General features: G+C 38.7%; 1 long non-coding RNA gene across 1 annotated transcript; it reads left to right on the forward strand.

Moving 5' to 3' along the window:
- The first annotated feature begins 6187 nt into the window (after window positions 1-6187).
- On the forward strand, window positions 6188-50951 carry Gm35961. Its single transcript, XR_377345.3, has 6 exons — window positions 6188-6315; window positions 11571-11717; window positions 18818-18917; window positions 34466-34569; window positions 49431-49496; window positions 50867-50951. It is a non-coding gene; the product is annotated as a predicted gene, 35961 (long non-coding RNA).
- Window positions 50952-72089: the final 21138 nt, after the last annotated feature.

A 72089-nucleotide genomic window follows, 5' to 3' on the forward strand; every position in this document is an offset into this window, starting at 1 on the left:
TTTATTTCTCTGGATGGATTCAAGGTATCCAAATATAACCTAACTATACCTTTGATTTCCCTTTTAATTTCATTATGTTTTTGTGGTTTTATGTGTAATTATAACTTTGCAAAATGTCATCTCAGAGACTTACTGCTGAATACATTCACCCTTTCTAGCTCTTTCTACACTCTGGCTGGCAGGTTCAGCTTAGCTGTTCTGACACCCCTCTTCAAGATGACTGATTCAAATTGGCTTCTCTCAGCTTTTGTCTGAATTGCTTGGCTTCAAACTAACTGTGGTCATCTGTTCCAATCTCTCAGCTCCTTCTTATCCTTCTCATTCTCTGGCTCATTCTGTTTTTACCACTAACCTTTCTCTGTAAAAGTATTTCAATAAATTGCTCTCTTTGTCAGTGTGTCTGTCTCCCTGTCTCTCTTTCTGCTTTGTTCTTTTAAGCCCCCCTTTTGGATCTGTTCTCATGAGAGGTAGGTGTATCCTATCTCTGATTCATTCTGTCAAATCTTTCTCTGACATGATTTTGTCTACCCCTCAATTAGTTGTCACTTTCAAATATGGCTGCTTCCTTCTACAAACTAATTTTACCTTCATTGTTTGGGATCAAATGTGTGTATTCCAGACAAGGGGATTAAAGGTATGTCATTCCAGCTTCTTCAGAAGGTCTTTGGATATGATCCCTTGCCAGAGCAGCCATGTTGCTGGATTAAAATTCCTTTACAGGTATAAATGAGAATGGCTTCCATAAACTCAAATATTTGAATGTTTGGTCCTCACTTGGTGGAACTACTTTGGAAGGATTAGGAGATGTGACCTTGAAGGGCTTACTTCTCACACTCTTCCCATTACCTTTTGCTTGTGGGTCAGGATGTAAATTCTCGGTACTGCTCCAGTACCACCCCTGTCTGCTTGCTACCATGCTAAATGTTTTCCTTTATAAGTTACTTGGTCATGGTGTGCCTTCAAAGCAATAGAAAGGTAATTAAGAGGCTCTTTTTTTTTTTTTAAAGATGTATTTATTTATTATATGTAAGTACACTGTAGCTGTCTTCAGACACTCCAGAAGAGGGAGTCAGATCTTGTTACAGATGGTTGTGAGCCACCATGTGGTTGCTGGGATTTGAACTCCAGACCTTCGGAAGAGCAGTCAGGTGCTCTTACCCACTGAGCCATCTCACCAACCCTGATTAAGAGGCTCTTTAAAGAGCTTCACCATGTACTTAGACAAGTACTTGTTTCAGTTATTTAGAAATAGTGCAAATCATGCTCTGCAATATTTCATTTTCTTATTAATAGATTTAGAGACAGTAAGTAGAGATTTGAAGACCTGGTATGATAAAGTGACCAAATAAAAGGAAGAAACACATGTAAAGTGTGTTTAGTTATTGAGCTGTATTGGCCTGAAATAACAAATTTTCATTTGATCTCATGTGTATCAAGAACCAGAAGAGAACATAAGATATCCTATTCTGTCACTTTTTACCTTATTTCCTTGAGAAAGAATTTCGTAGTGAACCTGGAGCTAGGCTAGTGGCTACCAAGACCCAGTGATCCTTCTGTCTCTGCCTTCCCTTCCCCACCACCAGGTTGGGATTATAAACTGTTTTAGGGTTTCTAATGCCGTGAATAAACACCATGACTATGGCAACTCATAATGGAAAACATTTAATTGGGTCTGGCTTACAGTTTCAGAGGTTTAGTCTATTATCATCATGACAAGCAGCATGGCATCATACAGGCAGACATGGTGCTAGAGAAGCTGAGAGGTCTACATCTTGATGTTCAAGAAGTAGAAGTGAAAGTGACACTGGGTGGAACTTGAGCATCTGACACCTCAAAACCTGCCCCCAGCAACCTACCTCCTCCAACAAGGCCACACCTAATAGTACTATGCCCTATGGGCCTATGGGGGCCATATTCACTGAAACCACCACATAAATGTTTTCAGATACAGCTTTTTACTAGGATAATGAGCATTTGAACCCATCTCTACAGCCCCATGATCTTGTTACCTGATCTAAAGAATTGATAATAAATATCATGTAACTATAATTTGTTTGTACAATGAATTATCACGTAAAGAACTGTAGTGGTTTGAATGAGAATGTGCGGTCAGGTATTTGAACACTTGGTTCTGTTGGTGGTGTTATATGGGAAGTTTATGAGATGTGGATTTTGTTGGCTGAAGTATGTCTCTGGGGCTGGGCTTGTGAGTTTAGAGTCTTACCTTTTTACAAGTCTCTCTCTTCTCTCCTCTCTCTCTGCTTCATGCTTGAAGTTCAAGATATCAGTTCTCAATTTTCTGCCCCATCCTCCCTGCCTGCCATCTACTGGCATGTTTTTACCACTGTTATAGACTTTTTGGAACTGTAAACATAAATAAACTCTTTTATAAGTTACCCTGGTCATAGTATTTTATCAAAGAAAGCATCTAGCCTAGTATTTGGGGATATTGAGCCACATGTGCTCTCCCCTCATGACTGAAGGAATGGTCAGCCATTGTCTTGCCAAAACTCTGTAAAGTTGTGTAAAATGTCTGAACAAGAATCTGCCAATCTGCCTCAAATTTCCTGATTAGCTGAGTTCATTATCAAACTACAGACAGACTGGGCATATGTGAATGATGAAAACTGTGTTAGGCAAGAGTTGCTATAACCTACTGGTTCCTGTGAAGCCTGTAAGCAGGGATGATTTTCGACTCAGAAAAGATATATACAGAAGTTTGTGGTTTTTCATGTCATGTCCTGGATGTTGCTATATCCTGTAAGTCTGGTATCCAGGCCTACCTAGAACAGAGGGATGTGTTTCATGCCATGTGATAAATTTGGGCATGGTAGAAAGGGAGGAGTTAAAGAGGCTTAGCATGGGGAACCTAACTCAGGGTTGACCAAAGTAAACAGAATAAATGTTCATGACTCCCAAGTTTAGGTTGGGTGAGGAACAGAGGAAAATTTGTAGATTCTATGTTTTAAAAACCTGTTATTTAATTGCCTAATACTTCAGCTATAGGCTTTGTGATAAGCGGCCAAATGATATCAGGCTGACATCATAATGCCATCCGTTAATCTTCTGCCACGTTTGGTCTGACTTGGAAGTCATGAAAAATCCATTTTTGAAAGCTGAAAAGTCCTGAAAAATAAGTTTAAATTGCAGCTGATTACACTGACCTAGGAATCTCGTCATCTCTAATTCTTGCATGAAAATGTAACTAAGAAGATGCCTCCTGCTGGCTTATAATATGCTTATTTTTAAAAAAAAGGACCACGTGTCAGCACAGAGCCTTGATGTGGATATTTGAATATTATGAAAATGAATTCATAAGCCAAGTCTGTCTGTCAGATGTTTTTAATTTAAATGTTCTGATGGGTGATGAGACTCAGTATGAGGGCATACAAAATTGTCTTGTGAAATTGAAAGTCAGGGAAGGAGGTGAAAAAAAATGACATTTAGTTCATAATCATGTGCCTATTCAGAATTTAAAGTTTCTGGTCAAGGCGGGTTTTGATTTTTCAAATTTCAATTTCACCACTTAAAGATCAAGTGTCTCTCAATTGACATTAAAGAAAATGGCAGAGATTGTGTCTTTTATCACAGATCACTTGTGGAATGTTAGGTCAGTTCAGTAATCCCACAAGTATTTCGGAGCTTCTGGGTTAGCTTCGCTATAAATGCTACTTTCTAATTATGCACAAGCAGCCAGAGGCCACTGTCATGTGGGAATCTTAGAACGGATTTCTCAAATGCATGTTGAGCTTTTCATGCAGCCCAATACTATGGTGAATAGTCTTTGACTTGACAGCAACATTTCACTGTGACTTTTGTCCCATCACTACACGGACTTCTTTCTTGTGTCCAGGTGCTTCGTAGCTATGCAGAAGTCCAAGAACTATGGTCCACTCTGCCATAACTCAAGGCTCAGTGAGTCCTGTGGTGCTATCTTTCTAGTTGCCATAGTTTGCTTGTCATTGGGTCAGTGGCATCCTTTTTAAGACCATGAATTAGGGATACAAAATACATAAGAATTATTTGGAGGTATTAAGAATGATACTAATGTAGCCTATCTGCAAATCAAGCTGCACTGGTATATATCAAATTCAGTTATTAGATTTGGAAGTTATTTATTATGGATTCTTCTGTTTTGGATGTTTCCTAACTCTTGGAGTTTAGTATTTTTAATATTAGACCAATATTAATTTCTTAAGACTATCCATCTTACTAGGCTGTCTTAGCATCTTCCATAACATTTTTCTATTTTCTTACTTTTTAATTTAGGTATGCTTTTAAACATTTCTTACAATTTTATTCAGCAAAGCTTTGGCACTTCTATCACAATCACAGACATAAGCAATGCTAAGCAAAATATAGTCAGGAGACATGAAATTCACATGCATGGTCCATTTAAATAACACAGTAGTATCAAGAACCGTGGAGGGTCTGAGATCTGACTTGGTTTATAATCTTCCCAAGGAGGCTTCTTAGGCATGATGAGCTTGATTTCCAATATTCAGCTGACACCAGTTTAGTGCAGAACACCTTTACACAGTTAACATTAAGGCATCTCTGAAAGAAGAATACTTGAAAGAATGAAGAAGGCCAGGAGCATTTCTGTGAGTTGAAAGCCCTCAAAGTTGGAGACCCTGTGCTCAGTCCAAAGGCTGGCTATGAGCATCTGCCTCTGAATAGGAAGAACAACAATATCAACCAACCAGACCCCCCACACACACCCGCAGAGCTCTCAGGGACTAAGCCACTAACCAAGGAGTATACATGGAGGGACCCATGGCTTCAGCTGCATATGTAGCAGAGGATGGTCTTGTCAGGCATCAATGGGATGAGAGACCCTCGGTCCTGCGAAGGCTCAATGCTCTAGTGTAGGGGAATTTGAGGGTGGGGAGGCAGGAAAGGGGATAACATTTGAAATGTAAATAAAGAAATTATCCAATTAAAAAATCATAACAATAAGAAGAAGAAGAAAAAAAAGAAAGAAAGCCCTCAAAAAAAAAGTGGCAAAGATATGAAGAGTTGTGGTTATTGACCACTGAGCACCTACACCATACCCTTGCTCCCTGTCCATGTAGTGCTGTTGATTATTTTAACTGGTAGTAATCATGGTACTTGTACAATGTGGGCACAACACGTTCTCTGTTATCATCTATTACCGTAGGGTTACCAGATAAAGCCTTCCATACTTAGTTGTTAAACTCAGCAATGTTACCTTCAATTCAGGAAGGTTAGTGTCTATAGTCAATCTGCTCAAAAGCAAAATCCATGTGTGTAAGGAGGATTAATGAAAGATAGTTGAGTAAAGAGGCACGTCGACAAAATACTTAACGTATGAAAAATGATGGTAGTACGCTGGAATGAATGTTGAAGCCGATGTTCCTGGCTGCCTAGATCATTCTTCTACATCTGGCTTAAAGCAAAGAAGAGAAACCGTTTCCTCAGCTTCAGAGATAAGTGATTTAAGGCTGAGCTTGAAGAAGGCAAAAAATAGATTCTGTATGTGTGGCATAAATAACATGTGGAGGAGCTGTGACTGATGGCAGGGTATGAATGGCTTTTTACTTGTCCTACATGGCCAATGTGGATTGATTGACTCAAATGAATAGTGGAAGAAACGTAGACCACTGGCTTTTTCACTCATTAGTCCCTGTTCTCCAAGTGTAAATAACAGGAGAAAGGGAAGCCTTTGGTAGAGAGGCCAGTAAAGAATATATGACATTCATCCTTCATTTAATTTCTATTGGAATATGAGCCAGGAACAGAGGTAGAGCGTTTTCACACACTAACAAGCAGATTTGGATGAGCTTCGTTTACACAGGATGGTGGGTTTTGGTGGAGTGGAATTGATGAGGACGGCTGGGATGAGTAAAGCAGTGAGCTGGAAACTGTGCAGTGAAGTTACATTAGCAGCAGGAAATAGGGGTGATGAGAAGCCAGGATGTCTAACCTGGTGGGAATAATTCACAGAGCAGTATGTGAGGAATACCAAGGGGATGCAGAACAAAACAGCAACATAGAAAGCATAGCTTAATATTTTCAAAAGATAGTGTGCAGAGCTTTCCCTGATCACAGTGAAGTCCCTATAGATAGAATTGAGGCTTTTTATTGTCACCATTTGGAGAAAGTATATGATCCACAGAGGTAAATAGAAGATAAAATAAGTCAATTTTGTTTATATTGGAAGGGAGGATGAATCTGTTGATATGTTCAATCTGGCTTGCCCTGTACTGGACGGAAAGAAAACTGATGGTTGGACAATTCTATTCTAACTCCTGAAGGCTAGAAGCATGAAAAAGAAAAGGAGGCAAATGCAAGGTAGGTTGTCACCTAAGTTTCCGTTGAAGCAAAATGTTGGAAAATGGATAGTGTATTTCCAAGTGAGTCATAAAGTCACAAAACAATTTTGAAGGCATTCATGTTTTAATTTTAAAGCAAGATTGAATCTTGACATCAACCAAGCCGGAATCACCTAATTCCTTTACTGATGCCTGCTATGAGACTTGTATAAACCTTCAGAAATAAGGAAATGTCAAGGGACCACCTTAATTTTCATCCAGGTACCTAGAAACATTTTGCCATACTTTTAGAAGACAAAGGCAGGTGGTAGTGGTACACACCTTTAATTCCCACACTCAGAAGACAGAGGCAGGTGGATCTCTCAGTTTGAGGCCAGCCTGGTCCTCAGGGTGTTTCTCAACAGCTAGGGCTATAAAGAAACCCTGTCTTGAAAAATGAGAGAGAGAGAGAGAGAGAGAGAGAGAGAGAGAGAGAGAGAGAGAGAGAGAGAAGGAAAAGAAAAAGTACATTAGTGTGGCAGGCTGAAAAATGTGATTGAAGTGCCCCAGAAGTTTAGTGGACAATGTATATGACACTAAATCAAGATTATTCTAAAGTAAGATTTAAATGGGCAAAATTGGTATTAGTGAATCCTGAAGGCTCTAGAGCTGTCTGCAAAAAACCTGATTGTATCGCCCTAATTCTGTTTGTAAGTTGAAATTCTGCTCCCCAATAGTGTGGTGAGGCTGATGCTTCGGGAAGTATTGGGTCAAATATGAGGTAGGAGGTTTAAAGGTGAATTAGTGCTCTTATACCAGAGACACAAGGAACTCCTTCATCCTCCCTCTGCCATGAAGACACAAAGGAGAAGGTGATACTACACTTTCAAAGGAACACTCATCAGGGCTAGCTCCTGACCTCACCCTAGCTCTGAGAACTAAAAGAAATAACATTTGTTATGTAACAAGTGGTTACACAACACATGTTATGATACATGGTCCATGTCTCCTTATGCAAACCAAACTGGCTAAAATATCTTGCCAAGCCTCCAAGGGGCAAAACTGGTTAGTTTTCATGGTTTATTGGATGCCATGGTACAACATATGCTGATTGAACTCAAGAATAAAATGTCTCAATAAAAACTAAAGACACGTGTGTGTATAATCTTATGTGTGTTAATAAACACAAAAATACTATTGGCTGACATGTAGTCCAGACATATTAGTTACACAATTTAGGCATTTCTCTCTCCATGTTTCATAGATACTGAGGAATTTTAAATAAATGTTGGCTATAGAGAAATTCTTAAAATAGCTCACTGAGCCATCTGGGAAATGTATTCTGATTATTTATTTTCTCTTAAAATATTGTTTTGAATTTTTGTACAACACAAGTGTATGTCGCTGTAAATAAATATTTAAGAATCCCAGACTTTTTTCACTTGAGGAAGGTTTGTCTGGAGGTGGGGGTATTCCCCCCCCCCCAGCATTATAGTAGATCAACTCAAAGGAAGTCACTGCTCTGAAACAAGTGTGTTCCCTCTTTTGACTCACTACTTTCTTAGAAGAATTCTGTGTAGATGGGGAAAAAAAAAACCCAAAACCCAAAAACAAACAAACAAACAAAAAACCCCAAAAAAACAAACAACCCTGAGTGTAGGAAGAATTTACTTTCTCTTGATTTGATCAGGCGGTGACAAGTAAGATAGTCTTTGCTACCAGGAGGGAAAGAGAGGAGGAGTAAGAAAGAGCAGGAAGAGAAAGTCAAGCTGGGGATATCAGAAACTAGGCTGACTCACAGTGGGGTTCTCAAACAGGTTGCAAGCAAGCCACCCACCAAGCAACCTGCAGCCTGGGCAGTGACGTCTTTGGAAGACACCAGCCTGGTGCCCAGAATACAGAGGCTCTTCCAGTTGGAGACCGGGCACAAAGCATCTGTCATCTTATCACATATAATTAATTGTGCCTTTAAATTAGCAGCTGTCTTAGGACATAGTGCAGGTGGGAGGGTCGAGGATGAGGAGACACTGAGAGGACCGTGGATTTCGGGTTTGTCAGTTTTGGTATGACTGTCGTATCCACTCCTTCTCCAAAATGGTTTGTATTCACAGTACAGTTGATTTTTTTTTTTTTTTGACGTATTTACAATTATATTGGCAAAAACTAGGAATGGGTGATTTTGTTTGTTATTAAGAAATCACATATTTTCCAATCCCTCTTTCCTGTTTTCTGAAGCTGATATTCAGATAATTTGAAGGAAAATATATTTGATTTAAAAAAAATCCTCATCTAACTATTCTACCAATTCCTTTGGGTAATGAGTTTTTTGTTTTGTTTTGTTTTGTTTTTCTTACATCACCTTTCCATGTGCTTGGAAGCAGAGACAGGACACCATTAACTACTTGGTTCTCAGCTGTGCAGTGGATGAATCTAAATTTCAAGTGAGCATGGGATGGATGCTTTTGCAACCCCTCATGATAGCTAGTTGATTCTCATACTTTCCCATCACCATTTGCCCCCACCCCTATATATACAAAGACTTTCTAATAATATATGCTAAGGTATAAATGGCTAAGTTAGTATTTGGTAGATTGAGTGTCATACTTGGGTATACCTTCTCCCATTTATCTTTCACCTGGTCTTAATATAAAGCTGAGAAGTAATACCTTATTTATTCTTTAGAATATTGTTTGGAGCTTGGGTGCTGTAGTAATGTGTTAAGGGACAATAAACAATGAACTGCTTTTCACCTTTTCCAGATGATAAAAATGACAGGATTAGAACATAGTCAAATCTTCCTGGGTGGTGCATCTTGATAGGCTGATTTCTATTCAATAGCAGCTAAGATAGCCCTCAGTGATTCCTCCTTTTTGGAATCTGTCTTGAGTAAGCCTGGTGTTTGTTTGTTTGTTTGAGTTATTGGAGAATTTAGAGACTATGAGATGAGAGTTTACTTTAACCATCAGTTTTAGGGTTCACAATACGTAGTAATCAATCATATAATACAACTCTAGCACATCTTCCCATCGGTGTAACCAGCCAATGAGTAGTTATTATCAGTAAATTGACATTCTGCTTTGTGGCATTAACTCAGATCTCAGGATCCTGCTGCTTCGCAAGGCTACATTTCTTATCCTCTCTTCCCTGATGCTGGCATCCCTTAAGCGAACAGCTCTCTGTACCCCATCTGCTTGCTTTTTTTGGAATCAACACCATTTTTCCCCTCAAATCTCTGTCACACTAGTGTCCAGGATTTCAGGAAAAAAAAAAACAAAAAAAAAAAAACACTTTCTATCACTTGAGCTGTGAAATAGCTGAACTCATCTTTGGACTTTGGGGGTCCACTTTTGGTGCATGTTTCAGTGGCTATTTTTTCCCAACAGAGGCACATCTTCATTTTCAAAATCTAAGGTTCCAAAAGTTATTTTTAACCTATGGGTTACTTCATATTAATTTAAAAAAATGAGCACATCACATCTCATTTTTTCTACTTATTATTTCTACTAATATCCTATGGCAGACATCCCATTCTCTGCAAGCTACTTGATTTGGATTTCTGCAATCCTCTTATATTATGACCAAATATGGTGGCCTGGAACATATCTAGATTAAACAACCCTTGAGCTCCTCCTGAGACTAAACACTGATTGCTTATATGAGTGAGCACAAATGTGTACAGTAAAGATTTTGGCATATTAAACGTTGCCTGTTAAAGTTTATCCATAGGATTAAGATAACTAAACCCTTAGTTCTGAATTGGAAAAAAAAAGTGAAAATGGGAAGAAGAAATATCGCTCAATTTTCCACTGAATAGTAGTAACCTCCAAATAAAATAAAAGGCATGTTGATTCAGGACAGACACTTTTAGTTAATGGCTCATGCTTTTTGATCTGTGTTAGTAATGTGGAAATCATGGTGGACAGGCAGAGAGAAACTCAGGGTGGGACATTGCTATGATATACTACACTGTCTCTTTAACCTTCAGAAAAACAAGCACTGCTGCCGCCCTCCCCCCCCCCCCCCACACATGGGTACTAATACCATACTGCAATTTATGTCCTCATCTTAATTTCACAAAATCATTAATTTTTTATTTATAAATATCAGCACTGGTTTTAGCAGCCCATTCAATTGTTTTCCTATAGGTTTGCACATTACAGTAGTTTAGGGAAATGAAATGTTTTCTATCATGAAATATTATAGTTCTCTAAATCAAGATTTATTACAGCTACAGAAAACCTCCACCTGGGGGAATTTTTCTGTCACACAAGTCAAAGAAGTTCTATTTGTTCTGCCTAGTTTAGCTTTTCTCTCTACTCTGCCGGATAAAATAAAATGAGGTGACAGGAGAAGACATTAATACTCACAGATCCATTTCCCTATAAGTGGAAATTGGTAGCCTTTATGTTCCTTTGGTAAGGGAATCCTTTTTTTTAAAGGTGACAATTATAAATAAGACTAATAACAGTAACAGTAGCTCATTTGTCTTGTATTTTTATGTACTTTAGTTTTATTTATAGTTGAATGAATCAAGAAGAAAAGGTTCATAATGTCTCTGCTAACATAGGTTAGGTAGGAAAAAAACTAAAATATTTAATTGCTTATTAAATTTACCATAATAGACCCCATTAATAATTAGTCAAGCTTTAATATTCTTAAAGCTTCAAATTTGTTGTTTGATTTAGAGCAATGACCTTGGGAGACAGTTTTAGATGACAAACAGTAACAGATGAAGAAACCCCATCAGATACAGTCTTTCTTCTGGGTATGTAGTCAGTCAACTGAAGACAAGTCCTTTTTAATTTGACCTTAAGGAATAATTTTTCTAAATGGAGAGAGTAGAGTCCTGACTACCAGAGGCTGAGAAGGGTAAGGAGGCTGATAGAAGCCACATTCATATTTACATAAGAGGATTAAGTTCTTCTATTCTATGGCACAGTAAGGCGACTATATTTAATGATTTACTAAAATGCATCACAATACCTAGCAGAGAGGATTTTGAATATTCCCATTACAAAGCAACAGTATATGTTTGATATGATGGATATGCTAATTACCCTGAATGGATTGTGGAACGTGAGTGCACATGTCAATTTATCACACTGAGGTCCCATGACTGTATAATTATTCTATCAATTAAAAAAAAACCAAGTTTTTATATATTTATCTTAAAATAAAAAATATTAAAAATCTCAGTGGAATGTCAACAACAATTCTGATGAAGACTATAAATGCTTTAATAGAATAGAAACAATTCTAAATGACTTAGTAGATTCCTCGTTTTCTTATTTGTAGTGTTTGGATACGTTTTAGAAAAGCAATATGGAACGAAGTGGAGTTTCTGAGAAGTGATGACAGTATTGTTTTAAAGTCAAGATCAAAGTGACTCATACCTGCTGTGAGAGATTGCACTGTGTCTCTTCAAAGGACAAATTCTGCTAGGTAAGAATGAAAACAGTAAAATAGTAATTAGTTCAAGTGTCCCTGTGTCTCCTGTGTGCTTTGGTATACTTACTATTTTTAAGTAATTGTTTCATGTTATATAATTTAAGCTACTATAAGGTACTCCATATTTAAGGTGGTAAATAATTAGAAATAGCAAATATTTCATAATTTTTATGTATTTTCCTGAATTTGGTAAAACTAGCAAATGAGAAAAATCAGATTCCACTCTCTCCACAGTTTTGACCTACGTGTTAATGGTCAGTTCAGAATTTTACATCCCACTCTTCCAGATGGGCTTCCTCTTGCACTCTCCACATCCTGTAGTTCTTGTTTATCTGTAAGCTCTCCTCTGCAGATTTCAGGCTTGCTACTGGAGATGAGATCTCATTTTCGTTCTATTTTTAATTTGACTTCTCAGACAGATCCACGGTTATGTTAGTGGGTTTATCTTGCTTACACAACATTTTCCTCTCTCCCTTGATAGTTTTGAATCTTGTCAAACTAGTATACATTCATCATCTAGCATTCAAGACATTTTACAACATAGACTAAAGCTAAGTCATTTGTTGATTTCTTACATTTTCTTACATTATATTTCATCCAACTTTGTCTTCCAGTGGACAAAGAAAATGGAGTCTTTTCTTTTGTCAGTTTTTCTTTCAATTGTCTCTATGTTTCTATTGACCAAGCCCTGCCTCCGAAGCCTTGTAACTTAAGTCATATGTTTGCAGAGCTATCCCTGCTTTTCAGTTCAACTTGTCGTATGGTCTCTACTTCACTATTAAACTATGTATTTTGTTAGTTTTTTGTTTGTTTGTTTGTTTGTTTGTTTTTAGTTTTTGAAATTATAATTCGATTATAACATTTCTACCTTTCCTCCCTTCAAACCCTGTTGGGTCTGGCATAGCCTTGTTGAGGATAGAGGAGAGAATGACATGGTTCCTGCCCCTGGGACTGGGCCAGCAGACATGGGCCTCCAAGAGTGTGGTTGGCTGCCATGGGCATAAGGCTAGTTTGTATGATAATTTACATATTTTACATTCTTCCTTTAAGAAATGTCCTCTGTGTTAACATCATGACTCCATGATAATCAGAGACAGCAGGAGTCCAGGAAGTGAAGGTATGGCTAATGTCCTATGAGAATCATAAACCCTGGAACCTTCAGGATAGCCCTTAAGGCAGTGGAAAAGAACTCTAAAAACAAGGTTGAAATCATAATTTCTCAACTATGCAAAATATAAGGGTGCAATGTGAATTATATGAGGGGCATCAGGAATCTGAAAAAAAAAAAAAAAAACAGAGGCAACTATACTATGAGCCAACTTGTCAGAAAGATAGGAAGGAAGGAGATAATGAGGTTTATCGAGTGGTGATCACAGGAGATCCCATTCAGCTAAGGTCTTTTCTTTTTCTTTCTTTCTTCCATTCTTTCTTTCTTTCTTTCTTTCTTTCTTTCTTTCTTTCTTTCTTTCTTTCTTTCTTTCTTTCTTTCTTTCTTTTTTTTTTCCTTACACAGGCAGACAAATTGTTAAGTTCAGGATCAGCCTGGGACAGAGCAAAGTTAGACCCAGGTGTTGTAGAAATGGTAATTTCAGGATAGGATCCTACCCAGCTAGCTTATTGTCTGTGAAGAACAGAGGCAAGCAGACCTCTTTTGCAATGTTAAAAGAAAATATGTGCTTGCTGTTCCCTAAGAATTAAGGGGCTGGGGTCATGAGATGCTGATTCATAGGATAATCAAAAAGGGAACCTGGAATAAAGATTGAATTGATATGTAAAATAAAAAACTGGGCTTATGATCTGCAAGAGATGAGCTATCCAGAGAAGTTTTTAGAATAGCAAGAAAGATCTGCTTGGAGAACTTTCTCTGGCAGAACACAGAGAGAACTGTCTAGAGATCTCCAGAGAAAGCTGATCAGAGAAAAAGCAGGCTGAAAAACTGTCTCTAGTAGAGCATAGGCAGCCAACTTGGACCCAGGATTTGACTTTGAGTCAATTGCTTTACTTTTCTCAGAACCTCTCTCCAAGCTGGGGTTTGGTCCTTGACATAAACCTCATAAACTCTTTTCCAGTTCTCCTTCAGATTTATGCCTCCTTTTTCACTAGCTGTTATTGCATGCATTTGTGTGTGTGTACACATATATGTTCCTAAATAAAAAGTGATGTCCAGTTCATATAATTAAAACAAACTGAGCAGTTCTTTAGAAGGACACGTCTTGTGTATTTTTCATGTTCCTTCTTTGAGCATATCCTAGAGATCTTCAGGGCTGCAGTTATGCATTTCTGAAATGATGCTACTTAGGAAAAGTCAATATATTGATTTTATTAATCTAAAAAGGTATTGTTACACCCTTGTTAGATCTCAGACTTCTCACACTCTGAGATAATATATGGAACTTAGAAGATCATGAAGATACTTTCAAATAAGATGTTTTAGTAAAATTCTTAGCAGTATTGACCTGATATTGCTATTGGCCTAAAATCAATAGCAAGGACAATACTGGTTTTGATTGAATACATTTATGGGATTAATTAATCTAAACACAGAAAACATTCAGAAGCTACACAAGGAATTCTACTGCTAGAACAAAATTAATATAATTTAGCTATTTGTTTTATTCCTATTAATGCTGACAATGTACTATTTTCCTGAACTTTTTGTATGGTTTAACATAATGTGGGTGTTTCTGCACCCTACTAGTAAAAAGAAGTATTCCAGATGTTTCAATACATTGTCAAAATATACCTGTGATTTAACATACTAGAAGGTATATATCTCCTCGACTACCTTTTGCAGGTGGAGAATTATTTGACTACTTGTAAGTAGTCTTGGAGTAGAAATAAAGTGCTTGTGTGTGTATGCTGCTGGCACAGTGAGTTTCACATCGGCCATCAGCCAATCAGTAAAGGTAGGAACTTGAAAGTATATGTCTCAAAATAGGGAAAAGTGCAACTGGAGCCAAAAGCTTACACCAAAAGAAACGCCCAATAAGGAATTATTTTTAATTCAGATATTGCATTGGCAATTTTCTCATAATTCCATTAAGCTTAGCTCCCATTATTTGGACAATCTGCAACACTGTTATAAACCCACTGTTTTCTGAAACAGAAAAGATAAAAGTGATACACAGATTCAACAGAAAGGTTTTACTCCTGGGCTGGCTGGGTATTTATTTTGGAAGCTTCCTTATGAATGGCTAAATAGGTTGGTGAGGGGTGGCAGGCAGGGGTTGCCATACAGGGCAAAGGAAAACATTTCTTAGAATACAAACTGAAAAATGTCCAAGCCTAGCTTTGCTCAGACACAGATAAAGAGCTGCTAAGTGTAGGTGTTCATTTATATTCTTTTGAATCCTTAGTAAGCTAATTAGGAGTACATGGAATAATGTATGCAAATTGTATAGTACTCTGCACAATACCTGGACACTTAATAAATATTAGTGATTATTGGTAAATATTAATAAAAATGGCATAGTTATGAAACTATTGTAAAAAATAAAGATTTTATTATTTTTGATGGCTAGGTATTTGAGTTATTATTAACATAAACAATGGTATAATATATAAATGTAGCACAATTTACTCTCTCATAGGTTTTTTCAAATAGAAACATAACAAATCATATACACAATTTAAAATTTAAAAATTTTCTGATAACTATATTAAAGAAATGGAAAGCGGAAAATTAATTTTAGTATTGGTTTAAATATTGTATTTAACCCAGTGTTCCTAAACCTATTTCAATGTTGAGTTGATATAAATCATTGTAAAGAAATATTTTGTTTTCTTTCTAAAGAAATGAGTGTTTGAAGATAGCATGTGTCTTAGTTAGGGCTTTATTGCTGTGAAGTGACAAAATAACCAAACAAATTTTCTAAAGGAAAATATTTAATTGGGCCTTTCTTACAGTTTCAGAGGTTTAGTCCATCATTGTCATGGAAGGAAGTATGTCAGCAGGCAGGCAGACATGGTGCTGGAAAAGTAGCTTAGAGTTCTTCACAGGATCTTCAGGCAGCAGGAAGAGACAGTAAGCCACTAGGTGTGCCTTGAGCTTCTAAAAAGTGAAAACCCACCTCCCAGTGACACACTCTTCCTCCAACAAGGCCACACCTACTCTAACCTCCTAATAGTGCCATTGCTTATTGGCCTTTTATTCAAACCACCACAGCATGTATTTGACACTTGCAGGACATCTCATGTTTAAATAGCCCCACATAAAAATTTCATAGCCATCTGTGACTACACAGTCTCCTATGTAGATCTGTTTACAAATGAACATTTTTAAAAATTATTTATTTATTTTATGTATATGGGTACACTGTTGCTATCTTCAGACAGACCAGAAGAGGGCATCAGATCCCATTACAGATGGTTGTGATCCACCATGTGGTTGCTGGGAATTGAACTCAGGACCTCTGGAAGAGCAGTCAGTGCTCTTAACCGCTGAGCCACCTCTCCAGCCAAAATGAACATTTTTTAATGCGAATTCTTTTCTTCCCAATATGAAGATATTCATGGTATTTAATGCCCATAGGAATTTGAAGCATTATTCTACACCAAAATTACAACGGAGGGAAATTTAAAATGTCTATAAAAGTGAATTTATCTGCACTATTTCCCACCCCACCCCCACCCCTGTAATGAATGCATATAGAAGTCAGGTGATACTCCCAGTGTAGTCACACAGAGTGAAAGTTCTCATTTTGATATTTAAAATGCCTTACTTACAAAAGCATATAGAGTGCATAAGGCTTTGAACAGAGCTAATAAATAAGCCTTACTCTCTATTTGAGCATAGAACCATTGGGAACATATACCTGCCAAGGACCAGCTGCCCAGCTGCAAGCTGATAGCCTATGTTCTGCATGAGATGGCTTTTCAAATCTCTCTCTCTCTCTCTCTCTCTCTCTCTCTCTCTCTCTCTCTCTCTGTGTGTGTGTGTGTGTGTGGTATGTGAGTGTTATGCTTGAGACAGCCTGTCAGACTATTCTCTCTCACTCTGTGTCTGTGTTCTGCTCCAGATGGGTTTTTCTTGCTATTCTAAAAATACCTCTCTGGTTAAGACAGCTCTCTCTGGCAGTAAAAATTCAAAAAGCTCTCTGGATAGCTCATGGGTTTTCTGACAAAGTCAGAAAAGCTGATAAAAAAAATTCTCTGACCAAGTCAGAAATACTACTAGAAAAATTCTAAAAGTAATTCTTGGGTTTTATGATCAAAATCAGAAGGCCAGAAAACATAAAAGTACTGTATTCACTCTCTAAGCAATTCTTGGGATTTCCAACCAAGGTCAGAAATCCTGTTTTAAAAAGTTCTAAAAGAGCTATGGAAATTTTTAAAAAGAGTCGTACTAGTTCTCCATGGATTTTTCCAACCAAAATCAGAAATTCTGCTAAGAGAAATATTCTTGAAGAGCTGTTGTTGCTCTCCAGAGATTTCTGGACAGTTCAGCTTTCACTAGAGAAAATTCTAAGGAACTGCAAACACTTTCTGCTGGCTCATCTCATGCAGACTGAAAGCCCAGTTTTGGTTTTGTTTTTAAATTTATATATCAATTCAGTTACTTATTCCAGGTTCCCTTTTGATCATCCCATAAATCAGCATTCCTTGACCTTAACCCCTTAACTCTTAGGAAAAGAACAGTAAATATATATTTTTTCATCACAAATGAATTCAGAGATATGCACATCTTCCTAAACTTAGATGGGTGGGAAATGGTCCTGAAATTACCATTCTGATTACTCCTGGTCCAAAATTCATTCTGTCCCAGCTTGTTCTTGAACTTGAGAATTTACTGCCTTTGTATCTGCATGTCTTTGTATCTTTCTGACAAGCTGGTTCATAGTCCAAATTCCTCTGTTTTTCTAGGTCCACGAATTCCTTCATATAATTCAGATTGCATCTTTATATTTTTCATAGCTGAGAAATTATATATTTTCAAATTAATATTTTTAGAGTTCTTTCCTTTTGATTTATCATCCCCTCCTTCCGAAGGAAGGAGATAATGTTTGCTACCTTTCCCCTCAGATATTTGGTTAGAAACAGCTGATGGCTCACATTCACGCTTACCATCAAGGAGTGTACCAGCCTCCAGAGGCAACCAAGTTGAGGGCCCTGAAGATTTGAATCTCTTCTCTAAACAGGTGTCAACCAATCTGGGAGCACATTTACAAATGGTATCTTGCTGTCAGCCCATGACGCCTGGTTGTTTTTTCTAATCTTCATGGAAAAAGGTTTCATCCATTGGGATAATTGTAGCTTTTTAACATATTTCAATGTAATTAGTGAATCTGCATGTCAGTGTTTTCTTGCATATTCCCTGATTGAGTTGGAGACCGTTTTACTTCTCCCCATGACCCGTCAAAGATAAAGAATTTGTTTACTGTAAATTGCACACCGCTCACTCCTATGTGCCATCTGCTGCACTTAACTGCACGGTGCTACTGTTTTCTATTAATAGCTCTTTGAACTTAAGAAAAAAATAATCAGAGGTGTTAATCAGAAATGTTAGGGGAATATTTACCCTATCAAGCTTTGCTTCTTGGTGGGATTTTCATTTTTGTTGTGTTAAAAAGATATTGCATTTCTGTCTAATAGGTTATAGTGAAGCAGGGTTCAGAGAGCCAATCTGAGTGGCTGTCATCTAGCATAATTGTGAAAGGTGTAGATATAAGGAAAGGCAGGAGGTTTTTTTTTTGTTTGTTTGTTTCAGAAAGTAATTTAGGTCTTTAACATGGATCTTATGGTCAGGTCACAGGTCAGGATTGTGAAGTTCCTCAGTGGAACTGCCTCATCTCCTTTGCTGTGCTGTCTCCTTGCTTCAACTTAATAATAATAAGAGATGTCATGCTTTTTTTTTTGATTATTCCAAATAACCACATTATTGGTCAAGGTTCTGTAGAAGGACAAACCCAACAGAATGAATAAATATTACAAAAAGAGGCTTTATGAGATTAGGAGCTGGGCACTTCAAGCATGGCTGTCTACATGAGAGGAGCTCAGAAGTTGCTGAATTTGCTGGTAGTTGCTACATTCACAAGAGTATGTGCCCCAGCTAAAGGACTGGAAGATCCCCAGAAGGCTGCTTATCTTCTGTCCAGGTTGAAAGGCTGAAGATGCCGGTTTCTGCTGTCCCGGAAGGATGGCAGCACCAACAATCATTATGGAATAGATGGATTCATCAGCAAGAAGCAAAGGCAGGTACGTAAGTACACTGTCTTTTCCTCAGAGGTCTTCAGGAAAGTGATGCCTATTCTGGGAGAAGGTCTGTCAATGAATCCTTCCTTGCAATGCCCTAATAGATCTGCTCTGAAACATTTGTTTTTTAATTGATTCCCTATTCAACCAAGTTGACATCAAGATTCAATTAATCATCATAGCTGCCATATTGGAAAAAATAAAACACAAAGTTACCTTGGAGCATTATTAACAAATGGACCTTGAATGCTAATGTCTCTATAAATCCAGGCCCTCCTTGAAGTAAACAAACTGCTAGAGGTTATGTAGCAATCACAACATTGAATAGTTGCTACAGGTCTCCTTGGACAGAATTTATCATAGCCCCTCAGAGAATCCCATCACCTTCCAGTAGGTTATCTACTGCCAAGCAATAAGCATAGTTAAATTTTTCTTTATAGAGTGAAAAGGTAGTTAAGTGGGCGAATTGACCCACAGGAAGGAAGAGAAGAACTGACGCAATTTTTTTTCTGACGTTCATACCTGTGCCAATGCATATGTATGTACAGACAGAACATAAATAAATAAATAAACAAATGAAGGAATGAATGAATAAATAATGCCAACAAAATCAGAAAACTCCTCCACATTTCCACTTCTTTCCTTGGGAACACTGGTTTATACTTTTGTTTTATTACGTTCATCTTAGAGGGCACTGTGTGATGGAGGGAAGCCAGCTGGCTGGATCTGAAGGGCAGGTTGAATTCCTTTTTCAACATTTAATATTTATGTTCTCACATATATCTACAAACATTTGAGGATATTGATGTTACGACTTTATTTTGTTATCTCTGAGTCATTGCGCTGCCAGAACCCTCATTTAACTAACTGTGATGAAAGAGCATCCCAGATAGCCTGTCCTGTAGAGGACAAGCTGTAAACTTTGCCTTTGAAATTTATCTTTTGTACTTTGATATTTTTGTTACAAAATGTACCCTGTGCTTCACAAGCTTGTGAATAAAATGGGATCGCCTTTATATTTATGACTACATTTCAGTGGCTTTAAAACCTTACCTAGCCTTCCAGCAAGTTTCCCTTCCCAGATTTCCCCAAGACCTTCTGGGAATGCTAACCCCTAACCTTGAGCCAGTTATGTTAGGAGCTCAAACCCAATGGTTTTATGTATCGGGTATACCCCCATCAGGAGCTCTGGGCCTTTTGGAGCCCCGCTCTTCAGTTGCTGAGAAGAGCTTTACGACTCTAGGAGATTTCTAGGGGCAAGACTTTATCAAGTAATCTTCCTTCTAGTCTTTATGGCTTCTGTGCTGAGCTCACTCACTCCTTCTTTGCTTCTTCATCCAGTGACTTGGTTTCCTCTTACTGAGGAAGACAGTGTTCTTTTCCTTAGGTTAAACTCAGAAATGAAAGACCCAGAGCCCACTACACAGGCCACAGATTTTATCATTTATGCTGCTTTGATCCTCTACATGCTTTCTAGGTCAGTTCACATCACTGTAATAAAATATCATAGTCGCAAGGCTAATAAATAAAACAGATCTGTGTTCATCCATTCTGGAGGCTGCAAGTCTCAGATCAGGGTATCAGTATATTTAAATTCTGTTAATTCTCTTTTAAATACAGAGTAGTATCCCACATCTTCATGTTGTAGAAAAAAAAAGGTTAAGGGAATTTTCTGAGGCCTCTTCATAAAGACAATAATTCTATTTTTGAGGAACTGGCTATCAAAGACTAATTACTTCTTAAGGGTACCAACTCATAATATTACCTCATTTTTGTATTAGGGTTTCCAGCCCCACTTTGGGGTGGGGGATAGAAACATATGATCCATCGCAAATGCACATATTTAGGCATTTGTTAAGACACACATCACATGGACTGGACAAGGGTGTGTTTCTTTCTTTCTTTCTTTCTTTCTTTCTTTCTTTCTTTCTTTTTTTTTTTTTTTTTTTTTTTTTTTTTTTTTGGCTTAACCAACATCAGTTTATTTCCCACCACTGTGGAGGCTGCAAGCCTGTAATGGTAGGATGCCAGCCTGGTCTGGTTCAGCAAGGACTCTCTCCTGTCTTTCATCCTATACCACCTTTCTATGCCTTCACATGGTAGGCAGAGAGCAACCACCTGCCGCCACTGCTGCCACCGCTGCTGCTGCTGCTGCTGCTGTTGCTGATAATGATGATGATGGTCGTTGTTGTTGTTGGTGCTGCTGCTGCTGTTGCTGCTAATGATGATGATGGTCGTTGGCGGTGGTGGTGGTAATGAGGAGGAGGAGGAGGAAAAGGAGTATGAGAAGGATGATTCTCCTTCTTCTAATCCCATCATAGGGAGCTCCACCCTTATGCCCTCATCCAGAGAAAATGACTATCCAAAGATTCCACCAGAAAATACCATCACAGTAGAGATTAGGACTTCAATGTATGAATTTTCAGGAGGTACTGACATTCAGTTTGTAACACATGCAAATTCCTCTAGATGCTTTAAACACTGTCGCAAGCAGAAGAGAACCCTGAAAAATGTAAGGCTAGAATAATGCCTGCAAATTATCTTTTCAGTTCTTCAGTTGCACTTAAGATGTCAAGGTAAGGGCATGTTTCAAAACTAACCAACAAGGGGTCCAGAAGGACATTTCCAACTGGAAAAAAAGTACAGACAACTTTCTTTTCATAAGAAGCTTTCAATCTCAAGCATTCTTTTTTTCTTTTGCAAAAAATAAGTGATTTAGTTCTTTGAGCTTTATTGTTGATGATAATATTGCAAAGATAAAGAATAATAACCATGGCACAGATTATTTTCCATGAGACTCTTCTTTATTACATAGATTTGTGAGATTAAAATGTTACTTTGATGAAATGTTTCTTCCTTTGTCTTGAAATATTCCCAGCTACTGAAGGAAGAAATGACAGCTAATTTCTGTCATTGGCTATATCTAATCATAGTTATTTACTAAGCAAATCTCTTGCAAATATTTATTTTCTTTGTGGTAGAATATTTTGATATTGAGAATTAATGAATTATTTTACCTGAAATATTATGAGATATATGTATATAATATTCATATATATATTGCATACCATGAAGAAAGGAGAACAATAAAAGTGCAGAGGTTAAGGTCATGTTATTTGAAGAATGGGAATGGACAATCAGTAGTCTAATGCCTTCAAATTTAGAATGATAATTATCTTTTAAAAATGACACAAATTTAGCCAATAAATCTGAAAATTATGTAGTAAGTTTTCCTTGATCCCCTTTATTTTAATCCTCCACACTGTGGTATTTTTATTTACCTAATATCTACTATAATTAAGGTATGGATTAGAGAGATTTGGACTTCAGAGAGATTACATATAATCCTTTCACATTGTTTTGTTTGGATGGTTATGTTGTCTTGTGGTAGTAGGAATTAAATCCAGGACCTTATGCGTGCTAAAGAAGAGTTCTACTACAAAACAATTGTCTTAGTTTCTGTTTTGGTGCTGTGAACAGCCACCGTAACCAACTCAACTCTTATAACGGAAACCTTTTTTTTTTTTTTCTTTTTCCAAAACAGCGTTTCTCTGTATAGCCCTGGCTGTCTTGGACTCACTCTGTAGACCAGGCTGGCCTTGAACTCAGAAATCCACCTGCCTCTGCCTCCCAAGTTCTGGGATTAAAGGCATGTCCCACCAATGCCAGGCAAAGGAAAACTTTTAATTGGGGTTGGCTTACAGGTTTAGAGGTTCAGTCCATTATCATTGTAACAGAAGCATGGCAGCGTCCAGGCCGACATGGGGATGGGGGATCTGAAAGTTCTATATCTTCATCCAAAGGAAGCCACAAGCAGACTAGCTCCCACATGCTAGGAAGATGGTCTCAAAGCCCATCCCCTACAGTGACACACTTATTACAACAAGGCCACACCTCCTAATCATGCCACTTCCTGGGCCAAGCATATTCAAACCATCACAGAAATATTCCCAGGTTTCTTTTTACTTCTTAGTTTGAAACAGGGTCTCACTAAACTGCACAAGCTGGCCTTGAACTCATTCTGCAGCCCAGACAGTTGTTGAGTTTACAATCTTCCTGCCTTAGCCTCCTGAATAGCTGAGATTGCACCAGTGCAGGTGCAATCCTTGTTTTTAAGGAATTCATGATCAGAAGAAAATATGCACATAAACTGTGTGGGTGCACACTATGCTATCAAGAATATGAGTGGGTTGAGATTTCATCCCAATTTAATGATTAATGAGTGATCCTGTTACTGCTTCCTACATGATAGCAAAAGACATAGAGGTTCTGAGTCAGAGAAAATTAGTATATAGCTCACAGTATAACTCACAAGGTAAACTCTCTCTCCTGTAGATTTCTTAGCTACCCACAAAGATCCCTAAGAGTGAGGTGGCAGGTAAATGTGCACCTTCTTGGTTTTTATTATTACTGACAAGGTGTAAGGTGTGAGAAACTCAAGCTAAGAGAGGCTGTTAGCAAAGTTTTCCAACTTTCACTTAACCGGCCAAATTATTATTATTGTTAAAATATGTTAGGGAACCATTTCCCTTCCTTACTTCAGAAGGAAAAATACATATTATAATTAGTTGTTGAAAATTCTTTTTAAAAAACATACCCTAAGAACAAATCTCTCAATATCCTTGATCAAATAGAAATAAACCCATGCAGAATGGTATCCCCAACTTTTTTGTTTGTTTGTTTGTTTTTTTGTTTTTTCGAGACACGGTTTCTCTGTGTAGTCTTAGTTGTTCTGGAACTCACTCTGTAGACCAGGCTGGCCTCAAACTCAGAAATCTGCCAGCCTCTGCCTCCCAAGTGCTGGTATTAAAAGCGTGTGCCACCACCGCCTGGCTGATATTCCCATTTTTTAACAGTTAATAGTGGGATATATTTTGTTGAAGATCCATGCCTGTGCTTCCATGATGGTATGATAGAATGGGTTAAGAAAAACACTTTCTCCCCAAGTCAAAGAAAAAAAATCTCAGAAATTTTAGTACTTTATCTTTTACCTTCTGTAGGAAATATATCTATATGAAGGTCCAGTCCAAACAAATACACATATGGAGACAGAATTATAGATCTGAAAACTATTTAGACTCATATAATTGGTTGGCTCTTCTCTCCTCCTCCTCTCCTCCTCCTCTCCTCCTCCTCTCCTCTCCTCTCCTCTCCTCTCCTCTCCTCTCCTCTCCTCTCCTCTCCTCTCCTCCCCTCCCCCTCTTCTTCCTCTTGTCCTCTCCCTCTTCCTCCCCCTCTTCTTCCTCCTGCACCCTCTCCTGCCCCCTCTCCTTCTACTCCCCCCTTCTCCTCTTCCTCCTCCTCATCCTTCTTTCTCTTCTTCTTGAAAATGCCCCCTTTTCCCCATCAGTCACTCCAGTGACCATGTGTACTCTTTGCTGAAAATTCAGGACAAATCTATGGCCCTTCTTTAAATTGTTCACAGAATGGTGACCATGAGGATTAATGTTCAAGCACTTGTACCATGCTAAGGAAAGGTTTTACACTGAAGGAACTTCACAGTGCTGTGATGAGGGACCTTGATCCAGACAAGAGTATCACACATGAATTCCCTATGAGAAAACTATTGAGCCAGGTACTGAATGTTGAGTGTGGGATATCTAGGGAAAGAATGGGTTTGGAGGAGGGTATGCTGAAGTTATATGTCAGACAAATCCAAGGTTTTGTGTGCCATGCTAAGGAGTCTGGAGTTTGTTCCAATCAGTAACAGGGAACTTCCTAAGAATATTGATTAGGAGATTGTTGTGATCAGATTTGTGTTTTAGGGTAGTTGTTTAAGATCAGTAGGGAGAAAGAACTGAACAAGTGGAATCAGTGGAAATATTGTTACACTGACTGATGCAAGAGACTCAAGAGGCTCTGCATCTTATTGTTTCATGATTAATAGCCATTCTTGGTCACAGAAGAAACACCAATAGAACTAGAAGATGATGGAAAAAAGTGGGCATGAACAGGAATTTGAAAATGATTTTGAGATTGGTGGCCAATCAAATGGGGCAGACTGGCTATCATAAATACAAGATGTTGAGAATAGGAACATAGTAACAAACCTGAGATTAGTTCTTGCTGGGACATGCTGGGACTCTGAATTCATAATCATTGGGGAATATAGACTTAGAAACATTTTACTGATCTGCTTACTGCTTATCCAATATTTATTCTAAATATCCTCATATTGTGGTCCAGTTTTGAAGTCAAAATGTTGCTTTTTTTTCTTTTTTTTTTAAAAGATATATATTTTTTATTAGGTATTTTCCTCATTTACATTTCCAATGGTATCCCAAAACTCCCCCATACCCCTCCCCCCACTTCCCTCCCCACACAATCACACTTTTTGGCCCTGGCGTTCCTCTGTACTGGGGCATATAAAGTTTGCAAGTCCAATGGGCCTCTCTTTCCAGTGATGGCCGACTAGGCCATCTTTTGATACATATGCAGCTAGAGTCAAGAGCTCCGGGGTACTGGTTAGTTCAGAATGTTGTTCCACCTATAGGGTTGCAGATCCCTTTAGCTCCTTGGTTACTTTCTCTAGCTCCTCCATGGGGGGCCCTGTGATCAATCCAATAGTTGACTGTGAGCATCGACTTCTGTGTTTGCTAGGCCCCGGCATAGTCTCACAAGAGACAGCTATATCGGGGTCCTTTCAGCAAACGCTTGCTAGTGTATGCAATGGTGTCAGCGTTTGGAAGCTGATTATGGGGTGGATCCCTACATATGGCAATCACTAGATGGTCCATCCTTTCGTCACAGCTCCAAATTTTGTCTCTGTAACTCCATCCATGGGTATTTTGTTACCAATTTTAAGAAGGGGCAAAGTGTCCACATTTGGTCTTCAGTCTTCTTGAGTTTCATGTGTTTAGCAAATTGTATCTTATATCTTGGGTATCCTAAGTTTCTGGGCTGATATCCACTTATCAGAGAGTACATATCATGTGAGTTCCTTTGTGATTGGGTTACCTCACTCAGGATGATGCCCTCCAGGTCCATCCATTTGCCTAGGAATTTCATAAATTCATTCTTTTTAATAGCTGAGTAGTATTCCATTGTGTAAATATACCACATTTTCTGTATCCATTCCTTTGTTGAGGGGCATCTGCGTTCTTTCCAGCTTCTGGCTATTATAAATATGGCTGCTATGAACATAGTGGAGTATGTGTCCTTCTTATCGGTTGGGACATCTTCTGGATATATGCCCAGGAGAGGTATTGCGGGATCCTCTGGTAGTACTATGTCCAATTTTCTGAGGAACAGCCAGACTGATTTCCAGAGTGGTTTTACAAGCTTGCAATCCCACCAACAATGGAGGAGTGTTCCTATTTCTCCATATCTCGCCAGCATCTGATGTAACCTGAATTTTTGATCTTAGCCATTCTTACTGGTGTGAGGTAGAATCTCAGGTTTGTTTTGATTTGCATTTCCCTGATGATTAAGGATGTTGAACATTTTTTCAGGTGCTTCTCTGCCATTCGGTATTCCCCAGGTGAGAATTCTTTGTTCAGCTCTGAGCCCCCTTTTTTAATGGGGTTATTTTTTTTTTCTGGAGTCCATCTTCTTGAGTTCTTTATATATATTGGATATTAGTCCCCATTCTGATTTAGGATAGGTAAAGATGCTTTCCCAATCTGTTGGTGGTCTTTTTGTCTTATTGACAGTGTATTTTGCCTTGCAGAAGATTTGCAACTTTATGAGGTCCCATTTATCGAATCTCGATCTTACAGCCCAAGCCATTGCTGTTCTATTCAGGAATTTTCCCCCTGTACCCATATCTTTGAGGCTTTTTCCTACTTTCTCCTCTATAAGTTTCAGTGTCTCTGGTTTTATGTGGAGTTCCTTAATCCACTTAGATTTGACCTTAGTATAAGGAGATAGGAATGGATCAATTCACATTCTTCTACATGATAACCGCCAGTTGTGCCAGCACCATTTATTGAAAATGCTGTCTTTTTTCCACAGAATGGCCATAGCTCCCTTGTAAAAGATCAAGTGACCATAGGTGTGTGGGTTCATCTCTGGGTCTTCAATTCTGTTCCATTGGTTTACTTGTCTGTCTCTATACCAGTGCCATGCAGTTTTTATCACAATTGCTCTGTAGTACAACTTTAGGTCAGGCAGGGTGATTCCACCAGAGGTTCTTTTATCCTTGAGAAGAGTTTTTGCTATCTTAGGTTTTTTTGTTATTCCAGATGAATCTGCCGATTGCCCTTTCTAATTCGTTGAAGAATTGAGTTGGAATTTTGATGGGGATTGCATTGAATCTGTAGATTGCTTTTGGCAAGATAGCCATTTTTACTATATTGATCCTGCCAATCCATGAGCATGGGAGGTCTTTCCATTTTCTGAGATCTTCTTTAATTTCTTTCTTTAGAGACTTGAGGTTATTATCATAAAGATCTTTCACTTCCTTAGTTAGAGTCATGCCAAGGTAGTTTATATTATTTGTGACTATTGAGAAGGGTGTTGTTTCCCTAATTTCTTTCTCAGCCTGTTTATTCTTTGTATAGAGAAAGGCCATTGACTTGTTTGAGTTAATTTTATATCCAGCTACTTCACCAAAGCTGTTCATCAGGTTTAGGAGTTCTCTGGTTGAATTTTTAGGGTCACTTATATATACTATCATATCGTCTGCAAAAAGTGATATTTTGACTTTATCTTTTCCAATTTGTATCCCCTTGATCTCCTTTTGTTGTCGAATTGCTCTGGCTAGGACTTCAAGTACAATGGTGAAGAGGTAGGGCGAGAGTGGGCAGCCTTGTCTAGTCCCTCATTTTAGTGGGATTTCTTCCAGCTTCTCACCATTTACTTTGATGTTGGCTACTGGTTTGCTGTAGATTGCTTTTATCATGTTTAGGTATGGGCCTTGAATTCCTGATCTTTTCAAGACTTTTATCATGAATGGGTATTGGATTTTGGCAAATGCTTTGTCCTCATCTAACGAGATGATCATGTGGTTTTTGTCTTTGAGTTTATTTATATACTGGATCACGTTGATGGATTTCCATATATTGAACCATCCCTGCATCCCTGGGATGAAACCTACTTAGTCAGGATGGATGATGGCTTTAATGTGTTCTTGGATTCGGTTTGCGAGAACTTTATTGAGGATTTTTGCATCGGTATTCATAAGGGAAATTGGTCTGAAGTTCTCTATCTTTGTTGGATCTTTCTGTGGTTTAGGTATCAGAGTAATTGTGGCTTCATAGAATGAGTTGGGTAGAGTACCTTCTGTTTCTAATTTGTGGAATAGTTTGTGAAGAACTGGGATTAGATCCTCTCTGAAGGTCTGATAGAACTCTGCACTAAACCCATCTGGTCCTGCGCTTTTTTGGTTGGGAGACTATTAATGACTGCTTCTATTTCTTTAGGGGATATAGGACTGTTTAGATCATTAACCTGATCTTGATTTAACTTTTATACCTGGTATCTGTCTAGAAACTTGTCCATTTCATCCAGGTTCTCCAGTTTTTTTGAGTATAGCTTTTGTAGAAGGATCTGATGGTGTTTTGGATTTCTTCAGGATCTGTTATTATGTCTCCCTTTTCATTTCTGATTTTCTTAATTAGGATGCTTTCCCTGTGCCCTCTAGTGAGTCCTACTAAGGGTTTATCTATCTTGTTGATTTTCTCAAAGAACCAGCTCCTCGTTTGGTTGATTCTTTGAACAGTTCTTGTTTCCACTTGGTTGATTTTGCCCCTGAGTTTGATTATTTCCTGCAGTCTACTCCTCTTGGGTGAATTTGCTTCCTTTTGTTCTAGAGCGTTTAGGTGTGTTAAGCTGGTAGTGTCTGCACTCTCTAGTTTCTTTTTGGACGCACTCAGAGCTATGAGTTTTCCTCTTAGAAATGCTTTCATTGTGTCCCATAAGTTTGTGTATGTTGTGGCTTCATTTTCATTAAACTCTAAAAAGTCTTTAATTTCTTTCTTTATTCCTTCCTTGACCAAGGTATCATTGAGAAGAGTGTTGTTCAGTTTCCACGTGAATGTTGGTTTTCTATTATTTATTTTGTCATTGAACATCAGCCTTAGTCCATGGTGATCTGATAGGATGCATGGGACAATTTCAATATTTTTGTATATGTTGAGGCTTTTTTTGTGACCAATTATGTGGTCAATTTTGGAGAAGGTACCATGAGGTACTGAGAAGAAGTTATATCCTTTTGTTTTAGGATTAAATGTTCTGTAGATATCTGTTAGATCCATTTGTTTCATAACTTCTGTTAGTTTCACTGTGTTCCTGTTTAGTTTCTGTGTCCACGATCTGTCCATTGATGAAAGTGGTGTGTTGAAGTCTCCCACTATTATTGTGTGAGGTGCAATGTGTGCTTTGAGCATTACTAAAGTTTCTTTAATGAATGTGGCTGCCCTTGTATTTGGAGCATAGATATTCAGAATTGAGAGTTCCTCTCGCAGGATTTTACTTTTGATGAGTATGAGTGCCCCTCCTTGTCTTTTTTATGACTTTGGGTTGGAAGTCGATTTTATTAGATATTAGAATGGCTACTTCAGCTTGTTTCTTCATACCAGTTGCTTGGAAAATTGTTTTCCAGCCTTCATTCTGAGGTAGTGTCTATCTTTTTCTCTGAGATGAGTTTCCCATAAGCAGCAAAATGTTGGGTCCTGTTTGTGTAGCCAGTCTGTTAGTCTATGTCTTTTATTGGGGAGTTGAGTCCATTGATATTAAGAGATATTAAGGAAAAGTAATTGTTGCTTACTATTATTTTTGTTGTTAAAGTTGGCATTCTGTTCTTGTGGCTGTCTTCTTTTAGGTTTGTTGAGGGATTACTTTCTTGCTTTTTCTAGGCCATGGTCTTTGTCCTTGTATTGGTTTTTTTCTGTTATTATCCTTTGAAAGGCTGGATTCATGGAAAGATAATGTGTGAATTTGGTTTTGTCGTGGAATACTTTGGTTTCTCCATCTATGGTAATTGAGGGTTTGGCTGGGTACAGTTGCCTGTGCTGGCATTTGTGTTCTTTTAGTGTCTGTATAACATCTGTCCAGGCTCTTCTGGCTTTCATAGTCTCTGGTGAAAAATCTGGTGTAATTCTGATAGGCTTGCCTTTACATGTTACTTGACCTTTTTCCCTTATTGCTTTTAAAATTCTATCTTTATTTAGTGCATTTGTTGTTCTGATTATTATGTGTTGGGAGGAATTTCTTTTCTGGTCCAGTCTATTTGGAGTTCTGTAGGCTTCTTGTATGTCCATGGGCATCTCTTTCTTTAGGTTTGGGAAGTTTTCTTCTATAATTTTGTTGAAGATATATGCCGGTCTTTTGAGTTGAAAATCTTCATTCTCATCTACTCCTATTATCCGTAGGTTTGGTCTTCTCATTGTGTCCTGGATTTCCTGGATGTTTTGAGTTAGGATCTTTTTGCATTTTCATTGTCTTTGATTGTTTTGCCGATGTTCTCTATGCAATTTTCTGCATCTGATATTTTCTCTTCCATCTCTTGTATTCTATTGCTGATGCTCGCATCTATGGTTCCAGATTTCTTTCCTAGGGTTTCTGTCTCCAGCATTGCCTCACTTTGGGTTTTCTTTATTGTGTCTACTTCCCTTTTTAGGTCTTAGATGGGTGTATTCAATTCCATCACCTGTTTTGTTGTGTTTTTCTGCAATTCTTTAAGGGATTTTTGTGTTTCTTCTTTAAGGTCTTCTACCTGCTTAGCAGTGTTCTCCTGTATTTCTTTAAGTGAGTTATTAAAGTCCTTCTTGATGTCCTCTACCATCATCATGAGATATGCTTTTAAATCCAGGTCTAGCTTTTCGGGTGTGTTGGGGTGCCCTGGACTGAGCGAAGTGGGAGTGCTGGGTTCTGATGATGGTGAGTGGTCTTGGTTTCTGTTAGTAAGATTCTTACGTTTACCTTTCGCCATCTGGTAATCTCTGGAGTTAGTTGTTATACTTGTCTCTGTTTAGAGATTGTTCCTCCGGTGATTCTGTTAGCCTCTATCAGCAGACCTGGGGGACTAGATCTCTCCTCTGAGTTTCAGTGGTCAGAGCACTCTCTGCAGGCAAGCTCTCCTCTTACAGGGAAAGTGCACAGATATCTGGCATTCGGACCTCCTCTCCTGGCCGAAGATCAAGGCCCAAAACAGGATCTTTCCCAGAAGCTGTGTTGCTTTGGCCTGTCACAGACACTGTTAGCTTCTGTAGTCCACACTCTCATCTGTGCAGACTACTTTTGTCGGAGTCTTGGAACCAAGATGTCTTCTGCCATTGCTGAGGCAAAGCCCTCCAGGGCCGGGCAGACACCTGTCCTCTGTCCAGGAAGGTGGCCGGATGTCTGGAGCCCAAAATGGGGGCTGTCTCAGAAGCTCTGTGGCTCCTGCCTGTCCCAGAAGCTGTTAGCTTCTGTAGTGCACACTCTCACCTGTGCAGACTACTTCCGGCTGAGTCCCAGATCCAAGATCCAAAATGTTGCTTTGATGTGAAATTAATTTAATTCAATATTTCAGCCATGAAAGTGTTTTTTGAGAGATGTGCTTTTGCTCTTCCCATTGTTGGAGTGCACTGATAGGCAAATGTGCACATAATTCTTGGGTTCTTATACTCTTGTACTTCCTGCATCTGTTATAACTGGAAATCATAGATTCACAGTTCAACAAAGTACTAGGTATCTCTGGTGGTTTGAACAGGAATGGCCCCCATAGACTTATAGATTTGAATGCTTGCTCATCACAAAGTGGTATGGTCCTGTTGCAGGAAGTGTGTCATTGGGGATGGGATTTGAAGTTTCAAAAGCTCAATCCAGGCCCAGTGTCTCTTTCCTTGCATGATGCCTGTCTATCTGGGTGTAGAATTCTCAACTAATCTCCAGCATCATATCTGCCTTTATGCTGTCACACTTCCCACCATGATGATAATGGACTAAACCTCTAAACTGTAAGCCAGCCCCAGTTAAATGTTTTCCTTTAACATTGTTGTGGCTATGGTGTCTTTTCACAGCAATAAAACAGCGATTAAGACAGTATCATATTCACATTTTTATATAAAGTGTTTTGGTTGAAGCTCACACTCATCTCCTTGCTCCTCTCCTCTGCCATCCCCAGTCCGACTTTTTACTTTTCCTTACAAGTGTTCTCTTCCTTTCACTGCTCTTACCTCTTCTTCTTGCTGTTTCTCAGTCTTCATTCCAGATGTTTACCTGTGCTTATACCCATTTATGTACATATATATAGATGTTACAAACCAGGCACTGTGTATATGAGAAAACATGTATTTCTTGACTTTTTGAGTTTTGGTCTCTTCTATTGATATTGTACTTCCCAGCTACATCTATTTTCCTAATCTATTGTTCTTCACAACTGTGTAAGATTCCACTATATACATGGATAACATTTTCATTATCTATTCATCTTTTTTAAATTTTAAAGTTTTATTTTTTGTTTTTAAATAATGTATATTAATATGTGAGTTTTACATGTACCTGTGCATGTGTTACCTTCATAGGCCAGAAGAGGCCTTCAGATTCTTAATAGAGGGAGTTACAGCCTGACTTAGACACTGAGAACTGAACTCTGGTACCTACAAAAGCAATATACCCTCTTAACCTCTGAACTGTCTCTCCAGCCCATTATTCATCTGTTAAGGAGCACGCATGCTTTTGGGGAGCACATCCAACCAGATTATCTGGAATTATGCCAGGCCTCACTATGGTGAAAATTCTCAATAATTTCTCCATTTAGTTTGTTTTTAATTTATGTTTCAATATTTGTTTTTCTTTTTTATCTTGGGTCTTACAGCTTTAGCGTTAGGTATTTCCTGGATTATTTAAAGCTCCTTTGTAAATAGGGTTATTGAAGTTATAGTTTAAAGAAGCTATCACTAATATATAAGAAAACTATTCATTTTGTACTTGATCTGTCTACATTACCAAAGCCTTATTTTACTACTTATTAAGAAGAAATAATTATATTGTCTTTGAAATATAATAGTAGATTTGATTATCCATGGAAGGAGTTACAGAGACAAAGGTTGGAGCTGAGACAAAAGGATGGACCATCTAGAGACTGCCATATCCAGGGATCCATCCCATAATTAGCCTCCAAAGGATGACACCATTGCATACACTAGCAAGATTTTGCTGAAAGGACCCTGATATAGCTGTCTCTTGTGAGACTATGCTGGGGCCTAGCAAACACATAAGTGGATGCTCACAGTCAGCTATTGGATGGAGCACAGCGCCCCCAATGGAGGAGCTAGAGAAAGCATTCAAGGAGCTAAAGAGATCTGCAACCCTGTAGGTGCAACATACTGAACTAACCAGTACCCCAGAGCTCTTGACTCTAGCTGCATATGTATCAAAAGATGGCCTAGTCGGCCATCACTGGAAAGAGAGGCCCATTGGACTTGCAAACTTTATATGCCCCAGTACAAGGGAATGCCAGGGCCAAAAAATGGGAATGGGTGGGTAGGGAAGTGGGGGGGAGGGTATGGGGGACTGTTGGGATAGCATTGGAAATGTAATTGAGGAAATACGTAATAAAAAACATATTAAAAAAAAAGAAAAAAAAAGAAATATAATAGTAGATTTGAAAATAGTCTCTGTACATTGACTGTTAGTACACTGAGTTGAAATAGTAATGGGGTGGGCACTCGTATCTTTCCTGATTCTAGTGCAAATGTTTCTAATTATTCATGTATAATAAAGTCTTTCCTGAGGTTCTCGTTAATATATTTTCCTTTTTTTTAAGTGTCTCGGGGGGAATTTTGTTAATATTTGAACACATATTGAGTCTTATTATAGGATTTTGAATGAGTTACTGTGTTACAATTGTGGTTTTGTTTAAATCAGAAATCATTTAAAAATTTAAATTTCATTGGAATACTTTTGGCTACATTTTCATTTTATGCATACTTGGCTCCAGTGACTTACATTTTGTTGATGTCAATGTCATGGCCAATATTTGTGAATGTTTGTTTGTTTTTTTCTCAAAAGAAGTGGATGTCTTCTAATTAGGGTTAAGATTTTTCAGATAACCTGGTTAGACTAGAATTGTTCATCTGTCATCTTATTCCAATATATTCTTGGTTAGTGTCTGTTCAATCTCTTTCTTACTTAGTAAGGTAGTTAGTTAGCTACCATGCTTGTAGAGGGCTTTAAGATAGCACCAGGGAAACCAGAAGTGTACAACACACAATACTTTCTATTCAGTGGAGGAGATGTGCCCATGTTTTGGCCTGGACAGCTGGAAGTGGATGTAATTTATAACATGGTGATCTTTGCTTTCTCTAGTGTCAGACCTCACCCAAATCTCACAGACATTTATCCCAGACTCCTAAGCATTGTTTCTAAGTCAGTAGAACTTATTCTTATAAAAGAGGTCTCATGTACTTTGCAAAAGAGTTTCCTATTATGCTCACCCTAGACCCTCTTCCTATGCCTTTACCCTGAGCTTTCTCAGTAGAACCCATTCTTATGGCAGAGGTAACAGGTACCTTGAAAAGTACATGTCTTCTGGATTTTTATATTTTTCTGAGATCCCTTAAGTCTTAGCTTTATACTTTGAAGGCATTTACTAGTTTATAAAATTATTATTTTTTTCTTGACAGGCTTTCATTCTGGAGTCTAGTCTCACACAGAATTCACTCTGTAGCCAGGGATGGCCATGAACATCAACCATTTTGACACAGCCTACTGAATGCTGGGATTAAAGGTATGAACCATGATTTCCACTTTATAAAACACATGTTGACAACAGCATTTTATCAGAATGAAAATCTACTTTTATTTATGTGGTGGCTTTTACTTTACTCTTCTTGAGTGGATATAATGTTCTACCCATTTTTATGATGTAGCACTTATTCAACAATTCATAATGATTTTCCTTGCTTCAAATTTTGTTGTTTAATAGGATTTCCATTGCTTCTTAATTGTGGATAGGTCCACTTTTTCTTTTAGAAATACTAATTTTTAAATATAATTAGCTCTTAGGTACATTGTCACTTTGAAACTATTGTACATGAAGCATTTCTTTCCACATTCACTTATAAATTCTGTTAATAGACAAAAGGAAATTATTTTGTTTATGTATGCAACATCTAGTTAACCTATCAAATTATCTTTATTTTAGAAATGTTCCAATTTTACTTTGTACTATGTATCTATAGATTTTAAAGTACACAACAATACCATCAAACCTACGAAATAGCTTTAAGTCTTCTACTTCAATTTCATGAATATTCTCCTTCTACATACACTTTTTTAGGGTATTAGAGACAATAGTGACTACTTTTTATAAACATTTTAATTTTTTGGTAATTTGAAATTGTAATAGATTTCGTTATTCTATCATTTAGGCTTTTAATAAGGAGTTATTGAATTGTGCTAGAATCTTTGAAAGACCACTGGTTGCATTGGTATATATCTCTAATCAATGACTTAATCCAGGAATGGATCATAATTACATTATTGTAAGCTTGTGTAATAATTCAGAAGTGGAAGTCGGTCGCTGGGGGTGTGCCTCTGAAGGCAAGGATTAGCTTCTCCTTGGCTTTCTGGACCCTGTGGCCCAAGCAGCCCTTGCTTCTGCAGGTCCCTTCTGCCGTGAAGTTTTGCTTTCCCTCAGGCTTGAAAACAGACAGAAGCCTGTGAATATCCAAGCCACGACATCTTTCCTACTTGTAAATTGTTTCCCCCAATAGTGGAATGTGGAATAATACAAACATCCACTTACCAAAGCTGCTTTATCATGACTGTCACTACCACTCCTCATCCAGCATCTGACCTTCTACTTGGTGCATTTAGAAGTGAATTTCAAACTCCACACAGTTCCTCCGAATATTTCATCATGACTATCATTAACTACAATTTGACATGTTTATTGTTTTGTTCTTTTTATATAAAATAAAATGAACAAATTATAATAGTGTGTTCAGTTTGTAACATAATGCACTAGAAATTAATATAAACAAGCACCCGTGAAGATCAAAACTACGGTTATTAACTAAAAAGGTGTTCTGTTGTATTCAACACTCAGATTATTTTGATAAGCAATTATTTTGTTGGTTTGTTTTCAATCAAAATTATTTGGTTCAATTCTAGAGCTTAATATAAATGGAAACATGCCTATGCCATCTTTCAAATTGAGCTTTAAAAAAATAAACATTTTATATGTATACATTTTGCTACATTAACTTTTCTCTGTTTTTTTAATATTACTATTTAATATAGTTTATTCATGCTCTTGTCTAGATGTTGGAACAGTTAACTAGACGCAATTGTACTGTTCCTGACCAAGTGTTTTCCTACTATCCCCAGCTTCCTGTGTCCACTAGGGTCTTGAGACATTCTGTGAGGAAAAACAAAAAAGCCTACTGTGGTTACTTTTAAAATTTGATTTATAAAAAGCATATAACAATTTTTAAATAAGGGAAATCAATTCACATTTGGTGAATATTTATTTTCTGGGTTTTATTGTTTTTAATTTATTTTATTGGATATTTTATTTATTTATATTTCAAATGTCATTCCCTTTCCCGGTTTTCCCTTCAGAAACCCCTTATTCTATCCTCCCTCCCCCTGCTTCTATGATGGTGCTCACCTACCCACCCACTCCTGCCTCTCCACCCTGGAATTACCCTACATTAGGGCATTGAGCCTTCCCATGACCAAGGGCCTCTCCTCTCATTGATGTCCAACATATTTTCAAGTTCCATCCATTTGCCTGTGAATTCCATGAAATCATTGTTTTTAATAGCTGAGTAGTATTTCATTGTGTAAATGTACCATATTTTCTGTATCCATTCCTCTGTTGAGGGACATCTAGGTTCTTTCCAGCTTCTAGCTATTATAAATAAGGCTGCTATGAATATAGTGGAGCATGTGTCCTTGTTATATGTTGGAGCATCTTCTGGATATATGCCCAGGAGTGATATAGCTTGATTCTCAGGTAGTACTATGTCCGATTTTCTGAGGAACTGCCAGACTGATTTCCAGAGTGATTGTACCAATTTGCAATTCCACCAGCAGTAGAGAAATGTTCATCTTTCTCTGCATCCTCGCCAGCATTTGCTTTCATCTGAGTTTTTGATCTTAGCCATTCTGACTGGTATGAGGTGGAATCTCAGGGTTGTTTTGATTTGCATTTCCTTGATGACTAAGGATGTTGAACATTTCTTTAGGTGCTTCTTAGCTATTCAGTATTCCTCAGTTGAGAATTTTCTGTTTCGCTCTGTTCCCCATTTTTAAATAGGGTTATTTGGTTCTCTGGAGCCTCTATCCCTATCACATAGTTCAGGTCAGTTACAAGTCATGCTTGCAGAGAGAATCTGTTTTATTGACTAGCTTTTTACTCCTTTTAAAATACTTAAATACTTACCATTATGTGAAATGATCTTTGTTTGTATGCTTGCTTGACTAAGGAAGAAATCTTTATCCTGTGGTTAATCTGTAGATAAAATTGCTTTGAGCTTTAATTCAGTTATCTATCGCCTGCCTTACAGTGATATATCGTTAGTGTTTAAAGTGGTGTACAACTACTCCATAGGGAACATAAACATTGACAGTCTAAAGAGAAATCTTCTTTGGACCAGCACCTACTATGTAATCTTTCTTAAAAGTGATGTGCTCAGAAATCCATTGTTCACATTCTTTTCTAGTTGCCATCCGTCAGTAGTCTCTACATTACATTTTAATGTATATACTGTGATATCAAAAATGTTATTACTTGGAAATGTTAACACTCAGGTGGGAAAGGGGAGCAGTTTTGGGCCAGCAGATAGTCTTGTAATCCAGGTTAAGCTGACTGTTTTTAATATAAAGAAAGATTGGTTGTAATTAAATACACAGGCTGCTCTTGCAGGGATGCAGGTTTGGTTCCCAGCACCCATGTGGCTACACACATCCCTCTGTAACTCCAGTTCCAAGGGATCCAACAGTTTCTCTGGTCTTCTCAAGCAAGCGTGTAGTACACATACACACATGTAGGCAAAAGATTCATATGCTCATAAATAATAAATAAATATTTTAAAACCATTTGTCCATGTACAGCTTTCAGATAATTCAGAAACTTCAAATAATTGCACATCTTTATAGGCAAATCAATCCACTTCCTCTTCTGACTTCTGTGAAGTAGTCTGACATTTAAAAAATTAAGCAAGCAAGCAAACAAAAATACTAAAGACCCATAAAATTGAAAGCAAATGGAAGATGGTGAATTCAAATGTACACGATGTGTGTAAGAAGTGTGTGTGTGCAGCTAGTGCATTTTGCCAGGACTGAGTGTAATGTAACTAAGTGTAACCCTTTGCTAGGTTAGCCTCATTCCAGAAGAGCAGTTAGAATAAGAAGTCCTGACATTCTGAAATATCAAAAGCACACACAAGCCAGAAGTGGGAACAGTGATAGTATAGCAGATTTCGGAGGAAAAAAACCCACAAGTTCAGATGCACAGAAACTGTAACTGGCTTTGCTGTATCATAGCTATTCTCTTCCCATCTTGAACATGTGAAATTCAGAGTAGCAACAGACAGGCTGCTCCCTTTTAGCTCCCTCTCAAGCTCTGTGTCCATGTGATACATGATATTCAGTTTCTATGATATAATTCTATGATATTCAGTTTCTCTTGGCACCTTAAACACCCATTCTTTTTCCCATTCTTTCTGTTCAGTAGACATGGTCCAGTTTTCTCTTTCATTTACTGGCTCAATTTTATTCTACAACATTTAGAGGATATTTGTCATGCCACATGACATTTTATAGATAACCTTGGAATTATCTTCCCTTGAAACCAGCAACTGCTATATTAGTTATTTTGGTGTGCATTTAGAAAGGACAATTTATTGTCAGCATTTTCATCTTTATGTTAGTTTGGGTGTGTGCATGTGTGTGCTCCTGGAGGTTAGAAGAATGTATTGGATCCCCTGAGCTGTATGTAGCTAGAGACAGTTGTGTGCTGCCTATTGTGGTTTGTGATCACTCTGGATCCTCTGGAAGAGCAGCAGCAAGCAGTTAACCACCAAGCCATCTCTCTAGTACCTTAACATTGTCATTTTCTAAATGACAGTAATATATTTAAAGTAAAAGCTTCTTTTGTAAAAAAATGCTAGTATATAGCATGGAGTAATCAGTTATGCCCACAGACCAAGAATTTTATAGGCTTGTTAAACAGGAGGTCATTTCGGTGATTTCTCTTGAGGGAAATATCCATAGGTAAAGAGTGGTGAGGGTTTAGGGAGACAGAATAGTGGATAAAGCATTTGCTTCACAAGTGTAAGCATCAGTGTGGAGCCATAGTACTCATATAAAAAGGCAGGTGGGCACGATAGCTGCTCTGTTACCCCAGTGCTCAGACAGTGGGGACTGGGGATCCCTGAGGCAAGCTAGCTAACTTGAATAGGGAAATTTGCAAGCCTAGATTTACCAAGAGACCCTGTCTTAGTAAATAAAGTGAGAACAATTTCAGATGATACCTGTAGTCAACTTCTGACCTATCAAGCATGCACTTGCACTCACACACACAGACATATGCACACACACACACACACACACACACACACACACACACACACACACACACACTATACTACACACAAACAAACATATATGCAAAAAGAAAAGAGTAGTAAGATTAAAAACTGATATGATATTATTCATTTTATACTATATAATTATATATGTTTGGATTCAATTTTTCATTTAGATTAAAATTTTATACCCATGCATAGTTCTGAAACATTTCATTTCTGCATTTCCCTGCTTGTTATATTTTTATTAGGTGTTAGTGTAATAATAATATTTTTTCCATTGGAATGCATTGGGGAATCTGCTTTCTTTTTAATTTTTTTGCAAATACTTTGAAGCTGTCTGGTCTTAGAATTTTCTTTGTCAGGTTTTCAAGTACAAATTTAATCTCCTTAGTACTTACAGGGTTACACAGGTTATGTGTGAGTTTTACTAGCCTGTACCTTTCAAGGAATTTGTCCACTTTCTTCTAACATGTTGATTTTACTAATTCTGACCTCTGTGTCCCAGGCTTACACACCCTGTCAGAGAAGTTAGTGTAGACAGTCATGGGTCACACCATTCATTTGCCATTTCTCAAGGATTATTGTCTTTCCTTGCTGGGATCTGCAGTCACGAAATCCCATTACATACTTTGTTTCTTTAGATTCTTTCAGGCAGGAGTGAAATCCTGGTTTCTGTGTCTTCATTTTGGCCGGAAGAACGAGGCTTGATTCATGTAATTTCAATCTAGGTATAACATTTTCCTGGTGTTCAATTACCTTACTATCACTGTGTTTACTTAAGTTCATGAATCTGGGCATGCTCTGTTCACGAGGAAGTATTATATAGTCACTATGCTACATTCAAATTTAGAACTCCTTCCATGAATAAAATTAATCTAGGTTTAATTGAGACCCTTTTAACCTTTCTTATTTTCTCCTAGTAGACTCTCCAAGTAGGTGGAAAATTTCTCTTTTAACTTTCCATCACTGGTATCTGTCCTTGTCAAAGGCCACCGTCTCCATTGCCAGAGGAAGTCTGTATTTCAAAGGAGGACCCGAAATGATTACAAACTTTTAACTATCTTCTCAGTTTCATAAGGCTTGGGGTTTATTCTTGGGAATATAACAATAAGTGCCTTTGGATAAAACCACAGGTATCCACAAACAAGAGATTAGCGACAGCACTGTACTGCTCTCTCATAGGTCCTGTAGGCATGCCAGGTGTGTAAACATTACTATGCGCAGGTGGTTGGTTGTTTTTGGATAGCTGATTGTAGTTATAAAGTATTAGAGAGTAGCTCAAAAGTCTATAAAGCTGAGTAGAACATAGGTTTCAGCAGTTAGGCAAACACTGTACAAATACACACATGGGGTAGAAAGACCATGAGACAAGAACTCTTCTGAAGAACTTTATGCCCAAGGCAGGTTGTACACATGAAGACTACTCTCACCTTTGTGATCTAACTGCTCTTGTTGAAGAAGCCATATATAATTTATTTTCCTTTAATCTTAATAGTTTTGAATATTTATATTTTTAAGATAGAGCTACATTAAATAATACTAACATGACACTATGTAGGCTTAAATTACTAGTATAAAATTTATTTTTCACACTGAGTAATTGATTTTCTTTTATCCTTATGTATTAACTTGTATTAATTACACAAAACAATGGGTTTCCTCATTTCACGTCTTTGCATACATATATAGTGCTTCTTTGAATGGACCCTCAGTTACCCTTACCAAGCATGCTTTAAGGCTGTACTGTCACTATTAATTTTATCCTCTTCAAGTCAATATTCAGAGGGAAAATGTGTTCATGAGTAAGAACGTATCAGTAAAATTTGTTGTGTGGTGCCCAACTATTTTTGCTTGATATTATTGCAAGTGCTCCTAGTTTCTAAGTAGTTCATCCTCTGTTACAAGGATCAGTTTCTATTTATTTTAATTACTGGGACATTTTCAAGCCTTGGGTCTTAAAGTTAATTAAGTCTAAAGTCTTACAGTTAATTAAGAGTCTTACAATACACCTTAAGTTGGCATTAAAGAACAGTACATCTACTTAGTATGAAACATTTAACCTACACTTTTACTCAGAACAAGCCGATAAGGTAAGTGGTTTTAGGTAATGTGTAATTATGCCTAAAACTCATAGCCATACTGTTTAAATATTTTCTTTATTTTAACTCAATATAACTTTACATATTTCCACATGCCTAATATCCCACAATTACAGTATAATTAATAATTACTTATCTGACGTCATGAAATAAGTTGTTACTGATTAATTAGACCCCCTCTCCCAATATGAATTAGTGACACATGAACTAAAATGTTTGTGGTTTTCCACATTGTTATATTCAATTTGCTCCAATATTTACCATAATTTAGTTTTGAATATTCTCATTTTACAGAGAATATTTACTTCTAAAAGTTATATCAATAATTTGATTATTCATATACTAAAATTAAATATAAACAACTGTAAAACATTATAGCAGATTTTTAAAGGATAGCTTGGAGTCTTTTTGTTTTTGATCATAATAACTGATCTATATCCTACTAACTGAAATTACTCATTTGAGACCACCTTTCCCGTGGAAGGGGATCATGGCTACTTTTAGAACCCATCACGAACATTTCCCCAGCACAGAAGTAGTCTAGAGACTATTATTTTTACTTAGGCATTAATTTTCCCAAGCATCCATTATTTCACAAATATGAAAGCACATGTAATATTTCTGACATTTCTTGGAAACTTTGAATAAAATTTGAACTAATCAAGATATCACTGATATCTCCACATTTGCATGAATCTCCTTAACTGTTAGATTTCCCAAACCAAATGTGCTGCTCTCCTTTGAGTCTCATGCAAAGTGTCTCTTCATTGATTAATTTTAGCTTTCTCCTAAGTTGCCAATTTTAGCATTGTTATGTTAGGATCACGGCTATCAGGCAGACAAGAAGATTCCTGGAAACCTGCTGGTTACTAAGCGAACTTCAAAGTGAATATGAAACTTTCTCATACTACAGAAAGAAGGGAAGAGAGGGCCAACACTTGAAATTTTCCTTTTAGCTTCACATACCTGCCATATGTCATATGCATGTGTTATTCAGACACATGTGTACATACCCATGTACACACACATGCAAGTTCTTTAAAATTGAGGGATAATTTGTTACCTGGTGATAGCTACCTAAAGCTCCACTGTAAACTCAAAAGTTTTCTTATTTTTTATAGCTTCCTGTTACTTATTTTCTCTCCCACTCAGTAGGCTTCCTCCTCACTTCATTGATTGTTCCCTTTGTATTTAGTTTTATGAGGTCCCAACGGTCAATTGTTGATCTTAATTCCTGAGGGAATAGAATGCTGTTCAGAAGGTTCTTATAGATTCTCATGGAACATAAATGCAAAGTCTGACAGTAGATTCTTATATCCATAAAAGATCCCACACAACTTCAACCAATTGTGACATTGTAGCACAAACCTGAGGAAAATGTGCCAAAGGACAAACCTTACAGAGGAGGATAACCTATAGTCATGGTGTCCCCAATTAATCCTAGAATGCAGTAAGAAGCATTGAGCAGAACTTTTATGTGCCATGTCTGTCTCTTAGGTTCCCATCTCTCTACAGGTCAAATCATTACATCACCAATAAGTCACAAATTGCATACCAAATTATAAGTTTTGTCTTTTTAATGGAGAATTGTCTCAAAAGAAATCATTTTGTGTAATGACTTGTGGGTGGTCACCTTTTAGAATGGTTGAATAATGCCCCCCAAAGATGCCTAAACAGGGATTCCTGGCTCCTTTGATATATTTTTACAGTGGAAAGGTATTTCACTGATGAACTAAAGATCATAGTCCTTAAAATACAAATTATTCTGGGGAATCTGGATGATATAGTTTGTCTTCTTAAAGAACCAGAGAAGGAGGATACAAAGCTGAAAGGAAATTCAGAGATAGCTGAAGTCCTAAAAGAATTTGATGTAGAGATAATGGCTTCAAGAGGGGTAGGCAGAAGAATTGAAGTGTGCAAACGAGAATGACAGAGCTGTGAGAAACTCCAGTAGATAATGAGCAAGGACAGTCTATTCAGTTCCATCATCCAGTGAACTGAAATTGGCCAACAACTATAATGAACCTAGAGATCCCATTTCCAAAGCCTTTAAGGAAAAATGCAGCTCAACCTCTTGGTTTTAGTCTTGACATGAATCTCCAACAGAGTTGCAAAGTCATTGGACTCATTATTTTATAATGATGGTAATGCATGTGCATGGTGGTGGTGATGGTGTTGTTGTTGTTGTTGGTGGTGGTGGTGGTGTGTGTATGTTTGTGTAGAGACAGTGATAGGGAGTTGGTTCTCTTTTCATCTTGTTGCTCTCTTACTGTCTCTACTGAACCATATATACTAGGCTAGCTGGTCTGTGAGCCTGCCAGGTGATTCTCCTGTCTGTGCTTCCATCCCACTTTGGCAGTGCTAGGGTTACGAAGCATTTAGCTTTTATGTGTTCAGCAATTGAACTGAGGTCATCAGGCCTGCCCAGTAAGTGGGTAAATGCTTGTAACCTCTGAGTCATTTCCTCAACTCAGTAATTGCACTTATTAGTTTTAAAAAATCATGAAAATATACTATTTGTGAGATGCTAATTTATGGTGATATGATGGCAGCAATATAAAACAAATACAATGAAATTTTAACTTTGACATATTAACTCTCAGAATAGGTCCAGTCTTTCAAATCTGAGTAAAATCTTCCAGTAGATGCCCCACAGCGGAAGGCTAGGATGACACAAAGGATCTTCTCATTTCACTGTCCCACTATTTGGCCTCCTATGTTCTGTTGTTGTAGTGTGAAAATTGCTCCTGATAGGCCATTGAAAACCATCATGAAATCTTTTCTGACATTCATTTTGAGCATGTATCAATATTTTATTATATTTTCCCTGTAATAGAAAAGTAATTTTTTGATATTAATGTAATTACAACACTTTCCTCTTTCCTTCTAAACTCTCACAAATATTTTCTCCCAGACTCCTTCAAATACATGCCCTCTTTTTTCATTAAGTATTCTTGCATGTATACACTGAAGTACATTCCTAAATATAACATGTTCAGTCCACATAATGCTACCTGTATGTATGTTAGTTATCAGGGACTACTGCTTGGCACTGGGTAACCAGTGGTGCGTTCTTCCATAAGGAAGACCACCTCTCCCGCTCCCAACCAGCCTCAGTTGCCCATAGGCTCTCCTGAAAAGTTGAAGCCTCCTGGGCTTGCTCCCATCCTCTTTAGCATGTTCATTGGTGTTGTCCGTGTTCAGGTCATGATTGGGCAGTCATGTTGATGTGGCTGATGAGCCTACCTTCTGCAATTGCTAAAAGACAAAATATTACTCGATACTCCTTGATCCACTGGCTTTTATACTCTTTCTACCTGCTTTTCTGCAATGGTCCCCGACCTTTAGCCACAGCAGTTGTATTGTAAATATATCCATTGGGATTGAACTTCATGCTTTACATTTTGATTGGCTGTGATTTTCTTTAGTGGTCTCTATCTCTAGCAAAGAAAACTTTCCTTGCTGAGGAGGGAAGACTACACCTACCTGTGGGTATAATGACAAATGTTCATAGATTTTTTAATTATATATTTTCCCAATTTACATTTCAAATGCTATCCCAAAAGTTCCCTATACCCTCCCCATGCCTTGCTCCCATACCCGCCCACTCTCACTTCTTGGCCCTGGCATTCCCCTGTATTGGGGCATATAAAGTTTGCAATACCAAGGGGCCTCTCTTCCCAATGATGGCCAACTAGGCCATCTACTGCTACATATACAGCTAGAGACATGAACTCTGGGGGTACTGGTTAGTTCATATTGTTGTTCCTCTTATAGGGTTGCAGACCCCTTCAGCTCCATGGGTACTTTCTCTAGCTTCTCCACTGGGGGGCCCTCTCCTGGGCATATACATAGGATATGTTCCAACTGGTAATAAGAACATGTGCTCCACTATGTTCATAGCAGCCTTATTTATAATAGCCAGAAGCTGGAAAGAACCCAGATGTCCCTCAACAGAGGAATGGATACAGAAAATGTGGTACATTTACACAATGGAGTACTAAATACTCTGCAATGAAAAACAATGAATTTATGAAATTCTTTGGCAAGTGGATGTATCTGGAGGATGTCATCCTTAGTGAGGTAACCCAATAACAAAAGAAATCACTAGATATGCACTCACTGATAAGTGGATATTAGCACAGAATATTAGAATACCCAAGAAACAATTTGCAAAACACAAGAAAGTCAAGAAGAAGGAAGACCAATGTGTGGATACTTCATTCCAACTTAGAATAGGTAACAAAATACCCATGAAAGGAGTCACAGAGACAAAGTTTGGAGCTAAGACAAAAGGATGGACTATCCAGAGACTACCCCACCTGGGGATCCATTTTATAATCAGCCATCAAACCCAGACACTATTGCATATGCCAGCAAGAGTTTGCTGTAGGGACCCTGATATAGCTTTCCCAAATGAGGCTATGCCAGTGCCTGGCAAACACAGAAGTAGATGTTCACAGTCATTTTTTTATTTTTAATAGAACCTCCTTTATTTTTTCTTTTTATTAGATTTTTTTTGTTTTTTTTTTGTTTGTTTGTTTTTTGTTTTTTGTTTTTTTTTTTTTTTTGTTTTGTTTTTGGTTTTTCGAGACAGGGTTTCTCTGTATAGCCCTGGCTGTCCTGGAACTCACTTTGTAGACCAGGCTGGCCTCGAACTCAGAAATCCGCCTGCCTCTGCCTCCCGAGTGCCGGGATTAAAGGCGTTCACCACCATGCCTTATCCCCTTTCCTAGTTTCCTCTCTGTAAACCCTGCATCCTCTCCCCCTCCCCCTGCTCACCAACCCACCCACTCCCACTTCCTAGCCCTGGTATTCCCCTATACTGGTGCATAGAACCTTCACAGGATCAAGGGCCTCTCCTCTCATTGATGACTAAATAGGCCATTCTCTGCTACATAAGCAGCTAGAGCCATAAATCCCACCATGTGTTTTCTTTGGTTGGTGGTTTAGTCCCAGAGAGCTCTGGGGGTACTGGTTAGTTCATATTGTTGTTCCTCCTATGGGGATGCAAACCCGTCAGCTCCTTGGGTCCTTTCTCTAGCTCCTTCACTGGGGACCCTGTGCTCTGTCCAATCGATGGCTGTGAGCATCCACTTCTGTGTTTGTCAGGCACTGGCAGAGCCTCTCATGAGACAGATATATCAGGCTCCTGTCAGCAAGCTCCTGTTGGCATTCACAGTAGTTTCTGGCTTTGGTGGTTGTTTATGGGATGGATCCCCAGGTGGGGCAGTCTATGGATGGCCATTCCTTCAGTCTCTGTTTCACACTTTGTCTCTGTAACTCCTTCCATGGGTATTTTGTTTTCCCTTCTAAGAAGGATCAAAGTATCCACACTTTGGTCTTCCTTCTTGAGTTTCATGTGTTTTGCGAATTGTATCTTGGGTATTCTGGGCTAATATCCACTTATCAGTGAGTGCATATAACGTGTGTTCTTTTGTGATTGGGTTATCTCACTCATGATGATATCCACTGGATCCATCAATTTGTCTAAGAATTTCATAAATTCACTGTTTTTTAATAGCTGTGTAGTACTCCATTGTGTAAATGTACCATATTTTCTGTATGAAAATTCCTCTGTTGAAGGACATCTGGGTTCTTTCCAGCTTCTGGCTATTATAAGTAAGACTGCTATGATCATAGTAGAGCATGTGTCCTTATTATATGTTGGAGCATCTTTTGAATATATGCCCAGGAGTGGTATAGCTGGTCCTCAGGTAGTACTATGTTCAATTTTCTGAGGAACCACCAAACTGATTTCCAGAGTGGTTGTACCAGTTTTCAATCCCACCAGCAATGGAGGAGTGTTCCTCTTTCTCCACATCCTCATCAGCATCTGCTGTCACCTGAGTTTTTTATCTTAGCCATTCTGACTGGTGTGAGGTAGAATCTCAGGGTTGTTTTGATTTGCATTTCCCTGATGACTAAGGATGTTGAACATTTTTTTTTTAGGTGTTCCTCAGACATTAGGTATTCCTCAGTTGAGAATTCTTGAAGAGCCTTGAATATATGGGCACAGGGGAAATTTTTCTGAACAGAATACCAATGGCTTGTACTGTAAGATCAAGAATTAACAAATGGGACCTCATAAAATTGCAAAGCTTCTGTAAGGCAAAGGACACTGTCAATAATACAAAAAGGCAACCAACAGATTGGGAAAAGATCTTTACCAATACTAAATCCAATAGAGGGCTGATATTCAATATATACAAAGAACTCAAGAAGTGAGACTCCAGAAAACCAAATAACCCTACTTATAGATTGTTTTTAGGGATTGTTGTGGTTAATAAGTTAATAGTTATAGAAGTCTTGATTTTGATTTTTAATTCAGTCTTCTGTCTTCCTTACTCACATACTTTTACCTACTCTTGCTTCATATCCCATATCATGCACTACTTGCTCACAGATGCCTACTATGGTCTTCGTCTTTAATTCTTGACCATATCACCAATAGCTTTTTGATATTATCCACTCTCCAACCATTAATTCTTCTTACACCTACAAATGTAGATTTTTTTAAAAAAATATTATTTCAACAATGACCTCATATAGTAAAGTTCAAGGTCCATATCAGAGAGTATGGATGGTTTTGTTCACCAATACATATTTAGAGGTTGGCAATGCTGACCACATAGTAATATTAGTAAATGCCTTAAATAAATAAATCAACACTATGCCAGTAAAATATGGTGAAATACACAAAAATCCTTGATAGGGAATTGCGACTCTTCCCTACACAGTGATGCACTTGCTAAGACTGGAAAAATGAGATGAGAATACTTAAAATCCTTGCTCTAATTCAAAGAACACAAAAAGAATATTTGGACTGATTTAGAGAGGCCCTATTTTTGTGGGAAACTAGTACAACTGGAGAAAATTTGTTACTTTGCAAACTTATTAAGGGTAAATGAAGATTATATGAGAGGTTATGTTCTTGGAGCTTTCTCTACTTTTTAAATAAAAGAAAAAAGCCTAAAAAAAAGATAAATTTTTACCAACACCAAGCATCAACTATAGAATTCAAATTCCAATGACAGTATGTTTGTACTGAAAATTTGGCTTCCATGATTACAAATAGGATAACATACCTAGCTGTTAAGATCCCTGAACACAAGCAGGGGTTTCTGGGGCTCTTTATTCTGGTAGTTTTTTTCTTCCAAGTATGAAATATTCCTTCAGCTCACCTTGCTTCCTTTCATTCTTCTACACCCTCCATTCTTTTGGACACCCACTTATTTCTTCAGTGAAGAGCTGTAAAATGCCATAGTGTTTAGAAAAAAAATACCTCTTTGTAAATGTTTTTCTTTGTTTCTTTAGTTGGGAGCCAAAAATATCACATGTTTCTGTTTTGGGAGCAACAAAAAGAGCTTCTGAAAAATGTGGATGGATAGCTGAGACAGGGTGGCAGTATTTTTTAGAAACAGTTTTATAGCACCAGATGGTCTAGTATATTCTCAAACAAATATGTCACCTATAATTTGATGAATACCTTCCAAGGTAAAATAGTTTTTTTTTTTTTTTTAGCAGGGAACAGATGGTATCAGTCAAAAGCATATCGAGACACTTTAAGAAAAACTTGATGGCTCAAATGATTTAACCAACAAGATCTCTGTGTTTCAGGGATTGAAATTTGTCTTCTACAAATAATTCGACCTTTTCCCCAAGCTTCACTCCATGGAGAATTGAACTAAACATGTTTACTTGATATTTGCAATAATGGTAAATATTCCAAAGCTGCTTTCTGGCTGTGTTTTCAAGTATTTATTACTTTAGGCTTGAGGAGAAACAAAACAAAACAAAACAAAACAAAACAAATCTATGAGTTTCAAAACAGCACAGACTTTGTGCTCAGACCTGAAACTATTTTAAATGAGATTGAATTCAGTAACTTTTACTTTCAGTGGTTTAATGTAATGTGAATGGCTTTTCTTTGCTTTTTTTTCTTAAAGATGCAAACAAATGAACATCATAGTGACAAGAAAGACTTCTATGGGTCCGGGGCGATGACTCAGCAGGTAAGAGCACTTGCTACATGTGTGCAGACCTGAATTCAAATCCCAGCCTCCATGTAAAATCCACATGTAGTTTCAAGCCCTTAGGACCTCAGTGCTGTGGGTTGTGGAAGGGATGAGGCAAGAGGGTTTGTGTTTTTTTCTGGTAGCCAGCTAGCATAGTTCCAGGTTCAGAAAGACATCCTGTCTCAATACAGTATGGCAGAGAGTGAGACCAAAACTCTCACTGTCCTCCACACAGAAATGAACATATATCACACATACACACACATACACGCACATGCACATACACAAGCACACACACACATACACACACACACACATGCACATACACATACACACAAACTTGTAAAACTAAAGTGTGGACTATTAAGGAGTAATTATGAGTCTTTTATTTTGCTCTAGCTGTGGACGTATAATATAACAGTGAATTCCCAACATTCTGGTATGCTAGTGATCTAGACAGACATTGATTGGGCAGAAGGTCCAGGAAAACAAGATTATTATACATGTACCTAACATCCCTATTCAAACCTAAGTGAGATCTGCTAATTTATCCTTTAACTCTGTATTTATGAGTGTAGTTACAGACTGGGATTGAGTAGGGAAAGCTGAGGAATGTGACCACCCTTATCATATGCAACTTGTATGTGATAAGTGTGTCTATTGCTCTCTGACTGACATATTTTGAAGTGTGGCTACATCTTCGGTAGGTTGGAAATTCTAGTGACTTTGTGCTTTTAAAACGTCACCACAATTTTTATATTTTTTATCATTATAAGTGAAAGACTCCACATTAAATTATATCTTTTTAGATAAAGCATCTAACCCTCAAGAGACTGGAGGCTCCAGGGAATTTAGAGGTCAGGTGGGGTGGGGGGGCATCCACGTGGAGATGGGGTGGGGAGGAGGTGTGGGATGTGGAAGAGTCAGAGGGTGGGTGGGGAGGGGGAGAATGAAATATGGAGTGTAAAAAATGAATTACAAATAAAATAAAATTAAAAAATATCTCTTTAAATGTAATGGTATTAAAATCTGTTCACAAGAATGGTGATGGAGATCACAAAATCATGGGAAAGCAATAATCTCACAATTCTACAGTACCAACTTTAAAAGTAAAGTGAATTAAAAATTTTGCTTTAAAGATGTTGGGGAAATAACTTAAGAAATAGAGATACCAGATGGTAAAATATCCAGAGGGAACTGCTTTTGCTTATTAAGTCTATTACCACACTCCAGGAGGAATATTGGTCTCACTTTAGAGAAGAATTTTATTAATATAATAGTCTAACCATTTGGTAATTGTGAAGGCTGGCAAAACTGATTGAATCCATGAGGTTACCAGTAAAATCTATCATTTATTTTTCTCCTAGAGCATAAGATTGGGGGCTTGGTCAAGACTTTGAAGGAAGGACGAAATTGCTTTTGGTGTCTTCAGTTTGGGAGAAATTTGACAGGTCTGATTTCATCAAATATTTATTCAAGGGCCAGAAGGCTGTCTCAGTGCATAAAATCACTCACCACTCACCCTGAGGACTGAGTTTGATTTCTAGAATTCACGTGAGAGAAAGAGAGAACTGATTTCTGCTAGTTTTCCTCTGACCTGCATGTTCATGTGTGAACACACACACACACAAACAAACAAACACACACACACACACACATACACACACACATGTGCACACATGTACACACACATACAAATAATAAGCTTTTAAAATTTAATTAATATTTTTGACATATTTGAATCAGATAACTACCAAGATAATCTCACTATCTATAAGAGCAAAATTGAATCATCAATCCATTTTCAGGATTTATAAGAAACTAAGCCAAATTTGAGTATGATATGCCCCAGGAATACTTGGGCAAGTAATAGATTCTAGACCTGACTCAGCTTAGTTACTGTTTTGGCTAAAGTGACAAATTTTTAATTTATCTGCCTAAGGTGAAAAAGAAATAGACTTTCTTTAGGGAAATAACACTATTAGGCTGGGTATTAAGCTCAATGGTACAGTGCCCCCTTTTGTGCCCGTTGCCCTGGATATAATCTCCATCACTGCAAAATAAAAATAAGCCATAGGTGCCTTTAACAATTACTTCACACATATCCCAGATGCACTAAAATTATGAGAATTTGAAATATAGAATAATATGAGTAGTAAGTAGGCATTAAAATCAGACTCCCACCTAATCCATTTACTGGCTGAATAGAAGACACTCTTCAGAAAATAAATAGAATCAGAATATTACCACAAGTATTACTGCACCTTCAAAGACCAATAAATAGTGTCTAAATTTTAGGAAATGTTTAGAAAACCACTGTTGTAGTTTTGTTTCTGTTGCAGTTATAATCTGACAAAGCAAGTTCTGTGAAAGGGGCTATTTTAGCTTACAGTGTAGGCTATTGTCTATAATTGTGGGGAAATCAAGACAGCAAGAACTTAAAGCACTAGTCACATGAACAGCCCAGGTCAGAGAGAATGAATGCATGCATGCTTACCCCTAAATTTGCTTTATCCACTTTCATACAGTCCAGGACTCAAATCCAGTGACTGGTACCACCCACAGTAGCCTCGGTCTCCCCATATCATGTAGCATAATTTATACACTACCTCACAGATATGTCCACAGGCCAACTTAATCTAGTCACTTCTGCATTGAGACTCTCTTTCAAGGTAATTTTAGCTTGTATGTTAACAAAACTAATGAGCATAATATTAATTATTAAGGACTAATTGTTAATTTTATGACATTGTATTGGATAATACTAACAGGATGGATTATTTTATCTCTTAATTAATTTATAATCTATTAATTAAATTAATTACAAGAGTAATTAAAAATTAATAGCATTATGTATTATTGTTTAGTACATTATGTTCTTTAAGGTACTTAAACTTCATTTAATACTCACAATAACCTTCTAAAGTGTTATGGACCAAAATGCTCCCCAGATAAGTCTCCTATTTATTATCAGTTAATCCTTATTCTTCACAGGCTTTTTTGTTTCTAATTATAACCAGTTACTTAGATAAGAATTTGTAATTGAGCTATTGAGAAATATCTCTAGACTAATTTTTCTGAGCTGCCTAAAAGGATTATAACACTAGAATTTTAATGTTCTAAAAGGAACATTGAAAATATTCAACATGTTAGGACTTTCATATCCCTTTTTTTTTGTTTGTTTTTCCTTTGGTTTTTTCCAGACAGGGTTTCTCTGTATAGCCCTGGCTGTCCTGGAACTCACTTTGTAGACCAGGTTGGCCTCGAATTTAGAAATCCGCCTGCCTCTGCCTCCCGAGTGCTGGGATTAAAGGCGTGCGCCACCACGCCCAGCTGATTTTTCACATTCTTAAGCGACTTAAGTAGTAGTATTAGAATCATGAAGGCACTTACAGGATTGGAGATAGACTTAGTGAATAAGTAGGAATCAGTATATATATATATAAACTCAAAGCTTATGTAAAATGCTTACATAGTGAAGATTTGCTGTCCAGCCTGTGGCACCATTGAAACGTACTTGGCTACTGAGGTGCTAACATCATCAGAGGATTAATCCTGATTTCATAGCTGAGTTGGGGGGCAATATTAGGAGGGAGATCCACTTGAAAGAGGCATGATCACTGGGGTGTCCCTTGAGAGAACCCCATTCTCGACCCTTGCGTTCCTTCTGCTTCCCAGCTCCCACGAGGCAAGCTGTTCTCCCGCATGTCTGTTCTCCCGCAGGCCCGTGGTGATGGCGCTAATGATGCACAGGCTAAATCCTCCAGATTTGTGGAGCAGTTTGGTTTTGTCCTTTAAGCTGATGTGTCTAAGATGTTTTGTTACAGTGAGAAAAAGCTAACTGACACAAGGACAATTTTTTTTTTCAAGGATGAAATGAGGCTACTTAACGTGTAACAGGGCTACATATATAAAACGGGTGCTTATTTTAAAATCATAGTTTGCTGCCAAAATTCTACTTTAGGAATGAGGAGTTTATTCTGAAATTCTGGGTAGGCTGCCAACAGATAAATCAGCTGTCAGCTCATTTCGGATAGTCGGACTTATTTGTCTCTTTTCTAAGCTGCTAGTTTATATAGTCTTGAAACGTCTTTCCTTTTTATGAGTTTGTCAACCTGTGGGTCACAACCCCTTTGGCAAATCTCTATCTCCAAAAATATTTACATTGTGACTACATGTCACTCATAAGAGTAGCAAAATTACAGTTATGAAGAAGGAACAAAATTAATTTTATGGTTAGGTGTCACCATAACATGAACTGTATTAATGGGTTCATTAGGAAGAATGAGAACCACTGATCTAGAAGGACATGTTTACAGTAGCAGTAGAATTGAACACTCTATATATTTTCTTTACAAGAACGTTGCTGAGCCCTTTAGTTCTCCAGAGAAAATCTCTTATACACCACACTGGCCCATTAGACACTGTGTCAAGAATCTGAACTGCAGCCTGTCTGTAGTTCAGGATGCCTTCTGAAAGTTCACAGCATGCAAATGCAATTGAAGTTTGCAAATATCTTCAAGTTTAATTTCTTGTTATCTTGGAATCCACCACCAAATCTTCTGTAAGACCCCAATCTTTAGTTGAGATATGAGAATAAATATAGGCACACCATCTCTCCATGGGAACTATGCAACCTGAATTATAGAAAAATCAAAACATTATGCTGACCAAAATAAGAATAACTTGAGCTTTAGAAGAAATCAAGATTTATTTGTAAATCGATTTCTTTTTCCCCTTATTACCTAATAAAATATCTCAAATTTTAAAACTATCTACAATTTCCATTGAATGATTATTCCTCCAATAATTAATACTTTCTCATATTGCCTTGAGGAAAGTTAAGATTGGTATTTAGGAAAGTTGAGATTGGTATAATTGCAGTGCAAAGAGAAAAAAAAAACAATAGCTATTCAGTTTTTTTTTACTTTCCAGGCTAGCTGTTGAAGCACAGACCAGAAATCAATATTGTCACAAGACAAAATCTGGCTTTTTAAAAGCCAAATTTGATTGAAAGGGAAATGGTCACTTGAGAAATCAAAGGGAAGAGTCTGAAAGACACAGACCCTGACATTGGGACTATGATAACAGAACAGAAAGAATCAAGAAAGATGCAACTACCCTATGCTCTCAGGGACAAGAAGGACAACAGCTGATGTGTTTGTTAAGAACTGGAGTTGGCCACTTGGTTGAGGAGGGGGGAGGGAGGAGCCTTAACAGAAGGTGGGTCAGTCAACTTATGAAGAAGTGTTCCAGGCTGGAATTGATATGGATTCTTTGGGCCTTGTCTTTCTGTCCTGGCTCTCTGGCTTTTATCCTTATGATAACTTCATGGTCACATGAAGGCTGTGACAAAAAGAAGCAGAAGCAATGAAAATCACAGGGAAAGAAGAGTGGTTGTCTCCCGCGCTATCGTCTCGCCAGTAAGAACACACGTGTGAGAAAGTGGATCCTTCTGCAGCAACTTTATTACACCAGCTTCAACATGAAGAGGAAGACCCCAAGCACTAAAAAGGCGCTGCTTATATACACCTTAGTATGGCGTGTCCACACCTGATTGGCTGCTCTCCCAGAGCCTCATCACCACACCCCGGGATGGGCCGTGACTTGGCACAAAAACACTCTCACACATGCGCACATTGCTTGTTAGGCCACACAGGCACAGCGGAAACGGCTTCCCATGTTTCCCCCTTTTTGTTTTATTAAAACGAGGCTGGTCTAGGCCTCTGCAGTTACGTCCATCTGCTGTGGCTCCTGTTTTAGGTCATTCCTCTAATGTCACAGCCTTTCCTGTCATAGGGTAACCCTATCGCCACCAGGCCCGTGTCTTAGGTTGGTCTGTGCATGAGGAAAGTTGCCTGTCTCTGGATACCGCAGTGCTGTGTGACAGTAACTGCTAAATAACCTAGGGTGAACTCTACAAAAGAGGCCAGCCAATTTTTAAAAATGAATTAGTGGAGAAATCATGATCACCCTATCGCGTGCAATGAGGAAACATTAGCAATGTGCAAGGGCTGATCAATGATTGTCAAGTCTCTCTCATCCCAGTGCAATGGATCCATAAATCCATGGGGTGCAAGAGCAGAGAACTCAGACGCTGACTAATTCTTAAACATAGATAACCAAATTTCAGGGGAGGCCCCTTGTTCAATGGCCACAAGTGCTTGAGTGATAATGACCTTGTCACATTTCTGTTGAGATCTGAGTTTGCAAACCAACCATAGAATAAACACTATCCCACAACATAAGGCTGTGCCAAACAATATAACCCCCACCCACTCCTTAAAATAATAAAATGCAGAGGTAAGCCATGAGGTAAAATCTCCAAGGGTTCCACTCTGGTCCCATTGAGATTCAGGATCTGTATCTGCAGCCTCATCTACAACCTTTCCAGCTCCTGCGTCCAGTTCCCCTTCAGGTGATTCGATATGTCTATACTTCTAATAAAAGAATCATTAATATACCTAACGGGAGTAATGCTGCCCAATTAAAGATAATCTACTCTTATACACCCGTGGCTCTTGAGGAGTTTGTCGTGCATAAAGCACATCCAAAAAATATTCCTTTGCAAAAAACAAAGGCAAGGTAGAAGAATTGGAATGTACCAGTAAAGGTACTGGCTATGATCTTACTATGGCCTACAAAGGTATACTTATCCTGGTCTCAATCATCAGGAGCAAGAGGATCATCTTGGGGTTCATCTTGCTCTTTCACGGTCCTTGTCAGTTGCAGCGGCACCCAAAGTGGATTTTCTTCACCCTGTGGAAAAACACAAATAGCTCCCCAGGATCTGATTAAGATAGGATCTGGGCCATACCATTTATTATCAAGAACATTTTTCCATTTGACCATTTCCTTTGGCCTATTGGGCTCCGAACTATGACGATCAGCTGCAGAGTGACCACGCTCATCAAGATTTAAAAAATTAATAGTAAAGAGTGCCATGGAAACAGCAACTCTTGGTACTGGGGATATCACATCTTCCACAATTCCCCTTCTTTGTTTTATTAAATAAGCTTTTATAGTGCGATGCGCACGTTCCATAATGCTTTGTCCTTGTGGATTGTAAGGAAGGCCAGTCAGATGTGAAACATTCATTTGATGGCAAAATTGTTGAAATTTATTAGAGACATATGCTGGCTCATTGTCAGTTTTTAGAATTTTAGGTTTACCCAAAGCACTCCATGCCTCTAGGCAGTGCTGTATTACATGTGAGGCTTTTTCACCTGTCAAAGGTGTGGCAAACATGATGCCAGAACAAGTGTCAATTGACACATGTAAGTATTGACTTCTTCCAAAAGGAGGAACATGTGTGACATCCATTTGCCAGACCTGTAATGGTCTTATACCACGTGGGTTTATTCCCACATGAGGAGTAGGCAAAAATTCACAGCAATTTTGGCATTGAATGACAATTTCCCTAGCTTCTTTTCTAGTCAAATTAAATCAGTAGCGTAAAGTTTCAGCTGTCACATGAAAGCGTTTATGAAATTCTGTTGCTGTTTCTAACTGTGAAGACAATGCTGCAACTATAAGCTTTGTTGTTTTATCAGCCAAATCATTTCCATAGGACACTGGACCTGGGAGGCCCGAATGTGCCCTAATATAGGTTATGTAGACAGGATGTCTTCTATTAATTAAGGCAGACTGTATTTGTTGGAAAATGTTAGCAACTCTGCTAGAGGACTTTATTAATCCTGCTGCTTCAAGAATATTAACTGCATTTACCACATAAGCAGAATCAGACACAATATTAAGAGGTCCTGGGAAAACCCCAAGGACTTCTAAGACTACCAAACATTCCACAACTTGAGGTGATGTTTCATTATATTGCTTAGACACTACTTCGCCATCAACCACATAAGTGCCTATGCCTGTTTTTGACCCATCAGTATAGACTACAGTCCCATCTCGAAGTGGACTTGTGGCTGTTACTTGTGGAAATACTATGGCTTGATTTAAGGCAAATTGTAAAATAGGATGTTTTGGATAATGATTATCAATTTGTCCTGAAAAGGTAGAGACCAAAACTACCCAATCACTGGATGTGGCAGCTAAAATTTGAACCTGTGCAGAGGTATACGGCACAATCAAAAGATAAGGTTCTCTTCCAAAATGAGTAATAGCTGCTTTTAACCCTCAAAGTGCGAGTTGTGCAACTGCATTAGGATACCAATCTATTATTTTAGCAGGAGATGCATTTGGATGAACCCATAATAAAGGTCCATTTTGCCACAAAACTGCTGTTGGCAATTGGGCTGTCTTAAAGACACACAAGTTAAAAGACTGTGACTCATCAATGCATTGCAATTGAGCCTCCTGCAAAGCATTTTCTTCAATTTGTAAAACCTGACCAGCAGCGGGGGTAAGTGCCCTGGGGGAGGAGATGTGAGGGTCTCCTTCCAGGATATCAAATAAAGGCTTTAATTCTGCAGATGAGATTTTCAAAAATGGCCTCAACCAGTTTATATCCCCTAATAATTTCTGAAAATCATTTAAGGTATAAAGACAATCTCTGCAAATTTCTACTTTCTGTGGAACAATCTTTTCAGGATAAATGACTGACCCCCAAAATGTTCCCATCTTAGCAATTTGCACCTTTTCTGTGGCTACATGCAATCCCCATTGTTCCAATGTTCTAACCAAAATGGGGAATGCTTCTTGTAATATATTCAAATCTTTATTACACATTAAAATATCATGCATGTAATGCACCAAAAGCAAGGAGGGAAACTGTTCTCTAATTGAACTTAAAGCTAGCTGTACATATAATTGACATATAGTGGGACTATTTGCCATCCCCTGAGGCAGAACCTTCCATTGATATCTCTTGTCAGGTTCTAAATGATTAATTGCCGGGATGGTAAAAGCAAATCTTTGTTTATCCTGAGGACACAAGGGGATGGAAAAACAATCTTTAATATCTATCACTATAATTTCCCAATGCTTAGGTAGAGCTGAGAGCAGTGGCAATCCTCACTGAATCGGGCCAAACAAGCGCATTTGAGCATTAATAGCTCTCAGATCATGCAAAAGTCTCCATTTTCCTGACTTCTTTTTGATTACAAAAATAGGAGTATTCCAAGGTGATGTAGAAGGTTCTAAATGCCCAAGCTGCAGCTGCTCATTGACCAATTTTGTAGCTGCTTCTAATTTTTCAGAGGATAACGGCCATCGAGGAACCCACACAGCTTCCTCTGTGAGCCACGATATGGGTATTGTACCCTCAACGGCCCCTAGGATAAACCCAGGCCTCTTCTTCCTATATTACCTTCTTGAGGTATTGACTCCAATCTACCCTGTTCTTTCTTTCCCAGCCCTTTTCCTTCTTTACAACCCATCTTCATTATCATTTGTGTGGCTGGCAAAGAATATTCATTAGCCAAGACCAGTCCTAAAGCTTGTAAGATATATCATCCCCAAAGATTAACAGGGAGAGGTAAAACATAAGGAACAAATTGTCCTGATTGACCTTCAGGAGCCTGCCACCTTAAGAAGCGTGAACTAATAGTAGGGCTGGCCTCATACCCTAAACCTTGTAAAGAGTGTGTGACGGGCCAAGATTTCGGCCACCAGCGTGAAGAGATAATACTCTTATCAGTTCCTGTATCTAAAATGCCTTTAAAGGTTTTTTCTTCTATTAATAATTCTAGGGAGGGTCTGGACTCAAGATTCATGATCAAATAAGCTGAGTCATTTCCAGAGGAGCCAAACTTTCTGGTTCCTCGAGGGAGACCGGAAGAGGGAAATTGGTCATGCAGACTTGGCAGGACTACTAATTGAGCAATCCTGTCTCCTGGTGAAATGGAGAAAACACCCTGAGGGCTAGAGCAGAGAACTTGAAGTTCCCCCTCATAATCTTAATCTACAACTCCAGGGTGAACAATAAGCCCTTTTAAAATTAGGGAAGAGCGACCCAATATCAGCCCTACACTTCCTCTTGGCAGGGGTCTTTTAAAGTCTCTGGGGACAGGCTGTACACCCATTTGTGGCATTAACATGATTCGGGAGGTGGAAAGGAGGTCCAATCCTGCCGAGCCTTCTGTTGCTCTATGGACCGTGGGGTCTGTCTGTTGATCACTGGAGTCCCATATGTTTTGGGGCCCTGAGACCTGGGGCCCTGATACCCGTTTTTTTACTCCTCCTCACTTCCTTTCCTCTGAATAGGCTGTCCTCTAATGTCTCTAACTGAACGGCATTCATTGGACCAATGATAACCTTTTCCACATGTTGTGCACAGCCCTGGTGCCCGCTGCCGGGCGGGGGCACGACAATCCTTCTTTAAATGTCCTGGCTTACCACAATTATAACAAACTCTGCGCTCCGCTATATTCGAGCGCTTTTGCCCTTGCAGAATGGCAGCCGCCAAACCTGCATTAGAGAGCGGTCCTCCAAGCTCTCGGCAAATCCTTAGCCAGTCCTGCAATCCTTTGCTCTTTCTAGGTGTAATTGATGTCCTGCACTCCTGTGTAGCCTGTTCAAAGACCAGCTGCTCTATTAGGGGCATTGCCTGCTCTGGATCCCCGAAGATTCTTCCTGCAGCGTCCATCATCCTGGCTACAAATTCTGAAAATGGCTCTTGAGGTCCTTGTATAATTTTTGTCAGATGTCCTCCTGCCTCTCCTTTCCTTGAAAGTGCTTTCCACGCCTTAATGGCAGCAGCTGAAACCTGAGCGTATGCTCCCCAATTATAATTTGTCTGATTGGCTGCATATGGTCCCTGACCTGTGAGCAAATCAAACGTCCAATTTCTCTGATCACCTTCAGCTGCGGCATTAGCCCTCGCTTGCATTTGAGAGGCATCATACCATAAGGATTTCCATTCTAAATACTGCCCCATATTAGTGAGCACAGCCTTTGCCACCATTTGCCAGTCTCCCGGAGTCATGGCCATAGTAGCAAGTCTTTCGACTTGAGATAAAGTAAAATTGGCACTAACTCCATAATTACGGACTGACTCGGCAAGTTCTTTGATCTGTATGTGCTCCACAGATGCGTGAATGCGTCCTCCATCTGCTGCCTCAAAGACAGGAAACATCTGCTGTAATGTTTGCCACTTGTCTTGAGGGATAAAAGAATCTGAACAAAAATTTTCTGTATAAGGCGGAGGGGTGCTAGGGCCTGGAAACCGAACCATGCCCTGACTTAAGCCATCATTTCCTTTTAACTTCCTCCTTGGCTCGCTATTTCTACCCTCATCAGGGTGGTATCTTTCTTCCTCATAGCAGGCTGCTTCTTCCTCTAAGTCTTCTTCCTCCGAGGGACTAAGTTCTTCACTTGAGCTTGAGCTATCAAGTCCTAAACCCTCAAGTTCTTTTAACGAATAATGGTTCTTCTTCTGGGGGGACTACTTCCCCTTCTCTTTTCTCTTCTCCCCTTTATCTTTCCTCCTTTCTCTCTCTTATATCTCCTTTTTCTCTCCCAGGACGTCCTTTCCCTTTTCTCTCTCTTCCACGGATCCAGAATCCTTGGAAGGGCCTTGTTTCTTAGGTATACCCCTTTTCCTTGAGCTTCCAATCATTTACCCCGCTCTGTTTCTGACAGGCTGTCTTGAACCTCCTCCAGCACTCCCTGTCTTGCTTTCACTATAAGGAAAAGGATAAGTGCCGCAAGAACAATTACGAAGGCTTCCATTGCCCCTTCTAATTGTAGAGAAAGATCAAAACCAAACATGCCTCTCAGAACCTTGAAAAACCAACCTGACTGCAGTTCTGAATCCGCCCCGCGATCGGAGGGTCTCCTCGGCGCCAGCGATGGTAAGGAGGTTCCTGGGTTTCAGCGCCAATTCTCCCACGCTATCGTCTTGCCAGCAAGAACACACGTGTGAGAAACCGGATCCTTCTGCAGCAACTTTATTACACCAGCTTCAACATGAAGAGGAAGACCCCAAGCACTAAAAAGGCACTGCTTATATACACCTTATGTCCACACCTGATTGGCTGCTTCCCCGGGATGGGTCGTGACTTGGCACGAAAACACTCTCGCACATTCGCACATTGCTTGTTTACCAATTAGGCCATGCAGGCACAGCAGAAACCGCTTCCCACATGGATGGAAGTACATGAAGACTTTAGGGGTTGAAGTTGTTCCTGGAATACCTCCAGCAGTCTGAGAAATATGCATCTTCCTTCCCCCCCCTCCCCACTCCTCAAAGTAAGCTTCCACAAGAACAGAATAACATTAGGCTGAGGGTGGAGGAATAAAAAGTTAGGTGGAATATTAGTTAGAGATAGATTAGTAAGACCAAAGACAGGTCCTTTCTGGGTTGCCACATGGATAGAAGCTGAGGACAAAGCTTTTCCTTTTCTTTTTTTTTAATTTATTTTTTATTATTGGGTATTTATTTCATTTACATTTCCAATGCTATCCCAAAAGTTCCCCACACTCTCTCACACCAACTCCCCCACTCACCCACTCCCACCTCTGGGCCCTGGTGTTCCCCTGTACTGAGGCATATAAAGTCTGCATGACCAATGGGCCTCTCTTTCTACTGATTGCCGACCAGGCCATCTTCTGATACATATGCAGCTAGAGACACGAACTCCGGGGGTGGGGGGATACTGGTTAGTTCACATTGTTGTTCCACCTATAGGGTTGCAGATACCCCCAGCTCCCTGGGTACTTCCTCTAGCTCCTCCACTGGGGGCCCTGTGATCCATCCAATAGCTGACTATGAGCATTCACTTCTGTGTTTGCTAGGCCCTGGCATAGTCTCACATGAGATAGCTATATCAGGGTCCATTCAGCAAAATCTTGCTAGTGTATGCAATGGTGTCAGCGTTTGGAGGCTGATTATGGGAAGGGTCCCCAGGTATGGCAGCCTCTAGATGGTCCATCCTTTCATCTCAGCTCCAAACTCTGTCTCTGAAGCTCCTTCCATGGGTGCCTTGCTCCCAATTCCAAGAAGGGGCAAAGTATCCACACCTTGGTCTTCATTCTTCCCGAGCTTCATCTGTTTTGCAAATTGTATCTTATATCTGGGGTATTTAAGTTTCTGGGCTAATATCCACTTATCAGTGAGTACATATCATGTGAGTTTTTTTGTGATTGGGTTACCTAACACAGGATGATGCCCTCCAGGTCCATCTATTTGCCTAGGAATTTCATAAATTCATTCTTTTTAATAGCTGAGTAGTACTCCATTGTGTAAATGTACCACATTTTCTGTATCCATTCCTCTGTTGAGGGGCATCTGGGTTCTTTCCAGCTTCTGGCTATTGTAAATAAGGCTGCTATGAACATATTGGAGCATGTGTCCTTCTTACCAGTTGGGACATCTTCTGGATATATGCCCAGGAGAGGTATTGCAGGATCCTCTGGTAGTACTACGTCCAATTTTCTGAGGAACCGCCAGACTGATTTCCAGAGTGGTTGTACAAGCTTGCAATCCCAGCAATGATGGAGGAGTGGTCCTCTTTCTCCACATCCTTGCCAGCATCTGCTGTCACCTGAATTTTTGATCTTAGCCATTCTGGCTGGTGTGAGGTGGAATCTCAGGGTTGTTTTGATTTGGATTTCCCTGATGACTAAGGATGTTGAACATATATTCAGGTGTTTCTCAGCCATTCAGTTTTCCTCAGGTGAGAATTCTTTGTTCAGCTCTGAGCCCCATTTTTTAATGGGGTTTTTTGATTTTCTGGAGTCCACCTTCTTGAGTTCTTTATATATATATTGGAAATTCGTCCCCTATCTGATTTAGGATAGGTAAAGATGCTTTCCCAATCTGTTGGTGACTTTTTTGTCTTATTGACTGTGTCTTTTGCCTTGCAGAAGCTTTGCAATTTTATGAGGTCCCATTTGTCGATTCTCAATCTTATAGCACAAGCCATTGCTGTTCTAGTCAGGAATTTTCCCCCTGTGCCCATATCTTCGAGGCTTTTCCCCACTTTCTCTTCTATAAGTTTCACTGTCTCTGGTTTTATTTGGAGTTCCTTAATCCACTTATATTTGATCTTTGTACAAGGAGATAGGAATGGATCAATTCACATTCTTCTGCATGATAACTGCCAGTTGTGCCAGCACCATTTGTTGAAAATGCTTTTTCCAATGATAGTTTTAGCTCCCCTGTCAAAGATCAAATGACCATAGGTGTGTGGGTTCATGTCTGGGTCTTCAGTTCTATTCCATTGGTCTACTTGTCTGTAGCTATACCAGTACCATGCAGTTTTTATCACAATTGCTCTGTAGTACAGCTTTAGGTCAGGCATGGTGATTCCACCAGAGGTTCTTTTATCCTTGAGAAGAGTTTTTGCTATCCTAGGTTTTTTGTTATTCCAAATGAATATGGAGATTGCCCTTTCCAATTCGTTGAAGAATGGAGTTGGAATTTTGATTGGGCTAGCATTGAATCTGTAGATTGCTTTTGGCAAGATAGCCATTTTTACTATATTGATCCTGCCAATCCATGAGCATGGGAGATCTTTCCATCTTTTGAGATCTTCTTTAATTTCTTTCTTTAGAGACTTGAAGTTCTTATCATACAAATCTTCACTTCCTTAGTTAGAGTCACACCAAGATATTTTATATTATTTGACTATTAAGAAAGGTGTTGTTTCCCTAATTTCTTTCTCAGCCTGTTTATCCTTTGTGTAGAGAAAGGCCTTTGATTTGTTTAATTTTATATCCAGATACTTCATTGAAGCTGTTTATCAGGCTTAGGAGTTCTCTGGTGGAATTTTTAGGGTCACTTATATATACTATCATATCATCTGCAAAAAGTGATATTTTGACTTCATCTTTTCCAATTTGTATCCCCTTGATTTCCTTTTGTTGTCCAATTGCTCTGGCTAGGACTTCAAGTACAATGTTGAATAGGTCGGGAGAAAGTGGTTAGCCTTGTCTAGTCCCTGATTTTAGTGGGATTGCTTCCAGCTTCTCACCATTTACTTTGATCTTGGCTACTCGTTTGCTGTAGATTGCTTTTATCATGTTTAGGTATGGGCCTTAAATTCCTGTTCTTTCCAAGACTTTTATCATGAATGGGCGTTGGATTTTGTCAAATGCTTTCTCAGCATCTAAAGAGATGATCATGTGGTTTTTGTCTTTGAGTTTGTTTATATAATGGATTACATTGATGGATTTCCATATATTAAACCATCCCTGCATCCCTGGAATGAAAGCTACTTGGTCAGGATGTATGATTGTTTTGATGTGTTCTTGGATTCAGTTAGTAAGAATTTTATTGAGTATTTTTGCACCGATATTCATAAGAGAAATTGGTCTGAAGTTCTCTATCTTTGTTGGGTCTTTTTGTGGTTTAGGTATCAGAGTAATTGTGGTTTCATAGAATGAGTTAGGCAGAGTACATTCTGCTTCTATTTTCTGGAATAGTTTGTGCAGAACTGGAATTGTATCTTTTTTGAAGGTCTGATAGAACTCTGCACTAAACCCATTTGGTCCTGAGCTTTTTTTGGTTTGGAGACTATTAATGACTGCTTCTATTTCTTTAGGGGATATAGGACTGTTTAGACCATTAACCTGATCCTGATTTAACTTTGGTACCTGGTATCTGTCTAGAAATTTGCCTATTTCATCCACGTTCTCAAGTTTTGTTGAGTATAGCCTTTTGTAGAAGGATCTGATGGTGTTTTGGATTTCTTCAGCATCTGTTGTTATGTCTCCCTTTCCATTTCTGATTTTGTTAATTAGGATGCTGTCCCTGTTCCCTTTATTGAGTCTGGCTAAGAGTTTATCTATCTTGTTGATTTTCTCAAAGAATGAGCTCCTCCTATGGTTGAATCTTTGAATAGTTCTTCTTGTTTCCACTTGATTGATTTCACCCCTGAGTTTGATTATTTCCTGCGGTCTACTCCTCTTGGGTGAATTTGCTTCCTTTTGTTCTAGAGCTTTTAGGTGTGTTTCTCAAGCTTCTAGCATGTGGTCTCTCTAGTTTCTTTTTGGAGGCACTCAGAGCTATGAGTTTTCCTCTTAGAAATGCTTTCATTGTGTCCCATAAGTTTGAGTATGTTGTGGCTTCATTTTTATCAAACTCTAAAAAGTACTTAATTTCTTTCTTTATTCCTTCCTTGACCGAGGTATCATTGAGAAGAGAGTTGTTCAGTTTCTACGTGAATGTTGGCTTTCTATTATTTATGTTGTTATTGAAGATCAGCCTCAGTCCATGGTGATCTGATAGGATGCATGGGACAATTTCAATATTTTTGTATATGTTGAGGCTTGTTTTGTGACCAATTATATGTTCAATTTTGGAGAAGGTACCATGAGGTGCTGAGAAGAAGGTATATCCTTTTTTTTTTTTTTTTTTTTTTTTTTTTTTTTTTTTTTTAGGATAAAATGTTCTGTAGATATCTGTTAGATCCATTTTTTCCATAACTTCTGTTAGTTTCTCTGTGTCCCTGTTTAGTTTCTGTTTCCATGATCTGTCCATTGATGAAAGTGGTGTGTTGAAGTCCCCTACTATTATTGTGTGAGGTGCAATGTGTGCTTTGAGCTTTACTAAAGTGTCTTTAATGAATGTGGCTGCCCTTGCATTTGGAGCATAGATATTCAGAATTGAGATTTCCTCTTGGAAGATATGAAGTGCCCCTCCTTGTCTATTTTGATGACTTTGGGTTGGAAGTCGATTTTATTAGACGTTAGAATGGCTACTCTAGCTTTTTTCTTCAAACCATTTGTTTGAAAATTTGTTTTCCAGCCTTTCACTCTGAGGTAGTGTCTTTCTTTTTCCTGGAGGTGGGTTTCCCGTAAGCAGCAGAATGTTGGGTTCTGTTTGTGTAGCCAGTCTGTTAGTCTATGTCTTTTTATTGGGAAGTTGAGTCCATTGATATTAAGAGATATTAAGGAAAAGTAATTGTTGCTTCCTATTATTTTTGTTGCTAAAGTTGGCATTCTGTTCTCGTGGTTGTCTTTTTTTAGGTCTGTTGAAGAATTACTTTCTTGCTTTTTGTAGGACGTGGTTTCCATACTTGTATTGTTTCTTTCTTTCTTTTTTTTCTTTCTGTTATTATCCATTGAAGGGCTGGATTTGTGGACAGATAATGTGTGAATTTGGTTTTGTCGTGGAATACTTTGGTTTCTCCATCTATGGTAATTGAGAGTTTGGCTGGGTATAGTAGCCTGGGCTGACTTTGTGTTCTCTTAGTGACTGTATAACATCTGTCCAGGCTCTTCTCGCTTTCATAGTCTCTGGTGAAAAATCTGGTGTAATTCTGATAGGCCTGCCTTTATATGTTACTTGACCTTTTCCCCTTACTACTTTTAATATTCTGTCTTTATTTAGTGCAGTTGTCGTTCTGATTATTATGTTTCGGCAGGAATTTCTTTTCTGGTCCAGTCTATTTGGAGTTCTGTAGGTTTCTTGTATGTTCATGGGCATGTCATTCTTTAGGTTTGGGAAGTTTTCTTCTATAATTTTGTTGAAGATATTTGCTGGCCCTTTAAGTTGAAAATCTTCATTCTCATTTACTCCTATTATCCGAAGGTTTAGTCTTCTGATTGTGTCCTGGATTTCCTGGATATTTTGAGTTAGGATATTTTTGCATTTTGCATTTTCTTTGATTGTGTGCCCATGTTCTCTATGGAATCTTCTGCACTTGTGATTCTTTCTTCCATCTCTTGTATTCTGTTGCTGATGCTCGAGTCTATGGTTCCAGATTTCTTTCCTAGGCTTTCTATCTCCAGTGTTGCCTCACTTTGGGCTTTCTTCATTGTGCCCACTTCCCTTTATAGGTCTAGTATGGTTTTATTCATTTCCATCACCTGTTTGGATGTGTTTTCCTCTTTTTCTTTAAGGACTTGTAACTCTTTAGCAGTGTTCTTCTGTATTTTTTTAAGTGAGTTATTAAAGTCCTTCTTGATGTCCTCTACCATCATCATGAGATATGCCTTTAAATCCAGGTCTAGCTTTTCGGGCGTGTTGGGGTACACAGGACTGGCTGAGGTGGGAGTTCTGGGTTCTGATGATGGTGAGTGGTCTTGGTTTCTTTTAGTAAGATTCTTCCATCTGCCTTTCGCCATCTGGTAACCTCTGGAGTCCGTTGTTATTGTTGTCTCTGGTTAGAGTTTGTTTCTTTCGTGATTCTGTTAGCCTCTACCAGCAGATCTGGGAGACTAGCTCTCTCCTGAGTTTCAGTGGTTAGAGCACTCTCTGCAGGCAAGCTCTCCTCTTGCAGAGAAGGTGCACAGATATCTGTTGATTGGATTTGCCTCCTGGCAGAAGATGAAGGCCTGAAACAGGGCCTGTCCCAGAAGCTGTTGGCTTCTGTCATCCACACTCTCACCTGTGCAGACTAGTCTTGGCGAGATCCGGGAAGGAAGATGGCTCTGGTGGATGCTCAGGGGAAGTCCTCCCTGGTGGGATGGACACCTCTCCTCTGGCAGGGAAGGTGCCTGGATCAAAGCTATTTCTTGATGCTTGATCCTTGCTGATTTCTCTTTGGCCCAGCCCATGGGGGAGGGGGGTTATTCCAGTTATAACTTCTTCTGCATTTTCCAGATGTATGTAAGTTGTACATTTACAACTGACCTTCTCAATGGTGAAAAGTCAAGCACGGGAAACTAAGCATGGGCTTCACATCATTTCAAGCAGGCCATAGCAGAAGGGATGGAAGGCAAAAGTGTTAGCAATGGCCTCTGAGCTGGGCTGCACAGGAGTAAATGGCCCCTAGTCCCCTCTCTGCTCATAATTTATGCACAAATAGAGTAGGATACCTTTGCTATGATTAAGTCTTTCCTTAAGCTCCTCATTGCCTAATTTCAGTTTTAATGAGTTATAGTGACAAGAGAGAGGGGAAAATAAGAAGAAAGGAACTTCTAAGTAAAGCTGTCATTATGCTACACATGTCATTAATTCAAGACATTTATTATAACAAAACACTTTGGAATATCCACCTAGTGCCTTGGCGAACCACCACCATTGCTTTTAGCCTTGTGCCTGTGAGCATGTCTGATTACCTCCATTGGGTTTATATCACTAATAACATTGTGGTATTTCTCTCATGGGGGCTTGCAGTAGTGTATATTTCTGGGCTACCTGTTTTTGTTTTGGGGAATACTGAGGAAACAAGATGTTGCCTTTACCAGGTTATCTTATGGGAAAAACACTGTAAATGAGCAATGCCCCATGAAACATAAGAGACAAAAAGAATTATAGAGTTGAATAAATATAAACTGTTTAAACTTACTTCCAGATGCCCCAGTGTATGGGGATGCTGGAGCAGTGGGGCAGGAGAATGTGTGTGTGTGGGTGAGCACCCTCATACAGGCAAAGGGGAGGGGGGAGGACAGATGTGGGATGTGGGGTTGATGGAGGGGTAACTGGGAAGTGGGATATCATTTTCATTTGAGATTTAAACAGATGAAATGATGAGAGAGAGAGAGAGAGAGAGAGAGAGAGAGAGAGAGAGAGAGAGAGAGGAAAAAACTTACTTCCACAGATTCAGGAATGAGAGAGTAAATATTCATTCTTCCTGGCCCCCCAAACACATTAGATGGATACTTCCCGAAGTGTGCACCTTTATGATGCTGTTCATTTGATTCATGATTCATAAGGCTCCTTTGTAGGAAAGCTGGCTGCTGTCTGTGCCAACACACTGACTTTTCAGATAGGCTGGAGCCATAATTCTCAGTGCTCTGACTGGAGCAGCAGGGCACACCAAGGGAATTTTAATGCAGAGACTCTCAAAGTAAAAGTAAAATTTGATAAAAAAGAAGCTCACAGGCAATTCTGCTTGCGAAAATAAAAGGAGCAATGGTGGGAGAGGGGCAGGGAGCAGCATTGTCTGGTTTCAGTTACATTCTAGCCCTTTCACTCAAACCATTGAAATGCCTCCATGCTTCCCTCAGAAAAATAGCATTATCACCGTAGATGAGAAGCATAGTCCAGTGCTTCATTTTTAATGGGAACCAGGATCCTGTGATTCTGATTACTTATTGCAGGTTTCATCCTCTGAGGATCTTGCTACAGCTCAGGATACATTTGGGCAGTTGGAGGATGGAGTGGCCGCATGTTTATATTCTTCTTGACACAATCCCAGGAGTGTTAGATTCGACAATCACAGAGACGTTTGCTCTCCATTTGTTTTGATGAGTAGTGCAATCCACACAATACCAATAAATCCTCTAAATGGTTGTTCTTATATAATGGGCTTTTACTCTTTTTGGTGACATAATCAGAGAGGTGAATCATGGCTAGTAGGGTAGAATAAAGCAGTGTAAGTCAAGGGGACACCATGATTTTAGTTTTTATATCCTTCTGGACTTAAATAAGAGCTCTATAATGAGTGTTTTCAGAAATCGTTATAGATTCTCTCCGTCAAAGTAGACCATATTCATAAGTTTCATGTTTAGCATATAGGAAAGAGGTGGAAAGATAAGCAATGTCCCAGGTGAGTATTCTATTTGTGTTCAGCATAAATGGAATTGTTATGAGAGGCTGTTTCTGGAATCTTTATTGGGTATTATTTGGCTTTGGGTAGTAGATACCCAATTATTATTGCAGATGGAGAGGAAGTGAATATTTGCCAGAGCTCAAAAATGCTAGGTCAACTTGCTTTGTCAGTTTTCTCCTTGACTTGGGGACTGAGCAATTGGTTGTTGGCCTTTATTTTCCTTGCTCAAGAGTAATAATGAGGCTGGAGAGCTAGATCTGTCCTTAAAGTATTTGCCAAACAAGTGTGAGGAGGAGCTATGTTTGTTACTAAGAGCCCATGCTAAAAAATAACCATAAAGTGAAACCAGATGTGGTGGTATGTGCTTCTAATTCCAGGGCTTAGAGGCAGGTACCAGAGATCACCAGGGCTGATTGTCTACCCAGCCTAGCCAGGTTGTGAGTTTTGAGGCCAAAAGAAATACCATGGCTCAAGAAGGAAAAGCAAAATCGTCCAAGAAGCAATACCCAATACTGTCATTTAGTTTCTCCACACACAAATTGGCACACATATCAGCACATATATGAACATGCATACACAAAATCATAAAAACTTTGGCACATAACATTTTTGCCTTTAAAATTTCAAAACAATACCTGTGACAATCGTTAAAGGACAATTACCTCGTTGCAGATATGAAAAGCTCTTAGGATCTGAGAGTGTTTGCTGACTTACCCACCAGTTTACAATATCTCATGATCCGCACTCTTCTTTTGCTGTTGTTAATTGTCTATGACTTTTATACCAGGAAGGTTGAATGACCTCCAGAAATTAAGCAGCCCTGTACTGCCAGGCCAATTTGCTTGATTTCTAACATTGATTGAGCCCAGCTGCTCCTTTACCAACCTGGGAGTGGAGGGGAAGAGCTGAGAGAAACATCTGACTCCTCTCTGGAGATCTTTTCTTCTCTCCTATGTTATTGGTGAGTGGAGAGAAAGGATTATGTCTTCTATGGCAGGTCTATGTTTGACAGAGGTTTTTGGTACTGGGGTCTTTAAAGGAAAGATAAAAAGAACAATTTCTATCTGGCCATGCTCATGGTATTGAGCCACAAGTAAATAATAGTTAATTGCATAGGAACTGCTGTGTGGAAAAACTAAATCACATTCACACATGATGCCAAAGAATGCAGATAATAGCAACACATAATATCCAATTAAGTATGCTATTCAGTGGTGCTGTCCTTCCTGCCCTGCAGTTGATGTGTGATAAAAATGGCTCTGATATTAGGTGTTCATGTCAGACAGAAATGGTCCATAATTGAGAATACACAAGAAAAATCAAGCATATAAAAAACTGTTTCAAGAAATCCAAAAAAGAATACTTATTACAAGCACCAATACCACCAAGTTATCTCAGAATAAAGGTGGCCTTTACATCATATTGCTATCTTGCTTTGCCTGGCTTCTCTCTGCCTCTATATCCTGAATGCATGATCTCCACCTCTGACCCAGATCCCATCACTTAGACATAAGTTTGCAACAGCAACCAATTGGGCATTGACAGATGCAATCACTGTAGCTCTTTTTAATTCTTAGTATAAAGTTTACTACTTCTATTTTCAACTCATGCTAATCACCTTCTTATACTCTTGACATTTATTTATTTATCCATTATTCTTCTCTTACATGCTATATCCTGAGCATAGTTTTCCCTCCTTTTCTTCCCCCAGTCTCTTCCCACTTCCCACCTATGTGAAATCCCTACAGGATCCCTGACCTCAGTGAGTCCTCCTGAATCTGGTCAGTAGATTCTGGGGTTGTTTTTCCTGGTGGTGTGTCCCTGATCCCTCTGGCTCCTCTCCTTCCTCAGCAGGATTTCTGGATCTCTGCTTAAAGTTTGCCTGTGGTACTCCTCTGGATGAAGTCTCTCAGGTCTTTTTGATGATGATTTCCCTAGTCTTGGTCCTAGAACACTAGCAGGAAAGAAAAACGGTTGTGGAAGGTTTTGTGGTAGGTTGGTGTTCCAATGCCTCCACTTGATGCCTTGCCTGGTTATAGAAGATGCCCAGCTCAGTCTTTGTGTTTCCCATTACTAGGAGTCTTGTTAAGGTTACTCTTGTAGATTCCGTGGAGTTTCCATTGCCTGAGGTTTCCGACCTTGCCCACAAAATGGTTCCCAATTCCAGAAAAATTTTTCAGTATTTTCTCCCCCCTACCCCACACATACACCTAATCTCTCCTGTTCCCAACCTCACCTGAGA

The sequence above is a fragment of the Mus musculus genome, chromosome 6 (genome assembly GCF_000001635.26).
Source record: "Mus musculus strain C57BL/6J chromosome 6, GRCm38.p6 C57BL/6J".
In the NCBI taxonomy this organism is placed as follows: domain Eukaryota; kingdom Metazoa; phylum Chordata; class Mammalia; order Rodentia; family Muridae; genus Mus; species Mus musculus.